Source organism: Cucurbita moschata, unplaced genomic scaffold (assembly GCF_002738365.1).
Source record: "Cucurbita moschata cultivar Rifu unplaced genomic scaffold, Cmos_1.0 Cmo_Scf00069, whole genome shotgun sequence".
NCBI lineage: Eukaryota > Viridiplantae > Streptophyta > Magnoliopsida > Cucurbitales > Cucurbitaceae > Cucurbita > Cucurbita moschata.
The window spans coordinates 782180-851620 of record NW_019268585.1 but is presented as its reverse complement, the minus strand read 5'-3'; the positions used below and the strand labels follow the sequence as shown (position 1 = coordinate 851620).

Here is a 69441-nt window from a genome sequence, read left to right as displayed (position 1 = left end):
ATATATATATATATATATATATATATATATATATATATATAATATTTTCTTTTTTCTTTCTTTCTTTCCCGGGTCGTTACAGAAAATGTGTGCATACCTTCTATTAAAAGTTATGTTAGCTTAATCTTACCTTGACTCATTTAAATATGGTTAAATATGGTTAAATATTGTCGTCACCCCTATAATTAATTAATTATAATATATATATATATACCTCAAAATATTGTTTTAATCATTAATAGATTTTTAGGTAAAATTTAAAAAAAAATATGATTATCTAGAATTTAAACTTAAATGTGAGATTTGAGAATTATGATTCTTTTTAAAATATTTTTATTTAGGTTCAAGTTTAAATTCGACCATTCATGCATTAAGTTTATGGGTCGTTTTTTTTAGGTCAACTTTACATGCTTTTCCCGGGGTTGGACGGCGAAATAAAATGTTGTATTTTCTAGTAGATCGATATGGATTTGATTAGTTTTTCTGGTGGGTATCTTTAATTCTCTTGAAAAATACATCGTATGCCTAGACAAGAAACAATCACATTTGTTAGCAACATGCCGGAAGTATTAACTTACGTAGTTTTTGCTGACATCTTATACTTTGCTTTAAAGCATTAACATAAGATGTCATGAATCACCTCTTTGAGTGACTGTCAAGGCTAATTACTCGAGCACACAACATGTAACTACTGCAAAATTACCAATCATATCATGCATAAAAATAGGTCTCAAATACCGTTAAAAAAAAAAAAAACTTGTATTATATATCAATATCATATGAAAAATAAATCTAGAAAACAAAGACATTTAATTTCAATAGTAAAGGCTCTTCTTGATTGAGTTCCTAATGACAAAGTAAACTCTGTTTGAGGCATCTCAATCCAATCCCAAATTAGCACTTATCCTATGGTGAGTCTATCGATCTCAACAAACAGTTAATTTTGAAAGACGCTTGGACCCTTGTTTAATTCGTGTTCGAGCTTGTTTAAATTGGTAAATTTGACTCCAACGGTCTTTGAGTAATAATAATAATAAAAAAAATCGCCCTTGACACAATAGTACTCCAGTTTTGGATTTAGAGAAACCGTCAACAAATTTTGTGCTTAATTGACTTATGATTCTGGCTAGACTGGGTCCTGCTATTGGAAGTCAATAGTTTGTTGTCTTGGCATGGGTGGGACAGCGAGTCTAGTCATTTGTGCTACAACTCCTTCAACCACCACTCCAATTTTTGCTTCCTTGAACTTTACTTGCACTCATGGCTCTCTAGTAATCATAGCTGGCGAGCGGGTTGTCTTCCGACTTAAAGTATCAACAACTATTATTGCCTTCTTGCCCTGTATTGGATATCTATGTCATAATCAATCACTAGCTCCAACCATCTATATTCACTTTCTTCTAGGTGAAGAAGTACTTCAAACTCTTGTTGTCGNGGTTTGCAGGCCGGCTCAATTGGACCGTGGGTCTAGTCTGGGTTGGTTCAACTGAACCGTAGCTTCTGGGCCGGTTTGAGGTTTGGGCCGCTGTAGTCGGGCTGGGCCGAAGGCAGAGGCCAAGGGGGGAAACGGGCTGGCTCTCCCGGGTTCTGGGTTCAGGTTNAAATACATCGTATGCCTAGACAAGAAACAATCACATTTGTTAGCAACATGCCGGAAGTATTAACTTACGTAGTTTTTGCTGACATCTTATACTTTGCTTTAAAGCATTAACATAAGATGTCATGAATCACCTCTTTGAGTGACTGTCAAGGCTAATTACTCGAGCACACAACATGTAACTACTGCAAAATTACCAATCATATCATGCATAAAAATAGGTCTCAAATACCGTTAAAAAAAAAAAAAACTTGTATTATATATCAATATCATATGAAAAATAAATCTAGAAAACAAAGACATTTAATTTCAATAGTAAAGGCTCTTCTTGATTGAGTTCCTAATGACAAAGTAAACTCTGTTTGAGGCATCTCAATCCAATCCCAAATTAGCACTTATCCTATGGTGAGTCTATCGATCTCAACAAACAGTTAATTTTGAAAGACGCTTGGACCCTTGTTTAATTCGTGTTCGAGCTTGTTTAAATTGGTAAATTTGACTCCAACGGTCTTTGAGTAATAATAATAATAAAAAAAATCGCCCTTGACACAATAGTACTCCAGTTTTGGATTTAGAGAAACCGTCAACAAATTTTGTGCTTAATTGACTTATGATTCTGGCTAGACTGGGTCCTGCTATTGGAAGTCAATAGTTTGTTGTCTTGGCATGGGTGGGACAGCGAGTCTAGTCATTTGTGCTACAACTCCTTCAACCACCACTCCAATTTTTGCTTCCTTGAACTTTACTTGCACTCATGGCTCTCTAGTAATCATAGCTGGCGAGCGGGTTGTCTTCCGACTTAAAGTATCAACAACTATTATTGCCTTCTTGCCCTGTATTGGATATCTATGTCATAATCAATCACTAGCTCCAACCATCTATATTCACTTTCTTCTAGGTGAAGAAGTACTTCAAACTCTTGTTGTCGGTATAAATCTAAGGTTTTTTCTTTATATAAATAGTGTCATCAAATCTTCACTATAAAATTCGATGACACTACTAGATTTATCAATATAAATAGTGTAACAATGGAAAGAAAGTACAACTTATCACTATTAAATCGGAAAAGATAAATTTTGAAGGATGAGAGTTCTTTGTATCCTGTGTGAGTTTTACTGTAAGTATCACTATTATGTTTTTTTATTTCAATAAAATGTAAGAGATCAACCTTTGACCTTCAAGTAAATAACGAGTATTTTTATTCATAGCTTGAGATTCACGGTAGAACGCAAATTAATGGATTACATCATTTCTAAGGATATATTTATTGGAGTTGGTAGAGCTATAATGCAAGGAAATGTTTTGATCTCCTACTGTCAATATGCAATTATGATCAACACATTGATCACTAAGCCAACTCTATTCCTCATATTTACTGCTAAAATTGCACCAAAACAGTGTGGTTTGCAAAAGGTTTTCGTTAAAGCTTCAGTTGTAATTGCCTTCGGCATTGATATCATGTCAGCTCAAATAGTTACCTTTCAAATTGCAATGAACCACTAGAGTTGAATCAGCTATCTAAATCAAAATGGTCACTTACCAATTGGACAGTACAAGTTGAATCTTGGATGCTGTTAAACATGACTTAATCATATTTTTTGGTTTCAAAGCAATCAATATGATTAAACAACATATGTTTAGATACTTCATTTTTTTTCTTTGGAGGTTTCTCACTCTCTCGACACGACTTGTTCTTATTTTGTCTTATTCATATATATATATATATAGCCAAATTGAATACTTATACTATAGTGTCAATCGAAAGAGTGGTGTAAATTTATTTTATTTAAAGGTCTTTATGATGGAAATTTTGAAAATTGTAAACTGCTCATTCAATGAGTTTTTAAACGCCTTTATGACTATCCTCTATTTATTGATGGAAATTTCAAAATTGTAAACTAAATTAAATAATAAGAACCAAATGTAATGTCACCATAATGTTCTTACCTTGTTTGTTTAAATGTATACATATTATGTTTAGTGGGACCGTTACTTATGCATTATTAGTTTGAATCTAAGATATGATATGACATTTAGATGAAATTATGTTGTACCAACTTCTAAAGTTTGAATGACAAATTTTTCAAACCAAGAATTTATAAATTTTGACATGTTACTCCTTAAGAATGATCAGGTGCCCCACCGAAAGTAACACTAGTAAGCTTGGCGTATATTTGTTCATGTCTATTGGCATCACGATAAAGTTTCTATCGACCATCCATGATAGTGTCTCAACGTCAGGCTATCCTGTGCGAACTAATTAGTTTGAAGACATTAAAATTTTAAAATTTTGAAAATCAAATTTGATTAGAAATGAACCTTTAACCTCATAAAAGATAAGGAGCATTTTTATTCATAAAATTATTTATTGAAATTAAATGAAGGTCAAAGTTTATCATTTCCATTGATACATTAACCCGAAGGCATTTCGAGATCCAAAATACAAGTAAATACCTTGGTCTCGACATGCCCAAGTGCAGGTATGATGAACACATTGAAAATTAAGCCAATTCCATTTGGCTGTCCGTCCAAAAAATATTCCCACTAACTTGTCCATGTTTGCTGCTAAAATGGCACCAAAACAGCATAGAAATCCAAAAATTTTCTCTAAAGCTCCAGTTGCAATTATCTTCGGTGCGCAATACGTGCTCGCCTAGATCGTCATCTTTTGACTTGCAATGAACAGTTAGAGTTGAAGTAGTCATCTCATTTAAAATAATCACTTTATATCGGACGAACGGTAATTGTAGCTTAGATTCTGCAAAACAAAACCTCAGCATATTGTTCGATGTCAAAGCTACCTAGACGATTAAACAGAATGTGCTTAGAGACTTCATTTTCTTCTCGAAGATCACTCACCTTTTTTTACAAATGTACTTGGATTCTGTCACTTATATTATATATACATGTAGGGAAATTGAGGCTCTAAATAGTTATATTTTAACCACAATTAGTTCAAAGTGTGATGTACATTTTGATTATTACAGAATATCTTCCATAACATCTTCCATATCAGGATGTAAAAGGTAGGGTCAATTAATCTTTCTTAATTTTTTGAGCGCTCGTCAGCCGTTACCTTTTGTTAGCAACTGATTTTGTATTTTATTAGTTCTTTTATGTAATGTTCAAAGTTTCGACCCTTCATTATTTTTGTATTTAAAAGTATTAAATTTATGGGTTGTATTTTTTAGAAGTTTAATATGGGTGGTATTTTTTAGAAGTTTAATGTAAGACCCTAATATTTTACCTATTTAATCTGAGGTCATTACTATACTTGAAATGCGGAATATACAATAAATGGGCCCTATTCATAAATGCGACTTGCATTTTATTACCTCGTGAAAGAGAAAATGATTAAAAGGAAATAAAAAAAAAGCATTATTGAAATAAAGGAAAAGTAACAAAACCCAAAATGAATGTTTTATTCTACCCTATGGTTTATTATACAAATACATTTCAACCTATACTAACCTATACTAATGATGCAAACCGAATTCAACCTAGACACGAAATGAAGAAAAACAAACAACTACCCTAGGCATGTGCCACGGTCCCGAGGTGTACGATGCCGCCGTCGTTGTCACATGAGTGTCTTGCCCTTATCTGCAAAACTAAAGTAGCACGAGGCTTGAGTATTTCTAGAATACTCAGTAAGTGGCCCCCTATCGGGGTTATGCGACAATCACATACAATGAAATGATGGGACCTATCGTTTCATTTCGTTTAGTTTTTCCTATGATGCAATCCTAACGGGTAATCGTGGACGTGTACCATATACTCTCACCAGCTAGTTCGCACACAGCCCATATTATTATTTTTTGGCTATTACATTACCTATTGTGATGTCCCACATTGGTTGGGGAGGAGAACAAATCACCCTAAGGGTGTGGAAATCTTCCCCTACCAGACACGTTTTAAAGCCACGAGGGAAAGCCCGAAGTTACATTTAAAATGCAAGATTAAAAAGTTAATTTTTTGATATTAATTAAGATAAAATATTGAAAATTTATTAAAAGAAAATTAATAAATAGATTTTTTTTTTCATTTTTATACTTCCTATGGTCATATTTTTTAGGACAAAAATGTATAAGAATGATTAAAAAAAAAAAAGTATATTTTTGGTAGTACGATATCAAGGGAATATATCAAGTGAGAGAAAACGCTATATTTATGGCACAAAATCCATCACATTTTGTAGCATCATGTTAGAGGTATGGACATAAGTAGCTTTTGTTGACATTGTATGCATTTCATCGACAAAGGTCTCTATTGACACATCCATGAGAGAGTTTCGATAGAAAGTAACCTCATATGTTATTGTGATTACACTTTAACAATGGAAAGAAAGTACACATTAATACTATTAAGTTAGAAAGGAGAAATTTTGAAGGATGAGAGTTCTTTGTAACCTATGTGCCTTTTAGTGCTCTATGATGCTTTTTATTTCAATAAATATGAAAGAGATGAACATTTGACCTTAAAACAAATAACAAGTGTTTTTATTTATAGCTTCGGATTGACGAGAAAATGCAACTAAAGAATGGATTACATCATTTACAAGATACATTAGTTTATTGGTGTGGGTGGGATTATAATTAAAGGAAATACCTTAGCCTCCCCCGGTCCATATGGAGTTATGATCAACACATTGATCACTAAGCCGACTTTGTTGCTCCAGGCAGAAAATAGTATTAGTAGCTTGCCCATATTTGCCACTAAAATTGCACCAAAACAACGTGGTTTGCATAAGATTTTCTTTAAAGTTCTAGTTGTAATTGTCTCCAGCGTTGATGACATGCTCGCCCAAATCGTTATTGTTCGACTTGCAGTGAACCACTAGAGTTGAATCCGCCATCAATTCAAAATAGTCTCTTGCCAATTGGACAGTACAGGTTGCATCTTGGATGGTGGCAATATAACTTGCACCTTGGATGCCGCTAAACACGACTTAATCATATTGTTTGGTTCCAAAGCAATTAATGTGATTAAACATAATATGCTAAGAGATTTTATTAGTATACCACATCATCATAACTCATACATCATCATATATTAGTATATCACATCATACAATACAACTCATACATCATCATATATTAGTATATCACATCATACAATACAACTCATACATCATCATATACTAGTATACGACATCATACGATACAGCTCATACATCATCCTAACTCATACAATTTCTAGCATATCCTATAATAAAACCACTTACTTGATTAGTTTAGGTTGATGTCACCAATTTATACGGGATGAAAGTTTGATTTTTTCCATTTTTTTGAAATCAACCTATGTGAATCTATGACATCAATTTTAAATTCAGTTCTTTACATGTTACAATAGTCCATGTGTTTGACTTCATGCTAGCATTAGAAACTTTGCATGAGTAGAGTCTTTGAATATTATATATATAAATATATTAAACATCTCATTTTCTATTAAAAATATAGTTACTCTCGTAGGAAAGAAAGAATTTGATGGAGTTATTTTCCTATTGCCTAGCTCTGATATTTCAAAATTCAATTCTTTTTCCATGGTTTATCCTCTATAATTTTTATTCCTAACACATAAAAAAAAATTGCCAACATTATTTAGCTGCTTGAATTACACCGATAACAAAAGAAAGTTTAATCAATTCTATATCTTATTTTTTATTTCTCCGTATATTCCCTCAAATTTTTCTTTTAATACTGTTAACTTTTCTTTCGTAAATTCTAATAGATTCTCGAAGGTGAGACATTGAATAGGAAAAATAAAAAGACTCATTTTTTCTTCCTTCTATTTACTCATGTTTTTCTTTTTAAATTAACCATTATATTTGGTTAATTTTAATTAAATTACATAGACAATAAAAAGATTCCCTCCATTTTCTTCTCTATTTATTTACCTTGTTCACTAAATCTTTCATTTTCTTCTATTAAATTTTTCCTTATTCCTCTTCTCCCCTTCTTCTTATTTATTTTAATTATGTTTACGGCATTTTCCTTTTTATTCTGTTAACCTATATTTTTCCTTTTTTAGCTTTCTATTTATTTTGTACTTACTATATTAAGTTTCCCCTTTTTCTTTTGCTTTTTTCCTCCCTCCTCTCAGTATTTATTTTAATTTTGTAAATTTTATCTTTTTATTTACTCTATTTTATTTTTATTAGGTTGAAAAATGAGATCTGAGCTATGATTTATAGTAATAACAGACCGATATCGAGGTAAATATGCAATTTGCTGGTCAACACCATTTTCATTTCTACTCATTTTTCTTTTTTATTTAAATCTGACATTTTTGTCTTTTTTTTTTTNAAATTTTTTTTTTTTTTTTTTTTTTTTTTTTTTTTTTTTTTGTTTTGTTTCCTTTTCCGTGTGATACAATTTGTAGTTAGTTAAGGGTTGTGTTAAGAATGAGAAATAGAAATAGGATTAGAAATGAAGGTATTGTATTTTCACTTATATTGAGGCTTAAATAAGATACAAGCTAGCAACTAATGCATACAAATGAGGAAAATATAAACTAATTAAATATTGAAAATAAAATAAAATATACTATAAATCAAATCATAAATAAAGAATATGAAGATATAATATATAAGATATATTTCATAAATAATATATATTCTAAATATTATATCTCAATACTCCCCCACAAGTTGGAGAGTGTATGTCAATCACACTCTAACTCGTCTTTCAAAAAATCAAATTGATGTCTTCCCAAAGCTTTAGTGAAAATATCTGCCAATTGCATTTTAGTCGAAACATAACACGGTTTCATGATTCCAGCTTATAATTTTTCTCAAACTATATGACAATCTATTTCAATGTGTTTCGTACGTTCGTGAAAAACTGGATTGTAATGTTGCTTGATTATCACAGTACAATAATGCTGGTTCGGACAGTGGAACTTTCAAGTCTTGGAGAATGTATCTTAATCAAGTTAACTCTAAACAAGTATTTGCCATAGCTCGATACTCGGCTTCTGCTGATGATCTCGACACATTGGTTTGTTTTCTAGACTTCCAAGAAATAATTGAATTTCCAAGGAAAATGCAGAACCTAGAAATAGACCATCTAGAAGTTCGACAACCACCCCAGTCTGAATCGCAATATACTTGTAATCTTAAGTTATTTTCAGATGGTAGCATAAGTCCTTGACCAGGAGTACCTTTGATGTATCTCATAACTCAAAGAGCTACCTCCCAATGTGGTTTTCTTGGTTCATGCATAAATTGACTAAGCATACGAACTGAATACACTATGTCAGGCCTAGTACGGTTAAATATATTAATCTGCCAACCAACCGTCTGTATGTACTTCGATCGTTCAACTTTTCTCCTTCTGTTAAAGAAAGTTTCAGATTTTACTCCACAGGAAATTTTTCTGGACGTGCTCCTGTAAAACCTGTGTTGTAACCACCCAAAATTTTCTACTTAATTTAAGGTCGCAATTGTATACGTACCATAAACATTGAATGCGGAAGACTTCATTCAAATTCCATAAAACATAACCTTTAACTTAAAACACAGCCATGGACTTACGTGTTTCGAAAACATCTTAAAAACGACACAACAAAAGACCCGAAATAAAATAATTAAGCATTTAAGTTTAAAACATCCTATTCTAGCCTAAGTCTAAGAAAATAAATACCAATATCCAATGCATGTGTCATGATCTCGAGTTGCGATGTCGGCGTCAACCGTACAGGAATGCCTTGCCTTAACTTGAAAAATGTAGTAGCACATGGCTTGAGTTTTTAAAGAAATACTCAGTAAGTGATCTCACTATTAGGGTTAAATGCAACAATCACATGCAATGAAATGATGAGACCTAGCTTTCGTTTCGTTTCGTTTTTCCTACGGTGCTGTCCTAACGGGTAATCGTGGACGTGTATCATATACTCTACACACAGCCCATACGTGCGAGTATGGGCTCATCAGCTAGTTTGCACACCGCTGGGCCACTTTCCTTATCCGGTGGGCATACTCTGGGAGCCCCTTATGCCGAGACCCGTTAGAACTAGTAACCGTCACGGCAACGCTATGCAAAGCATAACGATCGTTGTCGTGCCATTGGATGTACGAGTCCTGATATGAATCCAACAACTGATCACTTCCATGTACCCGAACGAGCAATTACAAGAAGCAATACAAAGAAGATTCAAGGATTAAATCAAGAAAATAATGAAGTGACTGATATTGGAAAGTGATTAGAAGACTTGCCATCGGTAGTTAACTACCAATTAAGACAATTTATGAATGCCTTATTTTCTTCAATTTGTATTTAATAACATTTATTAGTAGTTTGTATGAATGTCTTATTTTCTTCAATTTGTATTTAATAGCATTTATTAGTGATTTGTAGTTGGTGGCTGAACCTTATTATGTTAGGGTTATCTTTTGGATCTATTTAAAGGCATGTGTTATTCTGTTTGGCATGAATGGTTGAATACAGAAAAAAAAAACTTTGTGTTTTCTTGATACCCTTTTGGTATTATTCTTTTTCAGACTTGCGTTAGGTTTGATGTTTAAACCGATTCATTGAATTAGTTTTGATCAAGCTAATTGTAACGACCCAAAATTTTCTACTTAATTTAAGATCGCTACTGTATACATGCCATAAACATTGAATGCGGAAGACTTCATTTAAATTCCATAAAACATAATCTTTAACTTAAAACACAGCCATGGACTTACGTGTTTCGAAAACATCTTTAAAACGACACAACAAAAGATAAATAAAATGAATAAGAGTTTAAGTTAAAAAAAAAAAACATCTTATTCTAGCCTAAGACTAAGAAAATAAATACCCATACTCTATGCATGCGTCATGGTCTCGAGTTGCGATGCCGTCATCAACCGTATAGGAGTGCCTTACCTAACTTGAAAAAGTAAAGTAGCATGAGGCTTGAGTATTTCTAGAATACTTAGTAAGTGACCCCTGGGGTTATGCAACAATCACATGCAATGAAATGATGGGACCTATTGTAACGACCCGAAAATAATAATAATAATAATGAGTAAATAATTAAATAATTAAAATAATAATTTTCCCTGGCTGCTCTCCACCCACCCCTCTCCCTCTCCCTCTCCCAAACTATCTCTCCTCAACCACCTCATCTCTCCACCCACCCCTCTTCCTCTCCCAAACTATCTCTCCACCCACCCCTCTTCCTCTTCCAAACTATCTCTCATCAACCACCTCATCAATCAAAATCTCAATCTAGAATAAAGATGCATCCACTATCTCTCCTCAACCAACTCACAAATTCATAATACAATCTCTCCTCAACCAACTCACAAATACATAATACAATCTCTCCTCAACCCACTGACAAATCTAGGATGCATTCTGTGGTTCCTACCAAAAAAAAGAAAAAAAATACCAACAAACAGATTTACAAGGAGAAATTTTTGGAGAGAGAGATCTTGCTTTGTTTTTACCGTGAGTCATATTTCAGATCTCATTTTTATTTATCTTAAATTAGTAAGCAGATTTCCTTTTCTTTGTCTAATTATTCAAAATTAGATCTGTTGTTCGCTTGCCCAATTATTTAGATTTTTGGTTATGATGTTAGGTTATAGGAAATAACCATAATAAATGAGGCAAATATTTGTCAACAGAATAAAAAAATACGGAATAGATAGGAAAAAGGGAAGATATGAAGTAAATACAGAACAGAGAGGAAAAGAGAAGAATCGGTAAATAAGAAAGGAAAGATTCAGAAAGAAAATTTATCTGTAAAAAAATTAACAGGTAAATAAGAAAGGAAAGATTTGGAAGGAAGAATTAATTAGAATACATACAAAAATACAAAGAGAAGACAAGAGAGAAGACAGATACTAGTAACAAACAAATATATATATATATATATATATATATAGATAGTAGGTGAAATACATAAAAGAAGAAAAAATAAATAAATGGAGAGGAGGAAAGAAAGAGAAAGGAAATATAGAGAGAAGGAAGAGAAAAATAAAAGGGAAGAGTTGGGAGTAAGAATCGATAGAAATTGACTAATAATATGATTAAGTAAGAATCGATTAAAAATTGGTCAAGAATATGTCTCGAACAAAAATTGGGAGAAAAATCTGAGTACAGAAATAATATCAGAAGACAAGAGAGTAGTCGAAATAAAAAAATAGAAAATGAAATCTTAATATAAATAGAATATATATATATATATAATGTATATATATTTAGATGTATATTATAACGTTCCAAGACTTTGTCCATGCAAAGTCTTTAATGCTCGCATGAAGTTTAGCACATGAACCATTGTAAGAGTTAGAGAATTGAACATGAAATTGATGTCACGGATTCTTATAGGTTGGCTTGGATACAAAGGGAAAAATCGAATTTTCATTAAGGATAAATTGGTGACACCCGTATACGCTAATCAGGTAAGTGGTCTTACTATAGGATAGGCTAAAAAATTGTATGAGTTATGATGGTGTATAAACTATGTCGTACGATGCGGTATATGAGTTATGATGATGTGTGAGTTATGATGCTTGATGATATGCGTAATATATATATATATCTTTTGATGATTGACGTACTTGATATGTTTGATGCACTTTGTGACAATATGATGAGTATAATGATTGCGTGACGTTTACCTTAATACAATGATGTTTTCCATATTGAGCATGCTATATGATGATGAGTGTCATATTGCATCATGTCGTTAGATCGACATAGGACACAACCCTAAGAGCGTGAAAATGATATTAATATAAATATCCACGAGTATGTGTTACCTTGAGTAACATAGAGATGAGACTAGACGGTTGTGTCAGAAGAGACATTATGATGGATTTAGAGGGATCTCATGCATATTGTATGTTCATAAGCATAGGGCTACTTTCCCTAGAGATGATGAGTGCAGACGCGCACCATATGATGAGCGCGAATGCGCACAGGTGCGAATGCACACAGATGAGGGTGTTCATGAGGCGCATGACACTATAGGGTTCCGCTGACCTCCGGACGTCACTACAGATTAGCTTAACCAGAGGGTCCAGGGAGTGTGCGAGCGCCCTGGGGATTCACACTCGCACGTGTGAGTCGTGTGTAGGGAAGTACTACACATCAAATTTATCCGAGACTGGAGGCCACCCCTAAGATGATTAGAGATAGGTCCCTAAATCATGATTGCATGTGTTTGCATTTGCATAGCCCCTATAGTGGGGCCACTTACTGAGTATTCTTTGAAATACTCAGGCCGTATGCCACATCATTTTTCAGGTAAAGGCAAGGTGCACTTGTACGGAGGACGGCGACATCGCGAGCAAAGACTGTGGCATGTGCATAAGGTAGACTCATATTTAAATTCTTAGTTTTAAGTTAGAATAGGTTGTTTTGCCTTCCATTGTTTTAAATTATTTTATATTTGTTTTTATTTTCTCTAAATTTTAGTATTTTGTATTTAAACACGTAAGACCATGGCTGTGTTTTCCAGAGAAGAAGTTGTTTTAAACGTTTTTTTAAAGTTTACGTTTCAATTATGTTCATGTAAGAGTTATATTTCCACATTATAGATGAGTATGAGACGTTAGTAGTGACTCTGAGTATGTGGAAATTTAGGGTCGTTACACCTATCTTTCATTTCGTTTTATTTTTCCTACGGTGTAATCTTAACAGGTAATCGTAGACGTGTACCATATACTCTACACGCAGCCCATACGTGCAAGACGGCTCACCAGCTAGTTTGCACACCGCTGGGCCACTGTCCTAGCCGGTGGGCATGCTCTGGGAGCCCTTATATCGGGACCCGTAAAAACTAGAACCGTCACGGCAGCGCTATGCAAAGCATAACAATCGTTGTCTTGCCATTAGATGTACGCGTCCGTACCCTCGTGATGGGATAGGGGTATCTCCCAAATGCATAAGCACACAATATGCATGAGGTCCCACTAGTCCTACAGTTATCATTAATGAACATAACCCCTTGTCACGTTTTCATGCTTACATGTCATTCTCATTCTCATTTCTTTACATATCATACATATTCCTAACGAAGTTATGTTTCATACAATTTACCGTATTTCATGTCATAAAATTCATGCAGTTACATTCATTTATAAAAACAAGCCATAATCGTTCAAGGACCACACATCGTTACATTCATTACACATCACATCAGACTAAAAGCATACATTCACGTTCACATAACTACATACTTAAGCACAATAATCTAGCATACAATGCATCATATCATAAACAAGTCACAACGTAAACACTTCATAGTCATATCGTTCTCTAACTTACCATAGCCTTAACGTTCTTATACCTATCATAGTCGTATCATTACGTAACGTACCTTAGTCATATCGTCACAAGAACGTACCCTAACGCCATCGTTCTATCAATCTAACACAAACCTATCCCTTTCTACCCATAACCTAACCGTATTCTTTCATTAATATCTCCTATCCATAGCACTCCGGTATGTAACCTAACCTTAACGTTTCATGAACGTATCTTACTTTTATCGTTACATTTCGTTTTGTGCATCCTTCTCGTATCCTATCTCAAACATATCCTTGAGCACATCGTACCATAATTATTATCATACAAACCACATATAATAACATAGCATAACATATAGGAAGCATATTGATCCACAGACAATTCACACATATCAGCATATATGACACGTGCAGAACCACAAGGCACTTGTCAACATCAAATATAACCATGCCGATAGTAAGGTCACTTACCTGGCTAGCTTAAGTCGTTGTCACAAATATGTCTTTAATGAAAGTTCGATTCCGTCCTTTGAAATCCAAGTCAACCTATATGAGCTCATGACATCAGTTTCAAGTTTGAACTCTATAAAATTATTTCTCTAATTTACATTGGCCATCGTAAAATTCTGATATTTCGTGTTAGACAAAATTTAGAGGAGCTCACTACACTCTGATATTTCTTGTTTTACTGTTAAAACCTGTTCCAACAAATCTTTCCTCTTCTTCTGTAATGATTTTTAAGAAGGTAATATTCAATTTTGTTAATCTATTCCCACGTTCAAATCTTCCCTTTTTATTTTTATTATTATTTTTCTTTTCAGTTAACAGTGTTCTGGATTTCTATCTCTATTTCCTTTGTCTTTCTTCTAATTTAGTTAACAATTATATTCTTAGCTTTTAATTTAATCGATTCATTTGGTTATATTCTTTTCCTATAATTCATATAAAATTACAACCTAAATCATTGAAACAATTTAGTAGATCTAAAATATAATTGGTTGTGATTTCCTAAACTCGTACAGAATTCTTTTCATTTAATCTCTAATTCAAAACTAAATAATTATAACCAAATTAATATTATTTAATAAAATAAAGGGAAGAATTAACATAGGACTACTAACCTCTTCAAATGACTTATGTCCTCCGGCGGAACTAAATCTGCTTAAACCTTTTGTTTTTTTTTTTCTATTTGTTTTTGTAGAAATGAAGAAATTCTGGGTAAATTTGCCGTTGTTTTTACAAAAAATGAATTTCCTGATTTGTTGCTGCTAGATTTATTTTTAGGGAAGGAGTGGTGAGAGATTGAAGGAAGGAGGAGGGATCGGTTACCAAATGTTTTTCTTCTTTTAATTTTTATTTATTTATTTATTATTTTATTATTATTATTATTATTATTATTATTATTATTATTACTATTTTATTTTATTTTTTCGGTTGTTACACTAATTCTAGAGTGAATTGTCTTGGTATCTAAGAGTGACCATCATAGATTTCAAGTTCAATCTAAGAGTCATTCATCTTCTAACCACTCTTGGTTGGAATCACTCCGTTAAGTTAGCTTTGTCTGTGAACGTTTTGCAAGGATTCTAGAAGAACCTCTAGCTTTGCAAATTTCAGCATTGTAGGCGCTTATCATTTGGTATCAGAGCATTTGGTCGACGTTCTTTGGCCGCTCTAGAGGTGAAATATCTTTATTGTTATTTTTTTTCTCTCTCGGATGATTGAAAAAAAAAAAAAAAACCAGCATTTACATTCTTGACCTAGTACCAAAAGCCCACCTTTGAGTGTTAAACACGAGTGTCCCTGAGTGAAATTTTTGTGAGAAGTGTTGAGAGGACCCTTGATAACAAAATGTCACATAATGGAGAAGGAGTACCAACAGTACCAGATCTTAATACAACCATTCTTCAAGCAATTCAAGGTATGATGGAAATGATGATGGAAGATAGACAAGAAAGAAGGGCGCAACAACAAAGATGAGAACGAACATTACAAGAAGATGAAGGTATAATAGTACAAGAAAGACAAGTTAGATGGAGAGGAAGAAATAACCATGCACCTATTATGCAACCTAGAAGGATGGAAAGAGTACATGAAGATAGAGATGGGGGAGTTAAACTCAAAATCCCACCCTTTTGTGGAACGACAGATTCTGAGGCATACTTGCAGTGGGAAAGAAAGATAGAGCATGTGTTTGCTTGCAACACCTATAGTGAAAATAAGAAGATGAGACTTGCTATTGCCAAATTTACCAATCATGCTGGTGATTGGTACCAACATCTCAAATCCGAGAGAAGAAGAAAAGAGGAGGATCCAATAGAGACATGGGAAGAACTTAAAGAAGCCATGAGAAAAAGGTATGTTCCAAAACATTATGAAAGAAATTTGAAAACTAAATTGCAAGGTTTGAGGCAAGGAACAAAAAGTGTGGCGGAATATTATCAAGAGATGAAAACTATGATGAAAAGAGCAAATGTTAGAGAAGAAGAAATACCATGTCTAGATTCCTTGGAGGTTTGAATCGAGAAATTGCTCATCTTGTTGACAGAAATCCACCACCATATCTGGAAGACATGTATCATTATGCTCTCAAAATTGAAGACCAATTGAAGGAAGAAAAAGAGCATTAAAAAAGGTACACATCACGAACTTAACACCTTTTCAAATTCTAAAACTTGGAACAAGGATAGTTTTGTGAATAAAAATGAAACAATGTCACCAAAAGAAAAGTTTGTGGCTGCTAAAAAAGTGGAGGCTGAGAGTTCCAATGGTCAAAAGAATGAAGCTTCAAAGACGGTAAAGGAGAAGTCTAGTTCTATTCAATGTTGGAAATGCAGAGGGTTTGGACACATGAGCAAAGAGTGTGTTAATAAAAAAGTTATGGTGATAAAGAATGGTATTGTAACGACCCAAAAACAAAAAAAGAGAAAAAAGAAAAAAAAAGATAATAATAAGAATAAGTAAATAATAATTAAAAAAAAAAAAAAAGTAAATTATCTCTCTCTCTCCACCTTCCCCAAATATTACAGGACGCCTCTTACAAGTGCAAAATGATCTAGAAAAAACAAACTAAACAGAAAAAAAAAATGACAAATTTTGAGAAGGAAAAAATGAGAGACAGAAACAAAGGAAGGACAACAGATTTTGGGAGAGAAGAATTAGAGATGGCCTTCACTTCCAGCAGATTTAATAGGAATGGAAAGAGATGGAAAAGTAATCGGTAAGTTAGATCTCCTTTTCTTTTATCTTTTGACAGAGATAGAAAAGTTATCTTAAATCTCTTTTTCAACCATTTAGATTTTTGGATATCAGATTGAAAATCAAAATTGAAAAGTTATCTTAGATCTCTTTTTCAATTATTTAGATTTTTGGATATCTGATATAAAATCAAAATTGATTGAAAATGACTTTGTCAATTACATCTAAATGTAATGATCATTTTTAGGAAAGAGAAGAAAACAGACTAGATTGAAAATTGTTAATGACAGTAGTTTTTAGGAAAGAGGAGAAAACATAAAAGATTGAAAAAAGGAAGAGAAGAAAATAGAATAGATTCAAAATGTATTAGGTATAATAGTTTTTAGGAAAGAGAAAAAAAAAAGATTGAAAATGGCTTCTATAATTGATAGTCATACTGTGTAGGAGAAGAAAACAGAATTGATTGAATATTGTTTTATAATTGCATAGTCATTTATATGAAAGAAAAAAAAGACACAGAATTGATTGAATATTGTTTTATAATTGCATAGTCATTTATATGAAAGAAAAAGAAGACACAGAATTGATTGAATATTGTTTTATAATTGCATAGTCATTTATATGAAAGAAAAAGAAGACAGAGAATAGAAATAAAGTGGTACAACAGAGAAGAAAATGGAAGATGTGAGAAATTATTAATATAATATTATTACAAACCATAGTTGGATTGAATGATTGAAGCAGATGAAATAATATTGACATATTTTCAATTTAAGTTTTATTTTCAAACCAAAATTTAGAAACAATGAAAACGTGGAATTTGATTTTTACTGAGACCGTTTTAGAGCTGTATTTCACATTATTAGTTGGATTATTAATTAAAATGTGAAATGCTAATGAAAAGTGACGAACGGTTCGATATGAAGCGAACTCTAGCAACCTTTGGAGCAGCTCTCGAGGAACGGGAGCTTACGTTAATTAAATTAGGGCATACTTCGGCTAAGGCCAACCAGGTAAGTGGCCTTACTATAGGATAGGCTAAAAAATTGTATGAGTTAAGATGTTGTATGAACTATATTGTACGATGTGGTATATAAGTTATGATGATGTATGACTTATGATGATGTGTGGGTTATGATACCTGATGATGTGCTCAGTATATATATATATATTTTTTAATGAATGTCGTACTTGATATGTTTAATGCACTTTGTGCTAATATGATGAGTATGATGATTGCGTGACGTTTACCTTAATATGATGATGTTTTCCATATTGAGCATGTTATATGATGATGAGTGCCATATTGCATCATGTCGTTAGATCGACATAGGACACAACCCTAAGAGCGTGAAAATGATATTAATATAAATATCCACGAGTATGTGTTACCTAGAGTAACAAAGAGATGAGACTAGAGGGTTGTGTCAGAAGAGACATTATGATGAATTTAGAGGGACCTCATGCATATTGTATGTTCATAAGCATATGGCTACTTCCCCTAGAGATGATGAGTGCGGACGCGCACCATATGATGAGCGCGAATGTGCACAGGTGCAAATGCACACAGATGAGGGTGTTCATGAGGCGCATGACACTATGGGGTTCCGCCGGCCTCTGGACGTCGCTACAGATTAGCTTGACCAGAGGGTCCAGGGGGTGTGCGAGCGCCCTGGGGATTCACACTCGCACGTGTGAGTCGTGTGTAGGGAAGTACTACACATCCAATTTATCCGAGACTGGAGGCCACCCCTAAGATGATTAGAGATAGGTCCCTAAATCATGATTGCATGTGTTTGCATTTGCATGGCCCCCTATAGTGGGGCCACTTACTGAGTATTCTTTGAAATACTCAGGCCGTGTGCCACATCATTTTTTCAGGTAAAGGCAAGGCGCACTTGTACGGAGGACAGCGGCATTGCTAGCAAAGACTGTGGCACGTGCATAGGGTAGACTCATATTTAAATTTCTAGTCTTAAGTTAGAATAGGTTGTTTTGCATTTCATTTTTTTAAATTATTTTGTATTTGTTTTTGTTTTCTCTAAATTTCAGTATTTCATATTTAAACACGTAAGACCATGGTTGTGTTTTCCAGAGAAGAAGTTGTTTTAAACGTTTTTTTAAAATTTACATTATCAATTATGTTCATGTAAGAGTTATATTTCTGCATTATAGATGAGCATGAGATGATAGTAGCGACTCTGAGTATGTGAAAATTTAGGGTCGTTACAGGTATACTTGATTCAGATGATGAATGTGAGGATCATGATTCACAGCTTGTGGAAGAAATCGCAGCATATGATGATGAGTATGTTGAAGAAGGTAATTCCATATCTTTGATCACAAGAAGGGTACTCAATGTTCAAATCAAGGAAGAGCAATTTGAAGATCAAAGGGAAAACTTGTACCACACAAGATGTTTAATCAAAGGAAACCCATGCAACTTGGTGATTGATAATGGAAGTTGCACAAATGTGGTAAGCAGCTTCCTTGTAAAAAGACTTCAAGTTTCTATCCATCTCCATCCAAAACCATACAAACTTCCTTGGTTAACAAACAAAGAAAATATTAAGGTGAACTCCTAATCTCTTATTTCTTTTACTCTTGGAAGATATAAAGATGAAGTTCTTTGTGATGTCGTACCAATGCATGCGGGGGACATCTTGTTCGGCCGACCTTGGCAATATGATAGAAAGGTAACATTTGATGGTTTGATGCCAAGTATACTTTTATTTTGTGTGGGAAGAAATTTACTTTACTTTCGTTGTCTCCATATGAAATACATTGTGACCAATTGAAATTAGAGAAGAAAAGAAAAGAATATGAAGAACAACAGTGGAGAGAAGAAAATAAGGTAAAGGTGAGAAAAAAAAAGTGGAAAAAAAAAACAATATTCAGTTCTTGTCCGGAAAGAACGAAGAATTTGATTTGAGGACAAATCCTTTTAAAGAAAGGGGGATGATATGAATCCAACAACTGATCACTTCCATGTACCCGAACAAGCAATTACAAGAAGCAATACAAAGAAGATTCAAGAATCAAATCAAGAAAATAATGGAGTGACTGATATTGGGAAGTGATTAGAAGACTTGCCATTGGTAGTTGAACTACCAATTAAGACATTTTGTGAATGCCTTATTTTCTTCCATTTGTATTTAATAGCATTTACTAGTAGTTTGTATGAATGTCTTATTTTCTTCCTGTATTTAATAGCATTTATTAGTGATTTGTAGTTGGTGGTTGAACCTTATTATGTTAGGGTTATCTTTTGGACCTATTTAAAGGCATGTGTTATTCATGTTTGGCATGAATTGTTGAATACAGAAAAAAAACGTTTGTGTTTTCTTGATACCCTTTTGGTGTTATTCTTTTTCGGACCTTGCTTTAGGTTTGATGTTTAAACCGATTCATTGAATTAGTTTTGATCAAGCTAATTTTGGAGTGAATTGTCTTTGTATTTAAGAGTGACCATCATAGATTCCAAGTTCGATCTAAGAGTCATTTATCTTCTAACCAGCTCTTGGTTGGAATCAATCCGTTAAGTTAGCTTTCTCTGTGAACGTTTTGCAAGGATTCTAAAAGGACCTCTAGCTATGAAAATTTCAGCATTGTAGGTGCTTATCATGTCCGTACCCTCGTGATGGGATAGGGGTATCCCCCCAGATGCATGAATACACATAATGCATGAGGTCCTCACTACTTCTACAATTTCATTATCCTTTAATACAACCCCGCTAGCATTATGTACATATCATATCATTTTTTATATCGTTTCAGATATCCTTCATCATTCATATCATATCGTTTCTCATTCTTCCGTTCTCAAATCATACATAATTCTAACGGGGTTATATTTCATGTCATTTATTGTAATTTCATGTCATTCATATCATGCTGTATACACACAATTTAAGAGACCTAACATAACGTTCTATGCTTTTAAGATAACATTTCATCATATACACATCATACCGTGACATATTGCATCACAATGTATCATATCATAAACAAGTAATAACGTAAACACTTCATAGTCATATCATTCTCTAACTTATCATAGCCTTAATATTCTTATACCTATCACAGACATATCATTACGTGAACATACCTTAATCATATCATCACAACAACTTAACCTAACGCTATCGTTCTATCAATCTATCACAAACCTATCCCTTTCTACCCGTAACCTAACCGTATTCTTCCATCAATCTCTCTTATCCATATCACTCCGGTATGTAACCTAACCTTAACGTTTCGTGAACGTATTTTACTCCTATCGTTACATTTTGTTTTGTGCATCCTTCTTGTATCCTATCTCAAACATATCCTTAAACACATCGTACAGTAACTATTATCATACAATTCACATATGTAACGACCTGAAAAAAAAAAAGGAGATCATAATAATAAGTAAATAATAATTATAAAAATAAAATAAAATAAAAAAAGTAAATTATCGACTCTCTCTCTCTCCACCTTCCCCAAATATCTCGCCAACCCCTCCAACTGCAAAATGCAAAAGGATCTGCAAAAAAAAAAACAAGAAAGGAAACCGAAACAAAAATGGCAGATTTTGGGAAGGGAAAAATGGGAGAAAGAAACATAGGAAAGATCACATATTTTGGGAGAGAAGAATTGGAGATGGCCTTCACTTCAGGCAGATCTCATAGGAATGGAAAGAGATAGAAAAGTCACCGGTAAGTTAGATCTCATTTTCTTTTATTTTTGCACGAGATAGAAAAGTTATCTTAGATCTCTCTTTCAATTATTTAGACTTTTGGATATGGGATCGAAAATCAAAATTGGCTGTGTCAATTGCATCTAAATTGAATCATCATTTTGAGGAAAGAGAAGAAAATCATAATGGATGGATGCATAGCCATTTTTACTCAAGGAAAAATTAAAATAGATTGGAAATGGTTAATGACAGTAGTTTTAGGAGAGAAAAGAAAAAAATTCAAAATCATTTATCGAATTAATTAGAATCAGATTTCCACCTCCATTACCCAGTTATTTAGATGTTAATTAGCAGTTAGAAATCATGTCAGATCTTTGAATGAGATCATAGATCTTCTCCTTTGTACCATTATTGAGAATTAGATCAACCCTTCATTTACTAAACTGTTAGAATTAAATAGGGAAGAAAAGAATTAAACAAGAGGTTTGGAAAAAAATTAAACCGAGAGAGGTTTGAAAAGAATTAAACAGAGAGAGGTAAAGAAAAAATATATATATATATTTAATTAAGTACAGAAAAGAATAAAAGAAAGAGGTAAAGGAAAGGAAATTATATATATTTAACTAATTAAATACAGGAAAGAAAAGAGAGACAGTGGGAGGAAAATGGAAGATTTGGTGAACAGAAACAATTTTACTCAACAATTTTACCGAGTAAATACATAGAGTAAAAAAAAAAAGATACCAAGATATATATATATATATATATATATATATATATATATTCAATACTCATAGAGTCTTTAATGCTCGCATGAAGTGTAGCACATGAACCATTGTAGGAGTTAGAGAATTAAACATGAAATTGATGTTATGGATTCTTATAGGTTGGCTTGGATCATGCTGGCCCAAATCGTTATCTTTCAACTTGCAGTGAACCACCAGAGTTGAATCCGCCATCGAATTCAAAATGGTATCTTGCCAATTGGACACTACAGGTTGCATCTTGGATGCTGACAGTATAACTTGCAACTTGGACGTTGCTAACACGACTTAATCACCAAATTGAGTACCTATACAGTTACTTGTATGCTGTTAACCTTTAAACTGTGGTACAATTTAAAAAGTTGTGTATATTTATTTTATTTAAAGGTCTGTATGACCGCAAATCCTCTAGTTATTGATCGAAATTTTAAAATTGTAAAAGGCTCATTCAATAAGTAACTGATACTCTTTTTTATTGATCAGAATTTCAATATTTTAAAAGAGTATTTATCTACTATGAATAATATGAACACACTAACCAAATGTAAAGTCACCCTATCTTTCTTACCTTGTTCACTTGAATATATATATATATATATATATATATATATATATATATATAATATGTCTAAGGATACCGTTACTTATGCATTATCAGTTTGAATATCTAAGATATTATATGTCATTTAGATGAAATTTTGTTGTATCTCTCTAAGAGTGGAAAGTTTGAATGATAAATTTTTCAAATGAAGAATTTCATAATCTTTGAAATGAAGAATAACCTCGTACTATACTTATGAATGATGAGGTCCCCCAACCAAAAATAACCCTTGTATGCTTGGCGTAGATTTGTTCATATCTCTTAGCACCATGATGTTGTCATTGACATGTGTGACTTTTACCGCCGTCATATACATAACATTACCAAACAGTTTCTATTGACGCATTCATGATAGTACCTCAACGTTAAGGGCTATCCTATCTGAACTAATTAGTTTGAAGACATTATTGGAATTTTAAATTTTTGAAGTCCAAATTTTATTAGAATTGGACCTTTAATCTCAGAATAACGAACATTTTTATTCATAAAATTATTCATTAGAATTGAATGAAAGTCAGATTACATTATTTCCAATGATACACTAATCTCAAGGCATTGAGAGATCCAAGATACAAGTGAATACCTTGGTCACCACCTGCCCAAGTGATGAACGCATTGATCACTAAACCAGGTCCCTTTCTCTGGCCAAAAAACATTACCGGTAACTTGTCCGTATTTGCTACTAAAATGGCACCAAAACAACGTAGAACGCCAAAAATTTTCTTTGAAACTCCAGTTGTAGTTTTCTCCGGTGCGGAGTACTTGTTCACCCAGATTATCATTCTTTGACTTGCAATGAATAGTTAGAGTTGAAGCCGTCATAAAATTTAAAATAGTCACTTGCCAAGGGGTGAATGGTAATTGTAGCTTAGACTCTGCAATGCAAAACTTCATCATATTTGTAACGACCCAAAATTTTCTACTTAATTTAAGGTCGCTACTATATACGTACCATAAACATTGAATGCGGAAGACTTCATTTAAATTCCATAAAACATAACCTTTAACTTAAAACATAGCCATGGACTTACGTGTTACGAAAACATCTTTAAAACGACACAACAAAAGACTCGAAATAAAATAAACAAGCGTTTAAGTTTAAAACATCCTATTCTATCCTAAGTCTAAGAAAATAAATACCACTATCCTATGCATGTGCCATGATCTCGAGTTGCGATGCTGTCGTCAGCCGTACAGGAATGCCTTGCCTTAACCTGAAAAATGTAGTAGCACATGGCTTGAGTATTTAAAGAAATACTTAGTAAGTGACCCAGGGTTAAATGCAACAATCACATGCAATAAAATGATGGGACTTATCTTTCGTTTCGTTTCATTTCGTTTCATTTCTTTTTCGTTTCGTTTTCCCTACGGTGTAATCTTAACAGGTAATCGTGGACGTGTACCATATACTCTACACGCAGCCCATACGTGCGAGTATGGGCTCACCAGCTAGTTCGCACACCGCTGGGCCACTGTCCCTAGCCGGTAGGCATGCTCTGGGGGCCCACCGGGACCGTTAAAACTAAAACTTTCACGGTAGCGCTATGCAGGGCATAACGATCGTTGTCCTGCCATTTGGATGTACGCGTCCGTACCCTCGTGATGGGATAGGGGTATCCCCCCAAATGCATGATCACACAATATGCATGAGGTCCCACTAGTCCTACAGTCATCATTTAATGAACATAACCCCGTGTCACGTTTTCATGCTTACATGTTATTCTCATTCTCATTTCGTTACATATCATACATATTCCTAGCGAGGTTATTCCAATACTCATACAACAAGCCATAATCCACAATTCATGTCATACAATTCATTCAGTTACATTCCAATACTCATACAACAAGCCATAATCGCACAAGACCACACATCGTCACATGCATTTGTATCACATCAACTAAGCAACATAGATAACATACATTCACGTTCACATAATTTCGTACTTAAGCACAATAATCTAGCATACAATGTATCATATCATAACCAAGTCATAACGTAAACACTTCATAGTCATATCGTTCTCTAACTTACCATAGCCTTAATGTTCTTATACCTATCACAGACATATCATTACGTGACGTACCTTAGTTATATCGTCACAAGAACGTACCCTAACGCTATCGTTCTATCAATCTATCACAAACCTATCCCTTTCTACCCATAACCTAACCGTATTCTTTCATCAATCTCTCTTATCCATAGCACTCTAGTACGTAACCTAACTCTAACATTTCATGAACGTATCTTACTCCTATCGTTACATTTCATTTTGTGCATCCTTCTCGTACCCTATCTCAAACATATCCTTGAGCACATCGTACCATAATTATTATCATACAAACCACATATTATAACAGCTAAGTTATTCTGAGCTTTACTGTTATCTGTATTTACCCTTTGTATTTACCTTTCCCTCCATATTTAGTTTCTGTTTTTAATTCCCTAATTTTTTTTTATCTGTTGCCTTTTAATTTTGTTCTCATGTATTCCAAATTTACTGATCTCTATTTCCAAATCTTTCTTTATCTCAGTATTTCCTATTTCCTTATCTCAGTTTCCTATTCTTGGCCATTCTATCTTTAATCTATTCATTTGGCATCAAAATTTAATCTAATATTACTAATATGACATGATTGACTAGAATCGTATAAATGATTTGACATTTAATTTCTAATTAAAAGATGGATCATGGTAATAATTCAACAAATATCTAACTATAATTGGTTGTGATGGTTGTGATTTCTAAAAAAATAGGATAAAAGAAAATGAAGATTTAATACATACTTTATTGATAAGATCTATCTTCACCTAAATTTTCAACTAATCTCAACTGGGTAAAGGTCATCCTCATCTTTTTTTTTTCTCAAGTAAATCTGACAATTATTGTTTTTCTTTTTCTGTTTGCAGTCACTGTTACTTTCTGGCGTCAAGAGGAGAGATAATTGTGGGAAGAGATGAGAGGTTAGGGGAGAGAAGTGGGAAACGTTATTTTTATTTATTTATTTATTATTATTATTTTAACTACCTTATTATAATTATTTTTATTTGTTTATTTGTTTATTTATTTTTGGCTATTACAATATTGTTCAATGTCAAAGTAGTAAACACGATTAAACATAAAATGCTTAGAGACTTCATTTTCTTCTCTGAGATTGCTCACCCTTTTAAAAAACTTATTTCTATTCTCTTTTATATGTACACGTATAGCCAAAGTGAGGGGGTATGAAGTTATATTTTAACCACAATTAGTTGAAAATGTGCTGTATACCTTTTATTAAAGGGTATAAAAGTTATGTTAGCTTAATCTGTCTTACCTTACTCATTTAAATATGGTTAAATATTTTAAAACGAAGTTGTTGGTCTTGAATATTGTCGTCACCACTATAATTAATTAATTATAAGATATATATATATATATATATATTTATTTATTTATTTATTGACCTCAAAATATTGTTTTAATCGTTAATAGATTTTTAGGTAAAATTTTTTAAAAAAATATGCTTAAATGTGAGATTTGAGAATTATAATTTTCTTTTAAATATTTTTATTTAGGTTCAAGTTTAAATTCAACCATTCATTTTTTTTAGGTCAACTTTACATTTTTCTCCGGGGAAAATGTTGTATTTTCAGTACATCCATATAGATTGGATTAGTTTTTCTGGTGGATTTTCTTAATTCTCTTATCTCTTGAACCTCTTGGTTCTTGATATAAAATTGAAACGACTCTCCCCTAATACAAAATTCAAATAAAGAAAACAAAAATAGAGGGAGGGTTCTCTTGGTTGTATTGTCAAAATGAAATATCTTTTGATAATTTCAACCATATTTTCTTCACATTTTCATTGAAGCATATTGTATGATTGATATCTCTTAGTTCATATCATTCTCCACTTCTTCAGGAGGATTCGTCCTCGAATCTATTTGTGAAACTTTGCTGCAAAAAATAAGTTATAGAAATACAAAGGACCTCACAATACTCTCTCATGTGTATACACTCAAGAAATTTTAGGCCACTCTGTTTGCACTCATTTACACAAATGAATCTCTCATTCTCACCTCTCAAATTTTTTAGTAGAGCCTAGATTGGATTTTTTTATTTTGGGTCGATTAAAAACTAAAAAGATAAAAAACAAATTGAAAAGAAACGCAAAGGAAACATATATCCGATCTTGAGCCTGAAGCTCTGGTACCAAATGATAAGATAAGGAATCACTACAAGGAGAGTAAGATTAGGATTACCTTGTTGATCGAGTATCTCAAGGCAAGAACATTGTTTGAGATTCGAATCACTCCACAAGCAAGATCGATCATGTCTAACTTGAATGATTCTTGTTGATCAAATATCTCAGGACAAGAATACTTGATTGAGATTTGAATCTGTCACGACCCGATTTTTTAGGCTTCGAAGAATCGAAATCGTGACTAAAAGGACGAAATCGAAAACAAACAAAAAGAAAATAAAAGAAAAGAAAAGCAAAGTAAAATGATAAAAATACCATTCAATTAAAACAAAAGAGAAAGAAGATTTGTTTCGAAAATATTACAAAGGAAATTGCAAATGTAAAAATGAAATACAAAAGACTCTAAATATGAAAACGGACAAAGGACTCTAAAAGACCGACCAGGGACTGACGCTCCGGAACGACACCCCTCTGTGACTGCACAGCTCTCGAACACCTCCCCGTATCGACTGGTACCTGAAAAAAAAAAAGGGAGAAAGGGGTGAGTATATAAAAATATACTCAGTAAGCAGCCTACTTGTAGGCTCTCTTCGCATCCTTATCTTGGTAGGTAACCACGGTCTTTCTCGGATTTCTAAGGAGAGTGATCTAAGCTGCAACTCTCTTTTCTGTATCATAAAAGGCTTGCCCATCTTATGGAGTGAAATGATCAGTGTCTTGAGGTGAGGCGCGACCTCATAAGCAAATCTGAGGGGATCGTATGGCTGGATCTGAATATGTGACTCTCTCTCTAAACATCATCCGTGGAGGTTAACTGACGACCCTCACACGGGACCATACATCCACAAATCGGGGTGCGACCCCCTGTGTGCCGGTCAGCTACTGAGTCATCCTAAGTGGCTCCACGTCCCCCGCTCAGGGACGGGTTTCTACGGCCCAGGAGTCCTGTTCAGAAGACCCCTTAGCTATCACCACTAGGTCTGGGCACCTGTCACACTTCCCTATCCGGATCTACAAAGCTCAACGATCACCGTACCGGAGCTCTGTCTCGACGGTACGGTATCGGAGGAGAGAGGGAAGTGGAGGTTCTGATGACACTATCTACACTGCTCAACTCTAGCGGGCTTCCTATAGTTACCGTGGTGACCTATTATTCTTTCTAGGGTGGAACTTGATGGCTTAGACTTAGATTCGTATTTCTCTAGGATTCTCGTGCCTGGTGTCACAAACCTATCAGGTTTGGAATTCTGGGTTCTGGTTCTGCCGGTAATCATTTCGCGGGCCTAATTGCACGGTATTCTAGAGGTCCCCCAATCTAGGGTCTCGTCTAGCTTATTTAGCCATAAGCATCCTAATCTAAGCTTATAAGTTCTTCCTATTCATCAAGAAAGATAATACAAGCAATCATCATACAATAGAGTTTACACGCAGCAGTTCATGCAAAATTATCAAACATGCTCAAAGGGAAGATAACGTCCATCTTTACCCGGAGCGCAGATTTCACAAGTTTCCCAACCTCCTCATGCATACATACATTATCAGAGTCTCAATCAAAACAGATTTAATACCCATTTTGTATCTAGCTTTCCATAATCATCTTATATTCGCAGTTTCTATAATAACACGCTAAGTCCGACTAGCTAATTTCATAGGTGGTAGCATGCATGCTTGTTCCTAGCGGTTCCTACAAGTATTGCTCGTGGAAATCCAAATGGCTACTTACTTGGTTGACGCTTGCCTTCCCAAGCTCGAATTATTTACCGGAAAAAGGTTCCAAAAATTCTGGAATTTCCTTGATAGGTCCTAATTCACATAAAAATAGGATCAGAGTTGAAATCAGGGCGAAAAAACAAGCAAACGAAGGGAAAAAGATCACCCACGCACCTGCACACGCTCTGGAGGGTGTTCTACGTGCGGATTCTACGCGCGCGTACCCATGCGCTTCTTTCTGTGCAGTCGCGGGTCGAGACGGGTCAGTTTGGACAGGTCGGAGCGGTCTCGAGCGGTTCGGTTCGCGTGCGGAGCGCCGGTTCAAACTCGGGTTGACCCGGTTGCGCACGCCTGATGCATTTCTCCAGCCCGCGGTCGCCACGTGTCGGTCGTCGGTCCTACTACGCTCCTCCGTATGGCGGCCGACGCGTGGCGGCGATGCCTAACCTCCTCCATTTTTTCCAAATTTTCCAGAAACCGTGAGTATTGCGTTTTCGATCCATTTTCTTCCGATTTTCTTATCTTTCAATCCGTAATCCATATCAGCAAAGTTTCTTCACGAAAGTTGTAGATCTCATATTCTACTTCTACAATATATTTTTCCTTTATTTTTTTCCTTGAACACAGGACGAGTTAAGGCCATCCAAAGATACGGAACAACTCACATTTTCTGTTTTCGATCGGTTTACCCAAGTTCGACTAAACTCCAATTTTCGTCCGATACTCGTCTAGGAACTTCAGGAAACCTGTGTGAATCTTAATTTAGTCACATACCTCAAAAACTCCACATCTAACACTTAAGAAACTTCTCAGATCTAGATAAAATCGAAACAAGAAGTTCGGAACCTTACTTTGTCCGTTCTTGGATTTTCTTGTCGGAATGAGTGGATTCCACCACCCGAACTCCTTTTCCAGCACTGAGAAAAGTGTTGCTTCGAAGTTTCTTGCCTTGGATTCGATCTCCAATGGCGATTTGTCATCTCTGTTCTTCCTCTCTCCCAAACCCTAACTTCTTCTCCTTTCTTCATTCTCTCTCTCTTTTTCTTTTCTTTTCTCTTTCTCTTTCTCTTTCTCTTTCTTCTTGGAGCTCAAACAACTAGACCCTCGGTAAGAGTAGGGGCAAAATGACCCTTTTGCCCCTATGTTGTTATTTTTATTTTTTTATTTATTTATCTAAAAATTCGGGTATTATAGAATCACTCTACAAGCAAGATTGATCATGTCGAGCTTGAATGATTCTACATGCAACCTTAACTACATAGAATTGCAAAGAAACTTAGCCATTGGCTAAAGAAAAGCACAAATTATTTTTCAAGTCTTCCTACAAATACAACATACATGGCTTTATATAGCCTCAAAATGAAACTAATAAAGGCATTCCAATAGTGGTAACATTCATACTTAATGGCCATAATTAACCTAACCTAAAGTAAATTAAAAGTCTTAAAATACATTAATGAAATACAATAAATCTAAATTGTAATCCACCCAAAATTTAGAACATGAAACTTCATTCTTCTTCAATGTGGCATAAATTGAAATATCTTTTGATAATTTCAACAATATTTTCTTCACATTTTCATTGAAGCATATTGTATGATGGATGTCTCTTGGTTCATATTACTCTTCCTCACATTTCCTGCTAAAATTGCATCAAAACAATGTGGTTTGCAAAAGATTTTCGTTAAAGCTCCAGGTTTATTTGCCTCCGGCATTGATGTCATGTTCGCCCAAATAGTTACCTTTCGACTTGCAATGAACCATTAGAGTTGAATCCGCTATCTAAATCAAAATGGTCACTTACTAATTGAGCAGTACAAGTTGCATCTTGGATGCGGTTAAACATGACTTAATCGTATTTTTTGGTTTCAAAGCAATCAATACGATTAAACAACATATGTTTAGATACTTCATTTTTTTTTTCTTTGGAGGTTTAGATACTTCATTTTTTTTTCTTTGGAGGTTTCTCACTCTCTCGACATGACTTGTTCTTATTTTGTCTTATTCATATATATATATAGCCAAATTGAATACTTATACTATAGTGTCAATTGAAAGAGTGGTGCAAATTTATTTTATTTAAAGGTCTTTATGATGGAAATTTCAAAATTGTAAACTGCTCATTCAATGAGTTTTTAAACGCCTTTATGACTATCCTCTATTTATTGATAGAAATTTCAAAATTGTAAACTAATGTTTACTTCAATAATAAGAACCAAATGTAATGTCACCATAATGTTCTTACCTTGTTTGTTTATACATATTATGTTTAGTGGGACAGTTACTTATGTATTATTAGTTTGAATCTAAGATATGATATGGCATTTAGATGAAATTTTGTTGTACCAACTTCTAAAGTTTAAATGACAAATTTTTCAAACAAGGAATTTTATAAACTTTGACATGCACGATAATCTTGTACTATAGTTACTCCTTAAGAATGATCAGGTCCCCCAACCAAAAATAACCCTAGTAAGCTTGGCATAGATTTATTCATGTCTGTTGGCACCATGTTGTTGTCATTGACATGTGTAACTTTTACTGCCCTCATATACATAGCATCACTGCTTGACAGCCATAGCGCCTCTGGAAGAAGATATCAGTTGGGATTCGAAGAAGCTTCACAACGCGGTAAGCGACTTTGTTCAGAAAAGCTTTTCGCTCATGGTGCTTTCCAAGATCTATGGACACATCCGCTCTGTAAGTCTCCTATGGCATAAAGCAATTCCAAGGCCATTCAGACCCATCTCCCCTAGTAATCTTCAGCCTGTAAATCCTCCGATAGCTTGAAACCAACGCATTATCCTTCTCTTTTTCCTTCTCCTGATTCTCAACATCCTTAATCCCCTGTTCCTCTGGCACTGCCATGGACGAGCTCATCAACCTCCGCCATTGGAACCTCTCATCCGCCAACAGCTGGTTGATGGTGTTAATATAACACATGCGGAAGCAATTTGGATCTTAGCACTATTAGAACATCAATTATAGTAAATAACTAGCATGTTCATAAGTATTAAAACTTAATGAGTTTGAATACTAACCTTTTGTAGTTCAAACTCCTTTTTCCTCACGAACCGGTTTCGAACCACTACTAGTGTCTTCTCCACTATCCTCCAGCCTTAGAACGAGATTGTGGAACCCGGTGAGTGACTAAACTTGGGAGGGATTTTGTATATATGAAGAGAGTGTTTGTGAGAGGTTTTTCTCTAGGTTTTTCACCAAGAAGAAGAGACCTTCCATATACCATGATCACTCTATTTAAAAAGTCATGTTTGCATGTTTATGCAAATTTGAGATCACCAAATTTTGACACTCAAATGTTTTTTTCATTAAATGAAGTCAACATTTTGACTTTCTTCATTTTAATTCAACAATTAATTTGAGTAACATTAAATGATTAAATAAACTATTTAATTAATATTTAATATTAATTCAAATGCCAATCCCAATCAATTTCGACACATAATTGATTAAGATATTTAAATCTTATTTAAATATCTCAGATTCTCTCTTTTTGTTTAATTCGTAAATAAAACAAAAATGCGGTTAAATATATCGTATATATGTAGCGCATATTCCTTAATTTGAATTCGAACACTTCGAACTCACTCGTCACACTGTTCTATGGTTTAGTCCGATATGAGCTAGCAGAGGGACCTAATGGACCTATAGATCATGGGCTCCAACGATCCAAGATTAACTGGTTAAACTCATTAACCTGGTTAACCAACATTCGTTAACTACTAGGACACTCCATTATAGCCTAGTAGTTGCACTCCCCTCACTATAGATATATTTCTGTCCACTTGATATAACCATGATTAGTAAGTCGATCCTTCACAGGTTGTTCGTAACTAGAGTTGGGTCAATTTACCGTTTTACCCCTGAAGTTACTACTTGTTTCTTATGTCTCACTGATCCTCTAATGAACAATTGGTTTGTGGTCCAACCAGTAAACCGAATTCCTCTCAAGGCAATGAGAGGGTGGGGCCCCATGTTCAAGACCTGGAGTTAGTGCTTAAGAGAACTACCTCTCTTCTATCCCTAAAAGTGAGTAGGAGTGAATTCTGTCTTGCACCCCACGTCCCCAGCCATTCACCTAGTCTTACCCCTGAAATTGGAGGCCTATTGAGTCGGCGAACTAGAGCCACTCTCACCCATGCAAATCTAAGAATAATTCTGAATAAACAGAACTTCATGGTTACCTCAGGATTAAAACCGAGTTACATAGGTTATCGAATGAAAAGAAAATCAGTCTCAACAGTAAACGACATTATAAAGTGAGAGTGGTTTTCTTCATGGTCCGATCTTATGCAATACTCATTGCATAAGACGCCCCCACTTACATAAGCACCTAGAATGCTGGAATTTGCAAAGCTAGAGGTGTAACGACCCGGGAAAGAAAGAAAAATATATATAATAAAAAATAAATAAAAAATAAAATAAATTAAAAAAGAAAAAAATTAAAAACTCAGTCGCCGGAAAACCCGCGAGTTTTCCGGCGACTGTCGAGTTTCGCGGAACCCATGCGAAACACGGCCACAGCACGCCTAGCCCTCAGCCCACGACACCCAGCATCTTCAGAACACCTGCAAAGGGAGAAAAGATAGAAAATTTTGAGAGAGAGATTTCGGACAAACGTCGGCGAGTGTCCAGTTTCTCCGACGAGCCCTCAAACCGACACCAAACGACCTGTTACCACCATGAGAAGGATCCCTAACGAAAGCACAATAACTAATGGTGCGTTTTATGTTATTTCGTAAGCGTCGTCGTCGGTAACCGAGGTCGAAAAATTAGGTTTTCTTAATTGATTCTTAAATCTGTGGCTTTTAGGAGCTTTTAGGCCGCAAAACTCCCAAAAAAGAAAGAAGGACGACGAACAAAGAGGAAAAGGGAAGGAAGAGGACCGAAATCGGCAACGGAAACGCCGTGGGAAGGAGAGAGAAAGCTCACCAAAAAATCGGCCGAAGTCGGGTAAGGAAGACGAGATCCACGGATCTGGGTCAACCCGAACCCAAAACCCAAGAGAGCCAGCCCATTCCTCCCTTGGCCTCTGCCTTCGGCCCAGCCCAACTACAGCGGCCCAAACCTCAAACCAGCCCAAAAGCTACGGTTCAGTTGAACCAACCCAAACTAGACCCCACGGTCCAATTGAGCCAGCCTGCAAACCAAACACTTGCGGCCCAGCCCAGTAAGCCGAGGTCCAACGATTAGTCTTGGCCTAGTAGCCTTCCATAGCCCGCGACCCGAACCACGACCCGAACCAGACTGCGACCCACGCTTCGACCCGACACTACCGCTCGACGTGGCTCTCTCTGCTGCCGCCACGTGTCACCCAGCGGCGCAGGCAGTCCCTCGGCTCGGCTCGGCACAAACGGCTTGGGCTCCCTCCGGTGACGCTCCGGCGGCTCCAGTGGCTGTTCGGCTCGGCTCACCTGTTTTCAGCTCGGTTTCCACTATTTCAACCCTCCCGGGTCTGTTTTCAGCCCCGATTAAGGTATCCGAGACTGTTTTAGAGCCGTATTTCACATTTATTAAACTATAGGTAAATTAATTGTGAAATACTAACGGAAAGTGGTGAACGGTGTGATAGGAAACAAACCCCGGCGACGTAGGAAGCAGCTCTCACGGAACGGGAGCTTACATTTAACTATTTACTTTGACCAAGGCCAACCAAGTAAGTGGCCTTACTATAGGATAGGCTAAATAAATTGTATGATGCTTGATGATATGTGCCAGTATATACATATTTTGTTGAGTGACGCTTGATATGTTTGACACACGTTGTGGCATTATGATGAGCATGATGATTGCATGATTTTTACCTTAATATGATGATGTTTTCCATATTGAGCATGCTAGATGATGATGAGTGCCATATTGCATCATGTCGTTAGATCGACATAGGACACAACCCTAAGAGCATGAAAATGATATTAATAGAAATATCCATGAGTATGCGTTACCTAGAGTAACAAAGAGATGAGACTAGAGGGTTGTGTCAGAAGAGACATTACGATGGATTTAGAGGGACCTTATGAATTTTGTATGTTCATAAGCATAGGGCTACTTCCCCTAGAGATGATGAGTGCGGACGTGCACCTTATGATGAGCGCGAATGCGCACAGGTGCGAAAGCACACAAATGAGGGTGTTCATGAGGCGCATGACACTATGGGGTTCCGCTGACCTCCGGACGTTGCTACAGATTAACTTGACCAGAGGGTCCAGGGGGTGTGCGAGCGCCCTAGGGACTCACACTCGCACGTGTGAGTCGTGTGTAGGGAAGTACTACACATCCAATTTGTCCGAGACTGGAGGCCACCCCTAAGATGATTAGAGATAGGTCCCTATTCATGATTGCATGTGTTTGCATTAGCATGGCCCCTATAGTGGGGTCACTTACTGAGTATTTCTTCGAAATACTCAGGCCGTGTGCCATATTGTTTTTCAGGTAAAGACAAGGCGCCCATGTACGGTTGACGGTAATTCAACTAAGGCATTAATAAATTTTCTTAATTGGTAATTCAACTACCAAAAGCAAGTCTTCTAATTACTTTCCATAAATTTCCTTAATTGGTAATTCAACTCCCAAAGGCAAGTCTTCTAATTACTTTCCAATATTAGTCACTTCATTATCTTCTTGATTTGATATGCTAAGGCTATAAAGATTTTTAGGCTCAAAGTCTTTGTTTCAACCGGTACACTAGCTAGCTTTTGAAGATGCAATGTATAGGCCTCTTGAATCTTCTTAATCTTGCTTCTTGTAATCGGTCCTTCGGGTACATGCAAAGGGTCAGCAGTTGAATTCATATCATCCTCCCTTTCTTTAAAAGGATTTGTCCTCAAATCAAGGTCTTCATTCCCTTCTTGATAATGCATCTGCGACCACATTATCCTTCCCCTTTTTGTAATGGATTACATAAGGAAACGTCTCAATGAATTCCACCCATTTAGCATGTCTCCTATTTAGCTTTGTTTGGCTTTTGAGGTGCTTCAAACTTTCATGGTCCTTATGAATAACAAACTCTTTTGGCCATAAATAATGTTGTCAAACTTGCAAAGCCCTCACAAGTGCATATAACTCTTTGTCATAAGTCGGATAGTTGAGTTGTGCTCCATTAAGCTTTTCACTAAAGAACATGATTGGCCTTTTTTCCTGTATTAAAACAGCCCCTATGCCTATCCCACTTGCATCACATTCAATTTCAAAAGATTTATTAAAGTTAGGTAAAGCAAGACAAGGTGCATTGGTTAATTTATCTTTCAGTTCATTGAAGGCATTCTCTTGTTTTTCCTTCCATTCAAATTTCACATGCTTTTTAACAAATTCATTCAATGGTGATGCTATGCTACTGAAATCCTTAATGAATCTCCTATAGAAACTAGCCAAACCATTAAAAGATCTTACCTCGGTTGCATTTGTGGGGGTTGACCATTCTCTAATAGCTTTTATCTTTTCTTCATCAACTTGTACTCCCTTCTTTCCAACTAAGAACCCTAGGAAGTTGACTTGGTCTAGACAAAAACTGCACTTTTTGAAGTTGGCATAAAGCATCTCTTCTCTAAGTTTAAACAAAATTTTCTTAACGTGCAAAATATGATCATTCAGCTTTTTGAGTAAACAAGGATATCATCAAAGTATACAACAACAAATTTTCCAATATAATCTCTCAAAACATGATTCATTAGCCTCATTAAAGTACTTGGTGCATTTGTAAGGTAAAATGGCATAACGAGCCACTCATAAAGCCCAAACTTTGTTTTGAAAGCCGTTTTCCACTCATCTCCCACATTCATTTGAATTTGATGATAACCACTTTTAAGATCTATTTTTGAAAACAGATTAGCACCATATAATTCATCCAACATGTCATCCAATCTAGGAATAGGGTGTCGATACTTTACCGTTATCTTGTTGATGGCTCGACAATCAACACACATCCTCCACGTGCCATCTTTCTTGGGTACCAAAATCACAGGAATCGAACAAGGACTCATGCTTTCTCTAACATATCCTTTATCCATGAGTTCTTCCACTTGTCTCTGAATCTCCTTAGTTTCGGTGGGATTGGTCCTATAGGTAGCCATATTTGGAAGAGTTGCCCCAGGTACAAAGTCAATTTGGTGTTCAATCCCTCTTAGAGGGGGTAACCCCGTACATGCATCTTCATGTGGAAATATGTCATTCAATTCCTGCAAAAAGAGACTTAAAAGCACTTGGCAAAGCATCATCAGTTTTTTGTTCCATTGCTAAACACATTCCTTTGCACATAAGTACAAATTTTGGTTCTTGAGCTAACATATTCCTCATTTCTCCCATTCTTATAACTAAACTCACATTTTCTCTCTTTTCTTTAAAATCATTTTTTTTCTCTCTTGGTTTTCACTATCCTTTGCCCCTCACTTTTCTCTTTTTTTTCACTCTTATCTCTCTCTTTTACCTTAGTTTCTTCTCTCCACTGTTGTTCTTCATATTCTTTTCTTTTCTTCTCTAATTTCAATTGGTCACAATGTACTTCATATGGAGACAATGGAAGTAAAGTAAATTTCTTCCCACACAAAGTAAAAGTATACTTGTTCATCAAACTATCAAATGTTACCTTTCTATCATATTGCCAAGGTCGGTCGAATAAGATGTCCCCCGCATGCATTGGTACGACATCACAAAGAACTTCATCTTTATATCTTCCAAGAGTAAAAGAAATAAGAGCTTGGGAGTTCACCTTAATTTCTTCTTTGTTTGTTAACCAATCAAGTTGGTATGGTTTTGGATGGGGATGGACAGAAAGTTGAAGTGTTTTTACAAGGAAACTGCTTATGGTTTTGTGCAACTTCCATTATCAATCACCAAGCTGCATGGGTTTCCTTTGACCAAACACCTTGTGTGGAACAAGTTTTCCCTTTGATCTTCAAATTTCTCTTCCTTGATTTGAACATTGAGTACCCTTCTTGTGATCAAAGATATGGAATTACCTTCTTCAACATACTCATCATCATATGCTGCGATTTCTTCCACAAGCTGTGAATCATGATCCTCACATTCATCATCTGAATCAAGTATACCATTCCTTATCACCATAACTTTTTTATTAAGACACTCTTTGCTCATGTGTCCAAACCCTTTGCACTTCCAACATTGAATAGAACTAGACTTCTTCTTTACCGTCTTTAAAGCTTTATTCTTTTTGCCAATGGAACTGATATGAATCCAAAAACTGATCACTTCCATGTACCCGAACGAGCAATTACAAGAAGCAATACAAAGAAGATTCAAGTGTCAAATCAAGAAAATAATGGAGTGGCTATGTGATGTCCCACATTGGTTGGGGAGGAGAACAAATCACCATTTATAAGGGTGTGGAAACCTTCCCCTAGTAGGCGCGTTTTAAAGCCTTGAGGGGAAGCCCGAAAAGGAAAGCCCAAAGAGGACAATATCTGCTGGTGGTGGATCTGGACCGTTACAAATGGTATTAGAGCCAAACACCGGACGATGTGCCAGCCTTCTCGCTGTTCCCCGAAGGGGGGTAGACACGAGGCGGTGTGGCCGTAAGGACGCTGGGCCACAAAGGGTGGTGGATTTGGGGGCGGTCCCAAATCGATTGGAGGAAGAAAAGAGTGCCAGCGAGGACGCTGGGCCTTGAAGGGGGGTGGATTGTGATGTCCCACATTGGTTGAGGAGGAGAACAAATCACCATTTATAAGGGTGTGGAAACCTTCCCCTAGCAGACGCGTTTTAAAGCCTTGAGGGGAAGCCCGAAAAGGAAAGCCCAAAGAGGAAGGAAAGCCCAAAGATGACAATATCTGCTGGCGGTGGATCTGGGCCGTTACAGGCTAACATTGGAAAGTCAACTACCAATTAAGACAATTTATGAATGCCTTATTTTCTTCAATTTATATTTAATAGCATTTATTTATAGTTTATATGAATTGTCTTATATTCTTCAATTTGTATTTAATAGCTGTCACGACCCGATTTTCGAGGCTTCAAAAAACCGAATCGTGACTAAAAAGACGAAATCGAAAACAAACAAAAGGAAAATAAAAGAAAAGAAAAGCAAAGTAAAAAGATAAAAATACTTTGAATTAAAACAAAGGAGAGAAATTTTGTTTGTTAATTATTACAAAAGAAATTGCAAATATAAAATGAAATACAAAAGACTCTAAACGACCAAAAAGGGACTGATGCTCCAGAACGACCCCCTCTGTGACTGTACAGCTCTCAAACGCTCCTCTACCTCGACCAGCAGCCAGCGAACACCTGAAAAAAATAAAGGAGAACGAGATGAGTATAAAAATTATACTCAGTAAGCCACCTACTTGTAGGCTCTCTTCGCATCTTAATTTAACAGAACTCCCACGGTTTCCTAATTCGGTTCTAGGACATCGGGTTCAAACCTTAGTCTCTTGGGGCTTGCCCCTTGGGTTTCACCGGTTCATCGTCCTTTCATTAGTCACCTAGAGGTTCCTTATGTCAAGCTGATATGGTCGGTATCTCTCTATGAGGCGCTACCTTTACATGGCTATCTAGGACTACATGGTATCTAGCCTAGGGGTGTGCTGAATACCCCTACGCCCATATAGTCCTCCTATGGGGGGCGCGACCCAACCCGTTCCCGTGCAGCTAATGGGTTGTACGACGTGGGGACACAATTCCCATGCGAAATGGCTAAGAGTAGTAAGGACTGATCAGGGACCCTTGGTCCTCCCACGAAGCTATAGATACCATTCTGATGCTAGCAATCTATGAACACTCCGAGGTACTTTCTTGTCATGGTGAACCGCTAAGTTCCTAGGGGAAAATTAAGTCTGGCTGGAGCGATATATCGCTCCTAACAATAATTCTCTAAGATTGTCATAGAAATGGGCACTAGAAAATAACGGGGTGTGCATGCAACCGTCTTCTAACATCCTAATATTCATGCAAACTAGGCACGCCGGCTCAACGGAGCGATGGCCTCCATCCAGCACCCAAAACACGAAGTTCGCGCTCAATGGGGCGAATTCGTCCATCGAGCACCCGGACACGGAATACACAATTCCAACATAAATTAAATGCATGCATACGTACAACGAAAGCTTAAGGCATACAAGCAACACTTAGATAATTCACCCAACACATCATAACAATCCATCTGATTGATCTCATTCATGGAGAGCTAATTTAAGGCAAAATTACTAACATGCATACATACAATCCAAGCGAACCCTACAAGTATTTCTTCCTAAATACCGGGTGGTGACTTACCTGGTTGACGCGTGCCCTTTTTGCTAGCGTTTCTTTGCCTGTGAGGTGTCCAAAAGTACTGATTTCTTTAAATTAGGTCCCTATTCACGTAAGAACAGTATTAGAACTGGAACCGGGACAAAAATCGGGCAAACAGAAAACAACCGGGCCAAATTGGCCGTTCCACGCGCTCTCACGCGCTGGGAGCGCGTGGTCACGAGCGTGGGAAGGCGCCAGTTGCAGCCTGCACAAGCGCCCGCCTCCGCGTAGTTGCGGGTCAGCTCGGCTCACGTCGTGGTTCAGCTCGGCTTGCAGGCGACACGTGTCGACGCCTCGCTGGAGCTGTGTTGCTTCAGCCGATGGTCGACGCGTGTTCGGTGCCTGTCGCCGCTCGCTGGCCGACTCCTTTTTTTTTTTTTCTTCTTCTTGTTTCTTCTCTGCCTTCTGAAAATCGAAACACAATTCTCTATTCCGATTTTCATATCTTTCGATCCGTAGATCGGATCGACATGATTTCTTTGGCAAAGTTTTAGATCGTGTTACGGGCTACGACCTCGTATTTTTTTTGTAATTTTTGCTTAACTACCGGATGAGTTAAGAAGGTCGGAATTTTGCTCACCGTTCTCGGACGACTCTCGGATCTCCGCCTTCGGGTTGAGATCTCGGCCAAACTTTTTCACAGATCACGCGTAGAGTTGTTCCTAGATGAATATATCAAGATTTCAGATCTTGATTCACAAAGGAAAATCGTAGTTCTGAGAAAACGTTCAAGATCCTTACGTTGCGGGTTTTTCGACTTCTTGATGAAAAATGGGACTCCGGCCACCCACATTCTCTTTTCCCTTCTAAGAAAGTCTCTCTGCATGATCTTCACTTCCTTGCATCATGATCTTCACCGGAATAGACTCCCGACGGTAGTTTTCGGTGAGTCTTCCGGCGGTTCATCCTTTCTACTCTCTCTAAGTTCTCTCTACCCCTTTCTCTCACTATCTCTCTTTTGCAGGACTATGAATGGGGTTTCGTTTGAACCCCTTAGGTGGTTGGAGGGGCAAATTTACCTATTTGCCCCTCTCGACTTTTCCTTCTTTTTTTTTTCTTTTTCTATTTCTATTTCTCTTTCTTCGGGTATTACAATAGCATTTATTAGGGGTTGGTGGCTGAACTTTATTTTGTTAGGGTTATCTTTTGGGCCTATTTAAAGGCATGTAATACTCATGTTTGGGGGATTTTGTTGAATACAAAAAAAACCTTTGTGTTTTCTTGATACCCTTTTGGTGTTATTCTTTTTCAAACCTTGCTTTAGGTTTGATGTTTAAACCGATTCATTGAATTAGTTTTGATCAAGCTAATTCTGGATGAATTGTCTTGGTATCTAAGAGTGACCATCATAGATTCCAAGTTCGATCTAAGAGTCATTCATCTTCTAACCAGCTCTTGGTTTGAATCAATCCGTTAAGTTAGCTTTCTCTATGAGCGTTTTGCAAGGATTCTAGAAGGATCTCTAGCTTTGCAAATTCCAGCATTGTAGGCGCCTCTAGAGCGGCCAAAGAACGCCAAAGAGCGTTTTGCAAAAAATTGATATAAAAAAATAACAATAAAAATATTTCACCTCTAGAGCGGCCAAAGAACGTCGACCAAATGCTCTGATACCAAATGATAAGCACCTACAATGCTGGAATTTGCAAAGCTAGAGGTCCTTCTAGAATCCTTGCAAAACGCTCACAGAGAAAGCTAACTTAACGGATTGATTCCAACCAAGAACTGGTTAGAAGATGAATGACTCTTAGATCGAACTTGGAATCTATGATGGTCACTCTTAGATACCAAGACAATTCATCCAGAATTAGCTTGATCAAAACTAATTCAATGAATCGGTTTAAACATCAAACCTAAAGCAAGGTTTGAAAAAGAATAACACCAAAAGAGTATCAAGAGTATTGCATGCCTTTAAATAGGTCTAAAAGGTAACCCTAACATAATATAGTTCAGCCACCAACCACAAATTACTAATAAATGCTATTAAATACAAATTGAAGCAAATAAGGTATTAATAAATTTCCTTAATTGGTAATTCAACTACCAAAGGCAAGTCTTCTAATTACTTTCCAATATCAGCCACTCCATTATCTTCTTGATTTGATATGCTAATGCTATAAAGATTTTTGGGCTCAAAGTCTTTGTTTCAACCGGTACACTAGCTAGCTTTTGAAGATGCAATGTATAGGCCTCTTGAATCTTCTTAACCTTGCTTTTAGTAATCGGTCCTTCGGGTACATGCAAAGGGTCAGCAATTGAATTTCTATCAAAAGTGGGCCGCATCCATAGTGTTGTCCCAGAATAAGGTACTCAGCCTTATCCTATACTATAGATCATTTTGACTATATACTTGAACTTGATCCACTCTTATGTGATACGACAATCAACCCAAGGGAAAGTATGGAAGGATTACCTTGATGACAATCACTCCACAAGAGGCTTGATCAATACCACTTGAATGACTCTACATGCAAGTTCTAAACACAAGAATTTAATTCATCTCTCGTCCTTGTAATTGGACCTCGAGGTATGGAAATTCCTTGTTCGTTGTTCATATCATTCTCCCCCTCTTGAGAAGGATTCGTCCTCGAATCCAAGCTATCACCTACATCAAAAGGACTCAAATCAACAACATTAAAAGTTGCACTAATACCGTACTTACCTGGTAAATCAATTTTATAAGCATTGTCGTTGATGCGCTCAAGAACTTGAAAAGGTCCATCTCCTCGTGGTAAAAGCTTAGATTTTCTTTGAGTAGGAAATCTTTCTTTTCGGAAATGCACCCAAACCCAATCTCCTGGCTTGAAGATGACAATTTTACGTCCTTTATTAATTTGGGGGGCAACCTTGGAATTTTGTTTCTCAATTTGTTCTTTTACTTGCTTGTGCAGTTTATGAACAAACTCAACCTTGGCACTTGCATCAAAATTCACAAACTCTTTTGATGGTATAGGTAACAAGTCCATGGGGTTAAAGGATTAAAGCCATAAACAATTTCAAAAGATGTGCATTTAGTAGTGCTATGAACAACCCTATTATATGCAAATTCTATATATGGCAAACAATCCTCCCAGGTCTTAAGATTCTTATCAATAATAGCCCTAAGCATAGCAGTCATGGTTCTATTAACAACTTCAGTTTGTCCATCCGTTTGAGAATGACAAGTAGTTGAATATACTAGCTTAGTTCCTAACTTACCTCATAAAACATGCCAAAAGTGGCCTAAAAATTTTACATCACGATCACTAACGATGCTTTTAGGAATGCCATGCAATCATACAACTTTCCTAAAGAACAAGTCAGCAATATGTTTTGCATTATCAGTTTTGTGACAAGGAATAAAATGAGCCATTTTACTAAATTGATCAACCACAACAAAGATGCTATCATAACCTTTCCTAGTCCTAGGTAAACCTAAAACAAAATCCATTGATATATCAATCCAAGGACCATTAGGAATCGGTAATGGGGAGTATAAACCATGTGGTTGACTTAGCTTGTTTACATGCTATGCAACGAGCACAAACTTTATGAACATCATGTCTCATTTTAGGCAAAAAAAAATGTATAGAGAGCATATCATAAGTTTTAGAAACTCCATGGTGTGCCATTAAACCACCTCCATGAGCTTCCCTCACAAGTAGCTCACGGATGGAACGAGATGGTATGCAAAGTTTGCCTTTTCGGAACAAAAATCCATCTAACAACAAGTAATTATCCACAACGAGTCCTTTTTCACAAGATTCAACAAAAGGACCAAAGAACATGTCATGTTGATACAAATTCTTTATGTGTTCATACAACCTAGCATTCAAAGTATTGAGGAGGACATACCTTCGTGATAAAGCATCTGCAACAATGTTCTCCTTACCTTGTTTATATTTTATGACATAAGGGAATGTTTCAATAAATTCTAACCACTTAGCATGTCGTCTGTTGAGTTTATTTTGTACTCTCAAATGCTTTAAAGTTTCATGATCCGTATGAATAATGAACTCCTTAGGCCAAAGATAATGTTGCCAGGTTTGCAATTGCACGAACCAAAGCATAAAGCTCTTTGTCATAAGTTGGATACCTCAAAGAAGCACCAGTCAACTTCTCACTAAACAACATTAAAGGTCTTTGATTTTGCATTAATACAGCACCTTTCCCTACTCCACTAGCATCACGTTCAATTTCAAAAGTAGAATCAAAATTAGGTAATGCAAGCAAGGGAGCATAACTCAATTTTTCTTTCAAAGTATTAAAAGCAAGTTCTTGATCTTTTTCCCGTATAAAGGATACATTTTTCTTAACAAGTTCATTCAAGGGTGAAGCAATTGTACTAAAATTCTTAATGAACCTACGGTAGAAACTTGCAAGACCATGAAAACTTCTTACCTCACTTACATTTTTAGGTGTAGGCCAATCTTTTATAGCGTTCACTTTCTCCTCATCAACCTCAACACCATTAGATGAAACTACAAACCCAAGAAAGTTAACTTTTTCCATGCAAAAGCTACATTTCTTTAAATTTACATACAAACATTCGTTTCTTAAAGTAGTCAAAACATTGCGTACATGGGTAATATGATCATCTAAAGATTTAGAGTAAACAAGGATGTCATCAAAATAAACAACCACAAACTTACCTAAGTATTCTCATAAGACATGGTTCATTAGTCTCATGAATGTACTAGGTGCATTAGTTAATCCAAAAGGCATAACCAACCATTCATAAAGATCATACTTGGTTTTAAAAGCTGTTTTCCACTCATCCCCAATATGTATGCGAATTTGATGATAACCCGATTTTAAATCAATCTTAGTAAAAAGACTACATCCATGCAATTCATCAAGCATATCATCTAATCTGGGAATTGGATGCCTATACTTTATAGTTATCTTGTTTATAGCCCTACAATCAACACACATACGCCAAGAACCATCTTTCTTAGGTATAAGAATAACTGGAACAGAACAAGGACTCAAACTTTCTCGTACATACCCTTTAGCAAGGAGTTCACTTACTTGCCTTTGTATCTCTTCAGCCTCCTTTGGATTAGTCCTATAAGCTGGTCGGTTTGGAATGGGCGCGCTAGGAAAGAAGTCAATCTTGTATTCAATCCCTCTAAGTGGTGGCAAACTACTAGGCATCTCCTCAGAAAATAAATCTTCAAACTCTTGCAAAAATACAACAAAATCACTAGGCAACGAAGGGTTAAGCATGTTAGTAAAGTAACAAGACCCCTTGCACATAAGTACAAGAATAGTCTGGTTAGAGAGCAAAACATTCCTAGCCTCACTTGACCTAACATACAAGCTTACTTATTTGGCTTTTCTCTCTTTTTTTTTTCTCTAGGCTGAGTGTTACTCTCTTGCTTTTCACTCAAGCTCTTTTTTTCACTTGATTCTTTTTCAATCTCTGCTTTTGCATTAGCCTCTTGCCTTTTCTTTTCAAGTTTGCAATGATCAATAAAAACATCTTTTGGAGACAATGGAATAAGAGTAGTTTTTCTACCATTGTGAGTAAAAGAGTATCGATTTGCATACCCATCATACATTACGCGACGATCAAATTGCCAAGGCCTCCCCAGTAGTAAATCTCCAACATGCATGGATACAACATCACATAAAACATCATCAACATATTTTCCAATAGTAAAAGAAACAAGAGCTTGTTGAGTTACCCGTACTTCCCCATGGTCATTCAACCATTGAAGCTTGTAGGGTCGTGGATGTAGTTGTGTCTTTAAATTAAGTCTTTTGACCAGAATGGAACTCACAACATTGGTGCAACTACCGCTATCAATGACAACACTACAAGGTACAGATTGAACAAAACACCGAGTTTGAAATAAGTTCTCCCGTTGGTCTAGGTCGTCCTCCTTAATGTGGGTGTTTAGAGCTCATCGAGTAACCAAAGATATATGTGTAGGGTCCTCTTCACTAAACTTCTCACTCTCATCAGTTTCCTCATTTATGTCGTCATGTGCCTCGTCATCCGTAACAACTCTACTATAGTGTCCTACCCCTTGACATCTCCAACACTTTAAATCTCTATTTCGAATATTAGACTTTTCTACTTTTTCTTTCCCTGTTCTAGAACTCTCCCCTTTCTCAAATTTAGCTTGAGGCTTCTCATTAATCTCTTGATTTCTATGCTTATAATCAATGTTCTTACTATTCTTTTTCCATGTAGAAGTAGAATTGGGAAAAGTTTTAGAAGAATACTATTAAGACCTTCGTTGGATTTGCCTCTCGATCTTAATTGCAATGTGCAACAACTCCCCAATATTAGAATAAGGCTGTAAATCAGTCTTGTCTGCAATCTCTGTGTTTAACCAATTAAGAAACCGCGCCATGAGAGCCTCCATGTCCTCATCGAGATCTAGTCGATCCATCAATGTATCCATCTCCTTGTAATAATCTTCCATAGATTTGCGTCCTTGTTTCAATGCTTGAAGCTTTTGCGTCATGTCCCGTTGAAAATATTGTGGAACAAAACGCTTCCTCATGGACTCTTTGAACTCGTACCATGAATCAATTGGTGCCTCAAGGTTTCTTCTCCTACTTGACATCAATTTATCCCACCAAATTTGAGCATATTGTTTGAATTGAGCAATGCATAACAGTACCTTCTTTTTATCACTAAAATTATGACAGTTGAACACCGACTCTACCGTTTTCTCCCATTGAAGGTACTCCTCTGGATCGGTTTTGCCATGGGACGTTTTAATTTGATGCTCCCCATGTTACGATCAATTCTATCATCATAAGGAACTCGCTGGTGTAAATTATGATACCTTCTTCCATGGTCTCTCCCTCGCATCAAACCATGACCAACCGCATGTGGATTATCCTCGTGATGATCAGAATTGTCGCCCTCATATGTATCGGTTGAGGGCATAGGTAGTGGATTCCTCTGTCGAGCTTGATTTTGAATCTCCAATCTTCCTATTCGATCAGTCAACTCTTCTATTCCTCGAATTAGTCTTTCCATGGTTCTTTATTGTGCTTCTCTCAATCGTGCATCAGTAATGTCAGTATTGTCGTTTGGATTTTCCATGCTACAAAAGAAAGGTAAAATAAAAAAAAGGACCTTATAAGCGCTCCCTCACGTGTATTCACTCGTAAATGTAGTTCACTCGTGTTTAGCACTCAACACTCGAATCAATGTGTCACTCCCTTACAAACTCACCCTCACAATTGAGCACACACAAATCACACTCCAAATAACAAATTGGGATGTGAGACAAGCTATATTATAGGGCTAAGTGCAATTCAAAGTGAATAGACGGCACACTTAACACATAAACAAGGGTATTGAAGGAGAAATCCGAATAACAACAAAGAAATGAATGAAAGAAAGAAAATGATTAATGACTAATTTAGACGTAGTAACATATGAGAGTTACATATAATGATCAAGAGGAAAAGAAGAAAGACATTTAACATCAATAAGCTTTCTTTCTTTCGATGGTTTTTTTTCCCTTCTGATTGGCAAACTCTAATCAATTTACCAACAAGAAAATTGATTTAGAAGATCTTAAAGAAGAACAAAGTGTTGATAAGATCCAGATCTAACACTTTAAAGAACATAAGAAATGTTTTTTTTTTTTTGTTATATATTTTTGTGATAGAATATGAACATTCTACACAAACTGAGAAAAAAAAATTATAAGAGAATTAAAAGAGATAAGCACAATGAAACATATATCCGATCTTAAGCCTAAAGCTCTGATACCAAATGATATGACAATCAACCCAAAGGAAAGTATGGAACAGATTACCTTGATGATCAAGATCAAGAGTAAAGAAAACTCGTTTCTAAACTCGTGATTCGAATCACTTCACAAGAGGTTTGATCAATACCACTTGAATGACTCTACATGCAAGTTCTAAACACAAGAACTTGCAGAACTTGCAGAACTTGCAAAGAAAGTTTAGCTCTCAACAAAGCTATATAGAAATTCTATTCTTAATTCAAAAATCTGATCTCTAATCAAAGAAAAGAAGGCTTTATATAGCCTTTACAACCTTAACCTATGTCATACATAACTCCCAAATTAAATGGGCTAGTAAATGAGAAATACCCATAACCTCCCTATTAAAATGGCTAGTTAATGGTGGAGTATAGTAACCTATGTGGGTTACAATATAACCTTAACTTCTCTATTTAAAACTAGCTTAAATATGACAAACAAATAGTTAAACTATAATTAAATAATGCAATGAATAAAATGTGCTTATTAGTCATCCTTGAACTAGTTTAATAAATTCAGTGGAGTTCATTAAATGCAACTTAAAGTGCATTTAATTCATCTCTTTCTTGAACCTCAACTTTGCACAACATATAAGGGAGGTCTCCTGCGTCTTCTAGAATTTCCGTTGATGAGCTCACCATAGCTTGAATATAACTATATAAGGTTTGTTGTAGCTTCTTGGCTCTCATCCTTGTAATTGGACCTTGAGGTATGGAAATTCCTTGTTCGTGGTTCATATCATTATGTCTCTACATATAGTTCAAGTAATCATACTATAGTCAGAGTGTTCTTAGTTTATTGAATTTAGATTAAAGATCGTAAAGTTCACTTTATTCAATAACAATCTTTACTGAATAAATAACAATAATAACTTTATTGAAAATAGAATATGTTTTTGTTTACAAACTATGATTTTTAGAACATAAAACCCAACACTGGTACCTCGTCGACAGTGACGCCACTGCCACGAAAGTGACCTTCATACCATCGCCACTGCCACTGGCTATCGAGCCTGGAGCGGGTGACATGCCGGGAGTAAGTGGCTGCATTAGTCATAGAGGTCCAAAAGGAGTGATAAGAATCACGGTGTTCCAAATGTTCCAACTGGACCTATTACACGATCCAAGACGAAGAAGATTCAACAAACATTCATTCTTCATCTACGAAATTAGATCGGCTCAGTTCAACCATCATTTCTAGAATTAGAAGCTGATACGATTGACGAAGGACAATTGAATATTTGCATGGTTGAAGTTGGAAAACTTTAAAATGTAAGATTCAACAAACATTCATTCTTCATCTACAAAATTGTATCGGCTCGGTTCAACCATCATTTCTAGAATTAGAAGTTAATATGATTGAGGACAATTAAATATTTGCATGGTTGAACCAGAAAAACTTTAAAATGTCAAAAACATGGTTTGAACCTACACGGGTGAAGCCCAATAGATATATAGTAAGTTATATCTTAGCCTTTCTTTTCTGTTATCTAGGAAATCATAGTACCTTGTATCTGATATATTCCCTAGTTTTGTTGCAATTATTTAGCTTTAAATTAGAAATGAAATGCCAAGAATTTCATACGAGTTCCATGAAAGATCGGTAGCCATTTTTTTTTTTTAAAAAAAAAAGTAAGGATCCATTAAAATTGGTCATCTGTGAACAGACTTAAAAGAAAAAGAAAACAGAGTGAAGAATGAAGAGGAAAGATTGGAGATGGTTAAATTTTTTTAAAATTGTGCGTATGATCCAAATAGCATGAAATAATATTGATATTTTTCTAATTCAAGTTTTATTGTCAAATACAATTTAGAAACAATGAAAACCATAGAATCTGATTCATATTGAGGCAATTAAGTGAATATTCAAAATAGGTGATGTCACAACATAAGTGAGAACAAATTGAAAGACGAAAGCAATCAAATTTGGAGCTAGATAGAACTTCGACTAAGGTCAACTAAGTAGGCGGCCTTACTATTGGCTCAATCAGAAGACTTGTCTTTATGTATGACAAACGTACTTAGTGGCCCTTGTACGTGTCATTTTATCTTTATGTTATATGATGATGTGATGATGTTATATGATGATGTGATGATGTTATATGATGACGTGATGATGTGATGATGTGATGATGTGATGATGTTATATGATAAAGTTAAAAAAAAAACGTGAGGTCGCCGGAGGACCAAAAATTCCGGTGACCGCTGGAATTTGTGAATCCCATACGACCACGACGTCATAGATCATCCCCAAGTGCACCCTCACTCCTCTAGCCTTCAACGACGCCTCAGAGCTCCTACACAGATGAAGAAAAGAAATTAAAAAAAACGAGAGAGGAAGAAATTGAAGCTTTTCCGGCGACCTCGAATCTCAATACCTGATGTGTAAATCGACCAACCCATATCGTGAAAGCCCTCACCGACCTTAGTATATCCACCAAAAGCAGATTCTTAATGAAAATTGAAAATATATATTTGGATGAAAATATCTAAAATTGAAACTTATATATTTTCAAGAAAAAAATATTTTATTGAAAACTACAACCGTTTAATTTACAAATATCTCATGATATTACTCACAAAAATAGATTTTTAAATAAAAATTGAAAATATATATTTGGACAAAAATATCTAAAAATGAAAAATGAAAATTTATATTTGGATAGACTATAATGAAAAAAAAAACTTAAAAATTCTTATTATCACTTAAACTCTTTTTTGAAAAAGTAACTTTTTATTAAAAATAAAGATAAAGTATGTCTATTTCATATTAATTCGTCATTTTGCATGTAAATCATATTATATCATTCAGATTACATAAGTATGTCGTATCATCACATTCCATGTTTCCAAATATAACAACTTTCATCATTTATATATCACACTATAACATATCATATCACAATATACATATCAAAACATGTCAATTTATCACATATCTCGTACCATAATGTATATCATATTATTTTCATATCATATCATAATATGTATGTTCGTTAATCACATGTCGTATCATAATCATTTCATACCATAACACTCCATGCTTTTAGAAAACATAACATAACGCTCCATGCTTTTAACATGTGATAAGCGCCTATAATGCTGGAATGTTCAAAGCTAGAGGTCCTTCTAGAATACTTGCAAACATTCATAGAGAAAGCTAACTTAACGGATTGATTCCAACCAAGAGCTGGTTAGAAAATGAATGACTCTTAGATTGAACTTGGAATCTATGATGGTCATTCTTAGATACCAAGACAATTCACTCCAAAATTGGCTTGATCAAAACAAATTCAATGAATCGATTTAAACATCAAACCTAAAGCAAGTTTTGAAAAAGAATAACACCAAAAAGATATCAAGAAAACACAAAGGTTTTGTTTGTATTCAACAAATTTTGATTTCCAAACATGAATATTACATGCCTTTAAAGTTCAACCCTAACATAATAAAGTTCAACCACCAACTATAAACTACAAATAAATATTATTAAATACAAATTGAAGAAAATAAGACATTCATAAATTGTCTTAATTGGTAGTTCAACTACCAAAGGCAAGTCTTCTAATTACTTTCCAATGTCTTCTTGATTTGATATGCTAATGCTAAAGATTTTTGGGCTCAAAAGTCTTTGTTTCAACTTGTACACTAGCTAGCTTTTGAAGATGCAATGTGTAGGCCTCTTGAATCTTCTTAACCTTACTTCTTGTAATCGGTCATTCAAGTACATGCAAAGGGTCAGCAGTTGAATTCATATCATCCTCCCTTTCTTTAAAAGGATTTTTCGTCAAATCAAGGTCTTCATTCCCTTCTTGATAATGCATCTGCGACCACATTATCCTTCCCCTTTTTGTAATGGATACATAAGGAAATGTCTCAATGAATTCCACCCATTTAGCATGTCTTCTATTTAGATTTGTTTGGCTTTTGAGGTGCTTCAAACTTTCATGATCCGTATGAAGAACAAACTCTTTGGCCCACAAATAATGTTGCCAAACTTGCAAAGCCCTCACAAGTGCATTTACTTTTTGTCATAAGTCGGATAGTTGAGTTGGGCTCCATTAAGCTTTTCACTAAAGAACATGATTAGCCTTTTTCCTGCATTAAAACAGCTCATTACATCACATTCAATTTCAAAAGATTTATTAAAGTTAGGTAAAGCAAGACAAGGTACATTGGTTAATTTGTCTTTCAGTTCATTGAATGCATTCTCTTGTTTTTCCTTCCATTCAAATTTCACATGCTTTTTAACAAGTTCATTCAATGGTGATGCTATGCTACTGAAATTCTTAATGAATATCCTATAGAAACTAGCCAAACCATGAAAAGATCTTACCTCAATTGCATTTGTGGGTGTTGGCCATTCTCTAATAGCTTTTACCTTTTCTTCATCAACTTGTACTCCATTCTTTCCAACTAAGAACTCTAGGAAGTTGCTTGGTCTAGACAAAAAACTGCACTTTTTGAAGTTGGCATAAAGCTTCTCTTCTCTAAGTTTAAACAAAATTTTCTTAACGTACAAAATATGATCATTCAAGCTTTTTGAGTAAACAAGGATATCGTCAAAGTATACAACAACAAATTTTCCAATATAGTCTCTCAAAACATGATTCATTAGCCTCATAAAAGTATTTGGTGCATTTGTAAGGCCAAATGGCATAATGAGCCACTCATAAAGCCCAAACTTTGTTTTGAAAGCTGTTTTCCACTCATCTCCCACTTTCATTCGAATTTGATGTTAACCACTTTTAAGATCTATTTTTGAAAACAGATTAGCACCATATAATTCATCCAACATGTCATCCAATCTAGGAATAGGGTGATATGAACCAAGAGACATCAATCATACAATATACTTCAATGAAGATATGAAGAAAAGGTTGTCAAAATTATCAAAAGATGTTTCAATTCATGCTACATTGAAGAAGAATAAAGTTTGATTGTTGTAAATTTTAGGTGGGTTACAATTTAGAGTAATTTAGAGTTATTGTATTTTAAGACATTTTATTTACTTTATTGGTTACATTTACATAATGGCTAATTATGGTCATTAAGTATGAATGTTACGAAATGCCTTTAATAATTTCATTTTGAGGCTATATAAAGCCATGTATGTTATTATTGTTAGCAGACTTGAAAAATATAGTAAAAGGAGCATTTGTGCTTTCTTTGCAACTCTATGTAGTTTAGGTTGCATGTAGAATCATTCAAGCTCGACATGATCAATCTTGCTTGTGGAGTGATTCAAATCTCAATCAAGTGTTCTTGTCTTGAGATATTTGATCAACAAGAATCATTGAAGCTAGACATGATCGATCTTGCTTCTGGAGTGATTCGAATCTCAAACAAAGTGTTCTTGGCTTGAGATATTCGATCAACAAGGTAATCCGAATCTTATTCCCCTTGTATTGATTCCTTATCTTATCATAGGGTGTCAATACTTTACTGTTATCTTGTTGGTGGCTCGACAATTAACACACATCCTCCACGTGCCATCTTTCTTGGGTACCAAAATCACAGGAACCGAACAAGGACTCATGCTTTCTCTAACATATCCTTTATCCATGAGTTCTTCCACTTGTCTCTAAATCTCCTTAGTCTCGGTGGGATTGGTCCTATAGGCAGCCATATTTGGAAGAGTTGCCCCAGGTACAAAGTCAATTTGGTGTTCAATCCCTCTTAGAGGGGGTATGTAACGACCCTAAATTTCCACATACTTAGAGTCGCTACTAACGTCTCATACTCATCTATAATGCGGAAATATAACTCTTACATGAACATAATTGATAACGAAAATTTCAAAAAACGTTTAAAACAACTTCTTCTCTGAAAAACCCAACCATGGTCTTACGTGTTTAAATATGAAATACTGAAATTTAGAGAAAACAAAAACAAATACAAAATAATTTAAAACAATGAAACGCAAAACAACTTATTCTAACTTAAGAGTAGAAATTTAAATATGAGTCTACCCTATGCACGTGCCACAGTCTCTGCTCGCGATGCCGCCGTCCTCCGTACAAGTGCGCCTTGCCTTTACCTGAAAAATGATGTGGCACATGGCCTGGGTATTTCAAAGAATACTCAGTAAGTAAATTATCGACTCTCTCTCTCCACCTTCCCCAAATATCTCCCCAACCCCTCCAACTGCAAAATGATCTACAAAAAAAACAAGAAAGGAAACAGAAACAAAAATCGCAGATTTTGGGAAGGGAGAAATGGGAGAATGAAACATAGGAAAGATCACAGATTTTGGGAGAGAAGAATTGGAGAATGATCTTCACTTCAGGTAGATCTAATAGGAATGGAAAGAGATAGAAAAGTCATCGGTAAATTAGATCTCATTTTCTTTTATTTTTGCACCAGATAGAAAAGTTATCTTAGATCTCTCTTTCAATTATTTAGATTTTTGGATATGGGATCGAAAATCAAAATTGGCTGTGTCAATTGCATCTAAATTGAATCATCATTTTGAGGAAAGAGAAGAAAATCATAATGGATGGATGCATAGCCATTTTTACTCAAGGAAAAATTTAAATAGATTGGAAATGGTTAATGACAGTAGTTTTAGGAAAGAAAAGAAAAAATTCAAAATCATTTATCGAATTAATTAGAATCAGATTTCCACCTACATTACCTCGTTATTTAGATGTTAATTAGCAGTTAGAAATCATGTCAGATCTTTGAATGAGATCATAGATCTTCTCCTTTGTACCATTATTGAGAATTAGATCAACCCTTCATTTACTAAACTGTTAGAATTAAATAGGGAAGAAAAGAATTAAACAGAGATTAAAAGAATTAAACAAGAGGTTTGGAAAAGAATTAAACCCAGAGAGGTTTGAAAAGAATTAAACCGAGGAAGGTTTGAAAAGAATTAAACAGAGAGAGAGGTAAAGAAATATATATATATATATATTTAATTAAGTACAGAAAAGAAGAAAAGAAAGAGGTAAAGGAAAGAAAATTATATATATTTAATTAATTAAATACAGGAAAGAAAAGACAGAGACAGTGGGGAGGAAAATGGAAGATTTGGTGAACAGAAACAATTTTACAGAGTAAATACATAGAGTAAAAAAAAAAGATACCAAGATATATATATATTCAATACTCATAAAGTCTTTAATGTTGGCATGAAGTTTAGCACATGAACCCTTGTAGGAGTTAGAGAATTAAACATGAAATTGATGTTATGGATTCTTATAGGTTGGCTTGGATACAAAGGGAAAAATCAAACTTTCATTAAGGATAAATTGGTCACACCCGTATAAGCTAACAAGGTAAGTGGTCCTACTATAGGATAGGCTAAATAATTGTATGAGTTATGATGATGTGTGGATTATGATGCTTGATGATATGTGCGGTATATACATATTTTGTTGAGTGACGCTTGATATGTTGATGCACGTTGTGGCATTATGATGAGCATGATGATTGCATGATTTTTACCTTAATATGATGATGTTTTCCATATTGAGCATGCCAGATGATGATGAGTGCCATATTGCATCATGTCGTTAGATCGACGTAGGACACAACCCTAAGAGCATGAAAATGATATTAATATAAATATCCACGAGTATGCGTTACCTAGAGTAACAAAGAGATGAGACTAGAGGGTTGTGTCAGAAGAGACATTACGATGGATTTAGAGGGACCTCATGCATTTTGTATGTTCATAAGCATAGGGCTACTTCCCCTAGAGATGATGAGTGCAGACGCGCACCTTATGATGAGCGCGAATGCGCACAGGTGCGAAAGCACACAGATGAGGGTGTTCATGAGGCGCATGACACTATGGGGTTCCGCTGACCTCCGGACGTCGCTACAGATTAGCTTGACCAGAGGGTCCAGGGGGTGTGCGAGCGCCCTGGGGACTCACACTCGCACGTGTGAGTCGTGTGTAGGGAAGTACTACACATTCAATTTGTCCGAGACTGGAGGCCACCCCTAAGATGATTAGAGATAGGTCCCTAAATCATGATTGCATGTGTTTGCATTTGCATGGTCCCCCATAGTGGGGCCACTTACTGAGTATTCTTTGAAATACTCAGGCCGTGCGCCACTTCATTTTTCAGGTAAAGGCAAGGTGCACTTGTACGGAGGACGGCGGCATCGCGAGTAGAGACTGTGGCACGTGCATAGGGTAGACTCATATTTAAATTTCTAGTCTCAAGTTAGAATAGGTTGTTTTGCATTTCATTGTTTTAAATTATTTTGTATTTGTTTTTGTTTTCTCTAAATTTTAGTATTTCATATTTAAACACGTAAGACCATGGCTGTGTTTTTCAGAGAAGAAGTTGTTTTAAACGTTTTTTTTTCTGAAATTTTCGTTATCAATTATGTTCATGTAAGAGTTATATTTCCGCATTATAGATGAGCATAAGACGTTAGTAGCGACTCTGAGTATGTGGAAATTTAGGGTCGTTACAGCTAACATATTCCTCATTTCTCTCTTTCTTATAACCAAACTCACATTTTCTCTCTTTTCCTCAAAATCACTTTTTTTTCTTTCTTGGTTTTTACTCCTTCTTTACCCCTCACTTTTCTTTTCTTTTTTTCACTCTTATCTCTCTTTTACCTTAGAATGTGAAGGATCAAAGTGGAAAAAAGAAACTAAGACACAACCACATGATATTTACACACCTTTAGATGTTCCTAGCGAACCATGGGTGGACATTAGCATGGATTTTGTTCTAGGATTTTCAAAGACTAGAAGACACCATGATAGCATTTTTGTGGTGGTTGATAGGTTTAGTAAGTTGACACATTTCATTCCATGTAACAAAATAGATGATGCTACCAACATAGCTAATCTATTCTTTAAGGAAGTAGTTAGATTGCATTGTATTCCCAAAACCATTGTTAGTGACAGGGATGTAAAATTTTTAAGCCATTTTTGGAAGGTTTTGTGGGGAAAGTTGGGAACTAAGCTTCTATTTTCTACAACATGTCACCCCCAAATCGATGGACAAATTGAGGTTGTTAATAGAACATTAGGAGCCTTACTTAGGTCACTAATTTCTAAAAATCTTAAGTCTTGGGAAGAGACTCTACTTTTTGTGGAATTTGCATACAATAGAGCAATACATAGCACCACTCAGTGTTCACCTTTTGAGGTTGTGTATGGATTTAATCCTTTAACTCCTCTAGATTTATCACCTTTGCCACCTAATATGTTTGCTAATGATGCAGCTTCTTCAAGAGCCGAATACATAAAAAAAAATCACAAAGACATAAAAGAAAGAATTGAAAACAAAAATAAAAAACTAGTACGCGCAAGAACAAAGAAAGAAAGAAATTGATTTTTAAACAAGGTGACTGGGTTTGGGTTCATCTACGAAAGGAAAGGTTTACAAGTTAGAGAAAGTCTAAACTTCAACCAAGAGGAAATTGTCCTTTTCAAGTACTAGAGCGGATCAATGACAATGCATACAAGCTAGATCTTAGAGGTGAGGACAATGTAAGTTCAACTTTTAATGTGGCTGATTTGACTCCATTTGATGTAGGGAATGAAGACCTTGATTTGAGGACAAATCCTTTTAAAGAAAGGGAGGATGATATGAATTCAACTGCTGATCCTTTGCATGTACCCGAAGACCGATTACAAGAAGCAAGGTTAAGAAGATTCAAGAGACCTATACATTGCATCTTCGAAAGCTAGAAGTGTGTACAAGTTGAAACAAAGACTTTTGAGCCCAAAAATCTTTATAGCATTAGCATATCAAATCAAGAAGATAATGGAGTGGCTGACATTGGAAAGTAATTAAAAGACTTGCCTTTGGTAGTTGAACTACCAATTAAGACAATTTATGAATACCTTATTTTCTTCAATTTGTATTTAATAGCATTTATTAGTGATTTGTGGTTGGTGGCTGAACTTTATTATGTTAAGGTTACCTTTAGACCTATTTAAAGACATTTAATATTCATGTTTGTGATGAATTGTTGAATATAGACAAAACCTTTGTGTTTTCTAGATACCCTTTCGGTGTTATTCTTTTTCAAACCTTGCTTTAGGTTTGATGTTTAAACCAATTCATTGAATTAGTTTTGATCAAGATAATTCTGGAGTAAATTGTCTTGATATCTAAGAGTGACCATCATAGATTCCAAGTTATCTCTAAGAGTCATTCATCTTCTAACCAGCTCTTGGTTGGAATTAATCCGTTAAGTTAGCTTTCTCTGTGAATGTTTTGCAAGGATTCTAGAAGGACCTCTAGCTTTGCAAATTCCAGCCTTGTAGGCGCTTATCAATTAATTACTTTGATTCAAGGGTTCTTGCTAAGACAAAAGCATGGATCGTTGGGCTGAGGATTAGGGTTGCCTTATCACTCTTATCGTTTCATTTTGTTTTGTGCATCCTTCTCATATCTTATCTCAAACATATCAATGAACACATCGTACCGTAATTATTATCATATCATTCACATATTATAACATATACATAACACATAAGCATATTGATCCACAAACAATTTACACATATCAATATATATGACTCGTGCAAAACCACAGGGCATGTGTCAACATCAAATATAATCATGCTGATAGAAAGGCTACTTACCTGATTGATATGAGAAAATCACTGCAAGGGGAGTAAGATTCGGATTACCTTGTTGATCGAATATCTCATTGAAGTTTATTGTATGATTGATAACCTTCAATGAATATGTGAAGAAAAGGTTGTCAAAATTATCAAAAGATGTTTCAACTCATGCCACGTTGAAGAAGAATGAAGTTTAATTGTTATAAATTTTGGGTGGATTACAATTTAGAGTAATTTAGAGTTATTGTATTTCATTAATGTATTTTAAGACTTTTTATTTATTTTAGGTTACAATTACATAATGGTCATTAAGTATGAATGTTAATTATGGTCATTAAGTATGAATGTTACAACTCTTGGAATGCTTGAATTGTTTCATTTTGAGGCTATATAAAGCCATGTATGTTGTATTTGTAAGTAGACTTGGAAAATATAGTAAAAGGAGCATTTGTGTGCTTTCTTTAGCCAATGGCTAAGTTTCTTTGCAATTCTATGTAGTTTAGGTTGCATGTAGAATCATTCAAGCTCGACATGATCAATCTTACTTGTGGAGTGATTCGAATCTCGGACAAGTGTTCTTGTCTTGAGATATTTGATCAACAAGAATCATTCAAGCTAGACATGATCGATCTTGTTTGTGGAGTGATTCGAATCTCAAACAATGTTCTTGCCTTAAGATATTCAATCAACAAGGTAATCCGAATCTTATTCCCCTTGTAGTGATTCCGTATCTTATCAGTTGGTCTTGAGTCTTCAGAAAGTGTATGCTCCGACTGGCCTGAACCTTTTATAATGGAGGCAAATCCCCCACTTCTCAACTTAAGCGATGAGGGACAATCCTTTTTTTTTCTTTTTTTTTTGGTTATTACATCATACACATCTAAAATGAACTTTCATCTTGGAAAGTGTCTTAATCTTGAAATTACTCGGGGTATTTCTCCCTCATCTCTTCCTTCTTTTTTTCACATAGTTTCTCCCACTTGATGATTTTGTAAAGATCATTTTCTTTGTACAGAATACCTTCTGTAACAACCCTAAATTTCCACATACTCAGAGTCGTTACTAAGGTCTCATACTCATCTATAATGCGGAAATATAACTCTTACATGAATATCATTTATAACATAAACTTTGAAAAATCCTTAAAGCAACTTCTTCTCTCGAAAACATAGCCATGGTCTTACGTGTTTAAATACGAAATACTGAAATTTACAGAAAATAAAAACAAATACAAAATAGTTTAAAACAATAAAATGCAAAACAACCTATTCTAACTTAAGACTAGGAATTTAAATATGAGTTTACCCTATGCACGTGCCACAGTCTTTGCTCGCAATGCCATCGTCCTTCGTACAAGTGCGCCTTGTCTTTGCCTAAAAAATGATGTGGCACACAGCTGAGTATTTCAAAGAATACTCACTAAGTGGCCCCACTATAGGGGGCCATGCAAATGCAAACACATGCAATCATGATTAAGGGATCTATCTCTAATCATCATAAGGGTGGCCTCCAGCCTCTAACAAATTGGATGTATAGTACTTCGCAACACACGACTTACACGTGCAGTGTGAATCCCTAGGGTGCTCTGATGTGAACCAAGAGACATCAATCATACAATATACTTCAATGAAGATGTGAAGAAAAGGTTGTCAAAATTATCAAAAGATGTTTCAATTTATGCTACATTGAAAAAGAATAAAGTTTGATTGTTGTGAATTTTGGGTGGGTTACAATTTAGAGTAATTTAGAGTTATTGTATTTTAAGACATTTTATTTACTTTAGGTTACATTTACATAATGGCTAATTATAGTCATTAAGTATGAATGTTACGGAATGCCTTTAGTAGTTTCATTTTGAGACTATATAAAACCATGTATGTTATATTTGTAAGCAGACTTGGAAAATATATTAAAAGAAGCATTTGTGCTTTTCTTTAGCCGATGGCTAAGTTTCTTTGCAATTCTAAGTAGTTTAGGTTGCATGTAGAATCATTCAAGCTCGACATGATCAATCTTGCTTGTGGAGTGATTCGAATCTCAAACAAGTGTTTGAGATATTTGATCAACAAGAATCATTCAAGCTAGACATGATCGATCTTGCTTGTGGAGTGATTCGAATCTCAATCAAGTGTTCTTGCCTTGAGATATTCGATCAACAAGGTAATCCAAATCTTATTCCCCTTGTATTGATTCCTTATCATATCATTTGGTATCAGAGCTTCAGGCTCAAGATCAGATATATGTTTCCTTTGTGTTTCTTTTCAATTTGATTTTTATTTATTTTCATCATTTTAGTTTTTAATCGATCCAGAGTTCAAAATTCAATCTTTGCTCTATTTAAAATTTTGATAAGTGAGAATGAGAGCTTCATTTGTGTAACTGAGTGTAAAAAGAGTGTCCTAAAATTTTCTTGAGTGTATACTCGTGAGAGAGTGTTGTGTGGTCCTTCGTATTTCCATAACTTATTTTTTGCAGCAAAGTTTCACAAATAGATTCGAGGACGAATCCTCTTGAAGGTATTTCCATAACTTATTTTTTGCAGCAAAGTTTCACAAATAGATTCGAGGACGAATCCTCTTGAAGAAGTGGAGAATGATATGAACCAAGAGACATCAATCATACAATCTACTTCAATGAAGATGTGAAGAAAAGGTTGTCAAAATTATCAAAAGATGTTTCAATTCATGCTACATTGAAGAAGAATAAAGTTTGATTGTTGTAAATTTTGGGTGGGTTATTTAGAGTTATTGTATTTTAAGACATTTTATTTACTTTAGGTTACATTTACATAATGGCTAATTATGGTCATTAAGTATGAATGTTACGGAATGTCTTTAATAGTTTCATTTTGAGGCTATATAAAGCCATGTATGTTATATTTGTAAGCAGACTTGGAAAATATATTAAAAGAAGCATTTGAGCTTTTCTTTAGCCGATGGCTAAGTTCCTTTGCAATTCTATGTAGTTTAGGTTGCATGTAGAATCATTCAAGCTCGACATGATCAATCTTGCTTGTGGAGTGATTCGAATCTCAAACAAGTGTTCCTGCCTTAAGATATTTGATCAACAAGAATCATTCAAGCTAGACATGATCGATCTTGCTTGTGGAGTGATTCGAATCTCAAACAATATTCTTGTCTTGAGATATTCGATCAACAAGGTAATCCGAATTGTAATAGCCCAAAAAGAAATAAAGAAATAAATGAATAAAAATAATTATAAAAATAGTTAAAATTATAATAATAAAAAAAATTAATTAATTTAAAAAAAAAAAACCTTTCCCCCACTTCTCTCGGCTAACCTCTCATCCCTTCCCACAATTATCTCTTCTCAACATATCCTTATGCCAGCAAGTAACAGTTACTGCAAAAAGAAGAAACAGAAAATCAATAATAGTAAGATTTACTTGAGAACAAAGAATGAGAATGACCTTTACCCAGTTGAGATTTACCAGAGATTTACGTTAGGATAGATCTGATCAACAAGGTATGTATTAAATCTTCATTTTTTTTTATCCTATTTTTTTTTAGAAATCACAACCAATTATAGTTAGATCTTTGTTGAATTATTACCATGATCCATCTTTTAGTTAGAAATTAAATGTCAAATCATTTATACAAGTCAATCATGTCATATTATTAATATTAGATTAAATTTTTATCAGTAGCCAAATGAATAGATTAAAGATAGAATGACCAAGAAAACTTATGAATAGGAAACTGAGATAAGGAAATAGGAAATACTAAGATAATGAATATATTAAAGATAGAATGGCCAAAACTTATGAATAGGAAACTGAGATAAAGGAAATAGGAAATACTGAGATAAGGAAAGATTTTGAAACAGAGATCCACTGTAAATTTGGAATACATGAGAACAGAATTAAAAGGCAACCGATAAAAAAAAAAAGAGATTAGGGAATTAAAAACAGAAACTAAATATAGAGGGAAAAAGTAAACACAGAGGGTAAATACAGAGAGTAGGAAAGCCCAAATAACTTAAAAAAGCTGTATCTACTTTCTTATACAACAGTATGAAAAATAAGATTTTTAATAAAAATATAATTATAGATATATAACATTTCAGACTTTTAACAATGGACCAATGTAAATTAGAGAAATAATGTTGTAGACTTCAAACCTGAAACTAATGTCATGGGCTCATATAGGTTGACTCGGATTTCAAAGGATGGAATCGAACTTTAATTAAAGATATATTCGTGACAACGACTTAAGCTGGCCAAGTAAGTGACCTTACTATCGGTATGGTTATATTTGATGTTGACACGTGCCCTGTGGTTCTGCACGTGTCATATATATTGATATGTGTGAATTGTCTGTGAATCGATATGCTTCCTATATGTTATGTTATGTTATAATATGTGGTTTGTATGATAATAATTATGGTATGATGTGCTCAAGGATATGTTTGAGATAAGGTACGAGAAGGATGCACAAAACGAAATGTAACGATAGGAGTAAGATACGTTCATGAAACGTTAGAGTTAGGTTACATACCGGAGTGCTATGGATAGGAGAGATTGGTGAAAGAATACGGTTAGGTTATGGGTAGAAAGGGATAAGTTTGTGATAGATTGATAGAACGATAGCGTTAGGGTACGTTCTTGTGACGATATGACTAAGGTACGTCACGTAATGATATGTCTGTGATAGGTATAAGAATGTTAAGGCTATGGTAAGTTAGAGAACGATATGACTATGAAGTGTTTACGTTATGACTTGATTATGATATGATACATTGTATGCTAGATTGTTGTGCTTACGTACGAAATCATGTGAACGTGAATGTATGCTATTTATGCTGCTTAGTTGATGTGATATGAATGCATGTGACGATGTGTGGCCCTTGTACGATTATGGCTTGTTGTATGAGTATTGAAATGTAACTGAATGAATTGTATGACATGAAATACGTTAAATTGCATGATACATAACCCCGCTAGGAATATGTATGATGTAACGAAATGAGAATGAGAATGACATGTAAGCATGAAAACGTGACACGGGGTTATGTTCATTAAATGATGACTGTAGGACTAGTGGGACCTCATGCATATTGTGTGATCATGTATTTGGGGGGATACCCCTATCCCATCACGAGGGTACGGATGTGTACATCCAAATGGCAGGACAACGATCGTTATGCCCTGCATAGCGCTGCCGTGATGGTTTTAGTTTTAACGGGTCCCGGTGTGCCCCCAGAGCATGCCCACCGGCTAGGGACATTGGCCCAGCGGTGTGCGAACTAGCTGGTGAGCCCATACTCGCACGTATGGGTTGCGTGTAGAGTATATTGTACACGTTCACGATTACCTATTAGGATTATACCGTAGGGAAAATGAAACGAAACAAAACGAAACGAAAGATAGGTCCCATCATTTCATTACATGTGATTGTTGCATTTAACCCCAATAGTGGGGTCACTTACTGAGTATTTCTTTAAATACTCAAGTCATGTGCTACTACATTTTTCAGGTTAAGGCAAGGCATTCCTGTACGGCTGACGACGGCATCGCAACTCGAGATCATGGCACATGCATAGGATAGTGGCATTTATTTCTTAGACATAGGATAGAATAGAATGTTTTAAACTTAAACGCTTGTTTATTTTATTTCGAGTCTTTTGTTATGTCGTTTTAAAGATGTTTTCGAAACACGTAAGTCCATGGCTGTGTTTTAAGTTAAAGGTTATGTTTTATGGAATTTAAATAAAGTCTTCCGCATTCAATGTTTATGGTATGTATATAGTAGCGACCTTAAATTAAGTAGAAAATTTCGGGACGTTACACGAATCTTATTCCCCTTGTATTGATTCCTTATCTTATCATGCTCGCACACCCCTTGGACCCTCTGATCAAGCTAATCTGTAGCAACGTCAGGAGGTCAGCTGAACCTCGTAGTGTCATGCGCCTCATGAACACCCTTATCTGTGCGCATTCGCATTGTGCACATTCACACGCATCATCGTACTATGCGCGTCCGCACTCATCATCTCTAGGAAAAGTAGTTTTATGCTTATGAACATACAATATGCATGAGGTCCCTCTAATCCATCATAACGTCTCTTTTGACACAACCCTCTAGTCTCATCTCTTTGTTACTAAAGGTAACACATACTCGTGGATATTTATATTAATATCATTTTCATGCTCCTAGGGTTGTGTTCTATGTCGATCTAACGACATGATACAATATGACACTCATCATCATATAGCATGCTCAATATGGAAAACATCATCATATTAAGGTAAACGTCACGCAATCATCATATTCATCATATTGTCATGAAGTGCATCAAGCATACCAAGTACGCCATTCGTATAACATCATTAAATCATTATCTAACGTCATCAAGTCATCATATAACATCATCACATCATCATCTAACGTCATCACGTCATCACATACCATTATCACATCATCATATAACAACATCACATCATCATATAACATCACCGCATCATTATCTAACGTCATCACATCATCCTACAACAGCAACACATCATCATCTAACGTCATCACGTCATCACGTCATCACATCATCACATCATCACATCATCACATAACATAAAGCATAAATCACACGTGTAAGGGCCATTGGGCACGTGTTGTCCCACATAAGACAAGTCTTTCGACCGAGCCGATAGTAAGGCCACTTACCTGATTAGCTTATGTTGTTGTCACAAATTTATCCTTAATGAAAGTTGGATTCTGTCCATTAAAATCAAAGTCGACATATGTGAGTTTACGACATCAGTTTCAAGTTCGAACTTCAATAAAATTATTTCTCTAATTTACATTGGCCCATGTGTTAAACATCATGCGAACATTAGAGGATTTGCATGAATAAAGTTTTAAATGTTTATTTATGTTTGTTATAATTTCATTGTCATGCAAACATTTAAAACTCTTTAACATTTACTATATATTTTCTTTTCTCTTACGGTGTGTTTGCACCGATAATCAATTCCATTTCTCCCATTTTTTTACTTCTCTATTTTTCACAAATCTTCCTTTTCTTTGTTAGACTTTTTCTTTTCATTTTTGTATTTACCCTACTATTTTCCTCCGAGTTTACTTCTTATCTTCCTTTTTTTTTTTTCTTTTAATTCTGTTGATAAAGATTGGCCTCATTGATTCTATTTATTTCTATAGCCCAACATACTAATTAAAATCTAAATAAGCAATAGATCTCATTCTAAACAATTAGATAAAGCCTGATTTCTTATAACACAATTGGATATATGAAAAGGAGATCTGAAAAATTACTTATGTAATAACAAAGCAAGATCTCTCCCCACTTAATCTCCAAGATCTGTCTCTCCAATTAAATTTTCTCCCTGTAAATCTTGTTGTTGGTATTTTTTTTTTTTAATTGTTGCAGGAACCACCTATGCATCCTGTATTCTTGATTTTGGCTGACGAGTTGGCTGAGGGAGAAGGGGTTAGGGGAGAGTAGTTTAGGAAAAATTATTATTTAATTATTAATTATTATCATTATTATTATTCTTTTTTTGTACGGTTGTTACATTATATACCCCTAAAATAAACTTTCGTCCTTGAAAGTCTCAAACTTCGGGATTAATTCGGGGTATTTCTATCTTATTTCATCCTCACGCTCCCACGTGGCCTCTTCGGTGTGGTGATTTCTCCACAACACCTTAACGAACACAATGTTTCTATTGCTTAACGCTTTTACTTCTCTTGCTAAGATTCTTATTGGTTTTTTCCTCGTAACTCAAATCTTCATTGAGTTGGAGGGGTTTGTAGTCTATTACGTGGATAGGGTCCGTAATGTATTTCTCCAGCATCGACACGTGAAATACATCGTGAACTCTTGAAAGGGCGCGAGGTAGTACCTCGAATGGTCCGATGAATCTAGGACTTAGCTTGCCCTTACGTCCGAACCTCAAGACACCTTTCATGGTGCTACCTTTAGAAATACTAGATCCCCTATCTTGAACTCAAAGTTTCTACGTCTTACAATGGCGTAGCTTTTCTGTCTACTTTGAGCAACACGCATCCTGACTCGAATTTGCTAGACAGCCTCATTGGCGACTAGGACAAGCTCGGGTCCTACTAGCTCTCTCTCATCTACCTTGTCCCAACATAGCGGGGACCTGCACCATTTCCCATACAGGGTCTCGAACGGTGTCATTCCAATAGTGCCTTAAAAGCGCAACTTCCTTTAAAGTCTAATACGCAAGTGTGTAGCAGTCCTCTAAGATTTGGTAGGCGCTCCATTTGTCCATCTGTTTGGGGGTGAAAGGCGGTGCCAAAGTCGAGCTGAGTAATCAATGCTTTTTGAAGTTTGCACCAAATCACTGACGTAAAGCATGGATCTCGATCCGACACTATAAATACTGGAACTCCATGTAGTTTTACTATTTCTTTCACATACAGTTGCGTCCTGTTATCAACTATGTATGTGGCTTTCCCAGGTAAGAAGTGTGTCAACTTGGTTAACCTATCGACAATTACCCAGATCAATGTATAGCCTTTAAGCATTTTGGGTAATCCTACTATGAAGTCCATTGTCATGTTTTCACACTTCCATTCTGGTATACTTAGGGGCTGTAACATCCCTACTATATTTTGTCTAAGAGCTTTTAATTGTTGACAAACTAAGCATTTGCTCATAAACTCGGCCACGTTTCTCTTCGTGCTCTTCCACTGGAAATGTTGTTTTAAATCTTAGTACATCTTAGTACCTCCTGGGTGCATGGCAAATGGCAAGTTGTGAGCTTCCGTCAATATCTTTTTCCTTAACTCCTCTATTGCCGGGACACATAGGCGTCCCTAATACAATAGTCCTTCATTTGGGGACTTTGAGAATCTGTTTATTGGACTTTCGTCTAGCTGGCCTAGGAATTTCTGTAGGTTAGGATTATAACGACACACTGTAACGACCCAAAATTTTCTACTTAATTTAAGGTCGCTACTGTATACATGCCATAAACATTGAATGCGGAAGACTTCATTTAAATTCCATAAAACATAACCTTTATCTTAAAACACAGCCATAGACTTACGTGTTTCGAAAACATCTTTAAAACGACACAACGAAAGACTAAATAAAATAAATAAGAGTTTAAGTTAAAAACATCCTATTCTAGCCCAAGACTAAGAAAATAAATACCACTATCCTATGCATGTGTCATGGTCTTGAGTTGCGATGCCGTCGTCAGCCGTATAGGAATGCCTTTCCTTAACCTGAAAAATGTAGTAGCACATGGCTTGAGTATTTAAAGAAATACTTAGTAAGTGACCCACTATTGAGGTTAAATGCAACAATCACATGCAATGAACTTATGGGACCTATCTTTTGTTTCGTTTCGTTTTGTTTCGTTTTCCCTACGGTGCAGTCCTAACGGGTAATCGTGGACGTGTATCATATACTCTATACACAGCCCATACGTGCGAGTATGGGCTCACCAGCTAGTTCGCACACCATTGGGCCACTATCCTTATCCGGTGGGCCTACTCTAGGAGCCCCTTATGCCGAGACCCGTTAAAACTAGAACTGTCACTGCAGCGCTATGCAAAGCATAACGATCGTTGTCCTGCCATTGGATTTACGCGTCCGTACCCTCGTGATGGGATAGGGGTATCCCCCCAGATGCATGAACACACATAATGCATGAGATCCCCCCTACTTCTACATTTATCATTAACCGATTATGAAACCATCCGAGGGATTTCAGTGAGTCCTGAAAATAAGATGATTCCGGAAAGAATTTTTATCCAAACATTAATTGGTCGTGTATTAGCGGACGATATATTTATGGGCTCACGATGCATTGGCATACGAAATCAAGATATTAGTATTGAACTTATCAATCGATTATTAATGACCATAACCCCCCTGTCACGTTCCATGCTTCATGTTATTCTCATTTTCAATTTACATTTCATACATATTCCTATCGGGGTTATGATTCCAGACAGTTTACCGTGTTTCATGTCATATAATTCAAGATGTTCACATTCACATATTCCATACAATCATGCCATAATCATTCAGGGACCACATATCGTTACATGCATTACACATCACATCAGACTAAACAGCATACATAGCATACATTCACGTTCACATGACTACGTACTTAAGCACAATAATCTAGCATACAATGTATCATATCATTAACAAGTCATAACGTAAACACTTCATAGTCATATCGTTCTCTAACTTACCGTAGCCTTAATGTTCTTATACCTATCACAGACATATCATTACGTAACGTACCTTAGTCATATCATCACAAGAACATATCCTAACGCTATCGTTCTATCAATCTATCACAAACCTATCCCTTTCTACCCATAACCTAATCGTATTTTTTTCATCAATCTCTCCTATCCATAGCACTCTGGTATGTAACCTAACCTTAACGTTTCATGAACGTATTTTACTCTTATCATTACATTTCGTTTTGTGCATTCTTCTCGTATCCTATCTCAAACATATCCTTGAGCACATCGTACCATAATTATTTTCATACAATCCACCTATTATAACATCATATCATATAGGAAGCATATCGATCCACAAACAATTGACACGTATCAATATATATGACACGTGCAGAACCAGGCACATGTCAACATAATATAACAATGTCGATAGTAAGGTCACTTACCTAGCTAGCTTAAGTCGTTGTCACAAATATATCTTTAATGAAAGTTCGATTCCGTCCTTTGAAATCCGAGTCAACCTATATGAGCTCATGACATCAGTTTGAAGTTTGAACTCTATAAAATTATTTCTCTAATTTACATTGGCCATCGTAAAATTCTGATATTTCTTGTTAGATAAAAGTTATAGATACTCAATGCGTCTGATATTTCCTGTTTTATTGTTAAATCCTGTTCAA

General features: G+C 35.5%; 3 long non-coding RNA genes across 3 annotated transcripts; all 3 read right to left on the bottom strand.

The window, feature by feature from the left end:
• Positions 1 to 27570: 27570 nt before the first annotated feature.
• Positions 27571 to 29049, bottom strand: LOC111438014. The gene is made up of 2 exons (XR_002709594.1): positions 29000 to 29049; positions 27571 to 27792 (listed from the first exon to the last, which is right to left on the bottom strand). It is a non-coding gene; the product is annotated as an uncharacterized LOC111438014 (long non-coding RNA).
• A 135-nt stretch (positions 29050 to 29184) lies between these two features.
• Positions 29185 to 30040, bottom strand: LOC111438015. The gene is made up of 3 exons (XR_002709595.1): positions 29838 to 30040; positions 29648 to 29732; positions 29185 to 29436 (listed from the first exon to the last, which is right to left on the bottom strand). It is a non-coding gene; the product is annotated as an uncharacterized LOC111438015 (long non-coding RNA).
• Positions 30041 to 40277: 10237 nt separating this feature from the next.
• On the bottom strand, positions 40278 to 41209 carry LOC111438016. The gene is made up of 3 exons (XR_002709596.1): positions 40993 to 41209; positions 40832 to 40913; positions 40278 to 40313 (listed from the first exon to the last, which is right to left on the bottom strand). It is a non-coding gene; the product is annotated as an uncharacterized LOC111438016 (long non-coding RNA).
• Between the last annotated feature and the right edge of the window lie 28232 nt (positions 41210 to 69441).